Source organism: Cynocephalus volans, chromosome X, assembly GCF_027409185.1.
Source record: "Cynocephalus volans isolate mCynVol1 chromosome X, mCynVol1.pri, whole genome shotgun sequence".
Classification (NCBI taxonomy): domain Eukaryota; kingdom Metazoa; phylum Chordata; class Mammalia; order Dermoptera; family Cynocephalidae; genus Cynocephalus; species Cynocephalus volans.
In genome coordinates this window covers 112,307,361-112,375,906 of record NC_084478.1, presented here as the reverse complement: position 1 = coordinate 112,375,906, position 68,546 = coordinate 112,307,361, and the positions used below count along the sequence as shown (strand labels likewise).

General features: G+C 38.6%; 2 protein-coding genes across 2 annotated transcripts; both read left to right on the top strand.

Moving 5' to 3' along the window:
- Positions 1-8,485: 8,485 nt before the first annotated feature.
- On the top strand, positions 8,486-37,014 carry LOC134368201 (nuclear RNA export factor 2-like). Its single transcript, XM_063084744.1, is given in 25 exon segments — positions 8,486-8,633; positions 8,742-8,903; positions 10,447-10,523; positions 17,008-17,189; positions 17,429-17,532; positions 17,535-17,560; positions 18,156-18,239; positions 18,354-18,458; positions 18,574-18,654; positions 18,787-18,856; positions 19,010-19,098; positions 19,219-19,326; positions 19,504-19,613; positions 20,827-20,863; positions 21,261-21,329; positions 21,411-21,453; positions 21,587-21,722; positions 21,840-21,939; positions 22,027-22,128; positions 22,195-22,237; positions 22,868-22,940; positions 23,467-23,649; positions 26,225-26,285; positions 34,635-34,689; positions 36,719-37,014. Coding segments are annotated over 25 exon segments (2,544 nt in total).
- An 11,281-nt stretch (positions 37,015-48,295) lies between these two features.
- On the top strand, positions 48,296-50,690 carry ARMCX5 (armadillo repeat containing X-linked 5). Its single transcript, XM_063083183.1, has 2 exons — positions 48,296-48,375; positions 48,719-50,690. The coding sequence occupies exon 2, from the start codon at positions 48,984-48,986 to the stop codon at positions 50,688-50,690; it is 1,707 nt and encodes a 568-aa protein (XP_062939253.1). The 5' UTR covers positions 48,296-48,375; positions 48,719-48,983.
- Positions 50,691-68,546: the final 17,856 nt, after the last annotated feature.

The window sequence follows — 68,546 nt, the reverse complement described above, 5'->3', positions numbered from 1 at the left end:
AACTTTTAAAACATTATTTATATAGAACATAAGAAATATGAAAAAAGACATATATAGACATTTATCTTAGAAAAACATAAAGTCATAAAAAAAGAGTTTCTCCTTAAAAAGGGAAGCCAATTTTCTATTTAATTTTAAAAATCTTTTGCTAACTAGATTTTGAAGGCCAAGGAAATTTCTCAAGACAATTGCATTTTTTTTTTTTAATTTTAACATTTACTTGTACATTTTTTGGGATACAGCATATTTTTTCAATACATGCATATACTACACAATGATTCACTTAGGAAAATTGCATTTTTGTTTTGAATTTAACCTTGGTCTCCCAACATTTAAGAAGGGAAAGATAAGAATTCTCCTAGTAGCACTAAACTTTAGGTAATTCTTTGTAACCCACATTTTAACTCTCTTCTGATTTATTTCAAATGCTTTTAAAGCAATGTTTAAATAATTAATGCTGATTTACAAATGGTAACAATTGAAGTATTTGATTTAAAAAATTTCATAAAAAGTGAAAATGCAAAACACACAGGCAGAATGAAGATATTTTAAAACCTTAGAATAGACTCACACAGAAAATATATAAAGAATGCCAACAAATCAACATGACAAGCAACCCAATAGGAAAATAGGCCAATGATGTAAATTGGTACTTTACAGAGGAAGACACGAAATTGGCCAAGAAGCATATGAAGAAAAAAAAAAGTACCCAGAATCGCTTATAGTCAGGTAAATGCATATTAAAACAAAAAGCCTATTTTCAATCTTCTAAATGAGTGTCTGATAATATCAAGTGTGGTGAGAATGTTGGAAAATAGAACCTCTCACAGTGAGAGTTTCTCACTGCTAGTGGAAAGGTTCAACCGCTTTGGGGAGCCATTTAGAAATACCTAATAAGCTCTCCCTAGGCTCAGCAAATATTCTTCTAGGTGTCTACTCAGGAGAAATTATATATGTATATAATTTCACCACCCCCTAGGTAATGGCTTTAACAATGATCAAGCTCTGAGTCAAGCCAAAAAAGACAAGCTTTTCCTAGTGGGCTTTCTAAAGATCCACCTGACAGATCAAATATTTATTTTGTTTACTGTGTACTGTCTGTCTCCAGGCTACTTGCCACCCCATCCCAGAATGTACACCTCACAATGAACAGTGTTTGGCACCAAGTAGGTGCTCAACTCTTAGTGGAAGGAGTGAATAAACAAACAAACAAACAAACAAATAAATAAATGATAACACAAAGCTCTATTATTGAGGTTTAAACATATAGAAGTTTTTAAAAGCACATACAAATATACACCATATTTAGTTAAATAAGTTTTTGAAAAAACAGAAATACTAGTAACAAGTCCTTAACAGGGTTCTGAGTTAACTCTGGCTTTCTATCATTTATGTTTTTTGTCAATTTCATTAAGTCCACTTTATTTTTCTATTTCTACTGAGATTGTCTACTAGATTGTCAAAATAGGAAAAGAAAATTAGAGGGATAGAAAAAAAAATCTCAGGAGGAGTTAAACTGACCTAGCATATATAAAGTAAATTTTAATAACTACGTAAGAAGAGAAATTAATAAGGAAATAAGTCACTATAGTACCATACATGGCATAAATTAAGACCAATACTTAAAAGACTGGAAAGATAATATCACTTCAAAAAGTCTGTAAAGTTCTGTAGCACATGTTATTCTACCAAGTTGTAAGTCAAGGACCCCTATTTTACTCTAGTGAGTGACGGTATCAGTCAGTGTTCTCCAGAGAAACAGAACAAATATATATTTCTTTTCGAAGAATATATATTTTCAAATAATTTTATTTATTTATATTTATTTTAAGAAATTGGCTTATGCATTTGTGGTGCCTGGCAAGTTTGATGTTCATAGGGCAGGCTGGCGGGCTCATACAGGAGCTGATCCAGATTTGCAGCAGAATTTTTTCTTCCTCAGGGAAACCTAAATTTTTGCATAAGCCTGATTTGATGAGGTCCACCCCCACTATTGAGGGTAATCTCCTTTACTTGAAGTCCACTGATTGCACATGTTAACCCCATCTATGAAATACCTACACAGCACCGCCTCAATTGGTGTTTGAATAAATTAGTATTGCAGCCTAATCAAGTTGATACATCACAGTGACTAAATGCCTTCAAGAACCTTCTCTGGAGGACCATATAAATTCCTTCTGAACCTTCTACTCAGGTCTGTCCCAGTAATTTTTAATATACACATTGCCACACACCATCCTGTGTGGTAGACCCATAGTAGATATTCGAGAACATTTATTAAATATCTATTATGTATTCTAGGAACTCCACGAATTTGAGATTATGTGGGTAGTAACTTTATTTAATCTATCAGTACCACTTCTTACTATCTTAAAGCAAATTACCTTATTACGTCTATATTCTGGCTTTTATGTGATTTATATTCTTTGTCTTTCAAGTCTATCCTATTCTGTCTACCCTTTCTTATTATTTATTTATTCACTTTTACTACACTTGCTAAAAATTATGAATTGGGACAAAGATAAGGAATTTGTGTCACCTAAAAGTCAGAATGCAATGGGGATGGTGTGGACTCGTTATGTTGACCAATTGTAATAGAATTTTCTTTTTGGCCTATGTAACTGAAGTTTCACTATGAGAACCAACTATAATTCTTAGAGTATCACAATTGCTGAAGTGAGATTATATGTAACAAATTTTGCAGCCACTCTGTTCCTGCAGAATTACAGTGCTGGCAAACAGATCATCTTTGTTCCTGCAACTGTGGTTAAAATTTAGGTTTAGGTTCATAGTCAGGCCATCTTTGTTACTGGCCCTTCCCTAACCTTGGCCTAGTTAACTGAACCTTCATCTTCCAGTTCCAGGATATTGGCCTCAGTCTTACTTCCCCATATTTTTCCCATTCTGTTGTCCTGCAACAAGATTAAATTTCTTCATGACCAAATTTTGGTCAAGTTTTAACTTCATAGACTATGGCAAAGAACCTTCCCTGATTTCCTACTCTGTCTATCCATTTGCCATGCCCTAAATATAACAACAGCTGCTATTTCCATAACTACAAATGAAAGAGGTAACTTTGAAAAATATATTTCTGTGAGTTTCTTTAAATTTGGCAAATTATTTTATGAAAGAAATGCATGTGCCTATCACATATATTACACAACAGTCCCTGCTTATCCGAGTTTTGCTTTTGGAGGTTTCAGTTACTGTGGTCAACTGAAATTCAAAATTATTACATGGAAAATTCCAGATATAGACAATTCATAAGCTTTAAATTGTGCACCATTCTGAGTTGCAAGGTAAAATCTCATACCCTCTTGCTCCGTCCCTCCCAGGACATGAATTACCCTTCTGTTCAGGGTCTCCACTTGGTAGATGCTGTCCTCCCGTTATTCACTTAGTAGCCATCTTGGTTATCAGATGAACTGTGAGGTATCTCATTGCTTCTGTTCAAGTAACCATTATTTTACTTAATAATGGTCACAAAGCGCAAGAGTAGTGATATGCCAAAGGGAAGGAGTAAAGTGCTTAGTTTAAGTGAAAAGGTGAAAGTTGTTGACGTATGGGGAAAAAAACATAGTGTGTATAGGGTTCAGTCCCATCCATGATTTCAGGCATCAATGGGGGTCTTGGGACGTATGCGCCACAAATGAGGGGGGAATACTGTGTAGTAGAAAGTGAGCATCCCATCTTATTTCTCCTCTGATCTCACGCCTTGGATAAACTATGATTAATATTCTACCGGCAGCGGTTTTCAACCCCAACTGGATCTTAGGATCACCTGAGGAGTTTTTCAAAATACTGATACCCGGCCTGCATTTAGTGGTCTGCTGCTAAATGTTTACCAACTGGCTCTGCAGAAAGGGAGGCTAATTTGTAGCATTTGCTGATTTTGATGGCATAAATACTAACTCTATGGCCAATTTCAACATACCAATGTGAAATAGTGAAGTCAATCAGTTGGCAAAATTCCTGAAACTTTTACAATCAGCTCTCATGAACCGATATTTAGCTTCAGCAAACCATTGCCTCCACTCCCATCATGTACCAGAATAATTGAATCAGAATCTCTGAGGATTGGTCCAAAGTAAATTTGTCTCACACAGAACCCTTTTAAAGTAGTGTTCGACCCCTGGGTTTATCACCTGTCTCTGCCATTTAATAGAGGTACAGGCTTGGGAAACTGACTGTGCCTCAATTTTCTTTATCTGTAACATGGGGATATTAATTGTACCTGCTTCATGGGGTAATTATAAGAATTAAAATAATTTCTGTAAGATACTTAGAACAGTGCATGGCATATTAGCTATTATTACTCTCTTAACTCAGTTTCTTCATCACAACTGGACCAAACTTGACTCTAGCTACAATTTTTTAATGTTAATTTTTGCATACATTGGATTATCCAAAACAACTCAGGAGTTCTGTTTTGGAAAGAATTGAAGACGGGCTTAAATTGAGAATTTAGACTAAGGTCAAATAAGAATTTTAGTTAAAACTGTAACTAAAATTCCTAGGACATTGTATTTCATTCCTTACCCTAAGCCAGGGTAAAGAGGGTTAGTAAACATTTGATCAGGGAGAAACATTTCCTGTTCACCAATATTGTGAACTTAGGTAAAAGATGCTAATGCCATACTCCTCCATAAGTGCTTTACTGCATGGATTAAGCAGAGGTGGGCTTGGATAAATACTGAAGGCATAAATCAAACCCTGAAATGAATTTCTGAAGGACAGATTAAGGTTTCAGATTTGCTGCTTATATCATTAAAGAGCGTGATCTCAAAAAAACTCTATTCACTTTGAATACAGAAATTTTTTAAAAGAGCATTGATGATGTTATATCTATTGTTTTTTCTTCCATATATACAAAATCTGATTCATCTGTGCCATTAAGACAATTTCTTTCCACTTACATTACCATTAAAAAATACTTCTCTTTTCCAAGCTGTAGAGGGATAGAAATTTTGATTCTCATTTGATTTTTAGAATAGGGTTTTTAGGTAATGCATGTATGAGGCAAAAGTCTCCGGCCAGGGGACAATAGCCCATAGGTAGTATGGCAGCAGACTATCTAATTAATTCTAATCACTGCTTTGGTATGGGATTGTATACTTTAATGATTTTAGATCTAACAGGTGGTTGTCATACCAATCCTGTTAAGAGATTTTAAGAATTGCTAAAGGAAAAAATGTGAAAAAATATTTGCTAAGTGCAAACTGTCTGTTGGTGTAAACTTTAGAGATAATTATACTTAGATTTAATCATAAGTATGTAATTTTTGTTAAATCACTTTAAGAGAGGTTATATTTTAGGTAATGATCACAGTTTGACCTAATTAGCTTTTCGCAAATTGTACTTTGGAATGTCACGTTGTTAATTTTACTGATGTTACTAGTTTCCATTGTTTAAGCTATACTTAGCCATAGATAACTTTTGTCACAATGCCCATGTCTTTGTGTGCTTTTGAAATGATTGAATCAACTGATTTTTCTTGTGAAACTTCCTTGTCTTTACAATAAAAAATAGAAGCTAACTTTGACTCGAGGCTGTACGCAGTTTTCTCCTTCTAACAGAGGAGTTGCTGAGGTGCGATCCCTTTGGGCTTCTCATTGCATTCATGTTGCTTTGAGTAATCTTTTTTTCATCTCTGTTACACAGTGAGAAGTGTAACAGCAAGCTGACATTGGAATTTCAGCCAACATTTTTTTTCCTTTTCTTTCACGTCTTCACACCTGATCATCTTTCACTTGGCCCTAGTCCACTTAGTGTTGCTCCTCACTGTAGTAGATATCTTGTCCCCAAGCCTGCTTGAGCCACCGAATTCTAAGAATGACTCCAAATGTAAGGCATTGTTCTACAGGATGAGGGGCCTCTCCTTCTCCACCACCTGCCTGCTGAGTGTGTCCAGGCCATCATCATCAGCTCCAGCACCTCCTTGTTGGTGAGGTTTGAACATAAATTCACAAATTGCAATTTACATGTTTTTGTCTTCTTGTGCTTCCTTCAGTTTGTTCTGCAGTACTTATGTAATATTCTACACTGTGGTTTCTTTTAATGTGAAACAGACCAATCTTCTGATACTGAATAAATCCATATGAATTCCATCATCAGGGACCACATTTTTACTCTGACATTATCCATGGGCGTCTCCTTTGTAGAAATCATGCTGCTTTCGGCATGATTTTTTTTTTTTTTTTTTTTGGCGGCTGGCATCAGGATCCAAACCCTTGAACTTGGTGTTACAACATTACGCTCCAACCTACTGGGCAACTGGCCAGCCCTGAATACAGAAATTTTAGAGCCCAAAGTCACCTTAGAGACCATTCTCTACTCGCTTAAAAGGAAAGGACCTGTTGCTAATTAAGTCTAAGATGTAAGCAAGTTCTGAACAAGACCATGGAATTTTCTTGAATATTCTAAGGTTGTAGGTTTTTCCCTACATCAACTGAGCCTTTTGAATGAATTTTTTAAAATTGCTGAAAATTTCTGGTAACCACACTTTACAAAGTTACTCTGAATATAGGGAGACTTAGAAAACAGGAAAATAAAGGAAAAAGAGAATGTTACGTCTGAATAACATCATTGGACCAACTTGGAAATGCCCTCCCGTAGCAACAGAGCTTATGAAATTATGTGTAGGATTTAACTCCAAAGCAAGTTGTGGTCAGAATTAAGTGATAATGAAAGACTCAGTGTATATAAATAATCCACATTCCCACAGCTCTTTTAGACTAAAAACTGTTTACAGTGCAAGAAGTAGGATAAAATTACTGTGTAGGTTAGTTAACAGGGTAGCAATTATGCCTGCAGCCTTAGATTTTTTTTTACCCTATGGTTCAAAAATCAGGATTTTCATCCTTTAAAAAGTGTTTTTAAATTCCACTATGATGAGTGGAAGAAAGAGAACCAACATTTTAAAAATGTTTTTATTTCACAAAGATACTCTGGGTAGTAGTTTCCAAATGCTCTCCCACGAAGTCTCGTGATAAGTTAGGTAGTTAGGTTTTGTAATTCATTGAAGTCTTAGGATTAGTATCTCATAAAAATGTTTTACACACTTCGTTCTGATGCCAAAATTATTCATCAACATTATTAGACCCATGCTGCTTATAAAAATGAAGGATAAATGCAGTTTTTCTATAGGGCATTACCTGTTTAGGTATCTGTCTTGTAACATGCTTTTGCAATCTCTACTGAGAGTAGAAATCATTACATCTGAGTCATGTTTACATCTATTGCCAAACATTATTCCCGGGCACATAGAGGAGCCCATTAAACGTCTGCTAACAGAACTACTGTCATCAAAGCAAAGCTTTAGATTTGGAAAAACTGCAAATATTCTGACATTATTTGGTGTATATTAAATAGCTCATAATAACATTTTTATTATAATTTGAATAACTGTATAATTTTTTATTGAAGCATAATTGCTTATACATATTTGTGGGGTACAAAGTTGACTATCAATAGTTGTGTACAATATGTGAGATCAGGTCAGGATGGTTAGCTTATTCATCACTGCAATACATAATCATTCTTTGTTTCCATTAACCAATTTCCCATTAATTTCTCATTAACTCCCCTCCCCATCTCCCTTTTCATCTCTAGTAATAACAGTTCTGCTCTCTCCTTCTAAAATTATGCTAAGTGAAATTGGCCAGGTACAGAAAGAAAAATACTGCAGGTCCTCACTTATAAGTGCGAGCTAACTAAATAAACAAACAAGAAAGAAAAAGAAACACCAATCACAATTAAATAATTATAATTTAAATAGTTTATAATGTATAATGAATTTTCAGAAATGTTTTTGCAAATTGAGAGTTTTGTAAATTATGTAAAATTTAAGTAGTGAAATATTTTTCAAACATAATTTATATTATGAAATTGAAATACAATAAACTTTTAAAATTTATAAAGCAAATAGAAATGTAAAAAAAGCAACCACGATTACTTCCCTAACTCAGCAATATTAGCAATTTTCTACATTTTTATTAGTACACACAAACACAAATGTAGTAATGTGTGTTGTCCAACCTATGTAAGAGTGAAGGACATGAGAAAGGAAGTGGCCTACCCAAGGTCCTGTAAAGAGAAATGGGTCTGGTTCTCCCTCCGGTGCTCTCTAACAGACTCACATTTGACATTTATTTCTCTGAGCACCTTTCTTAATCAGCCTTCAGAGAAATCAACAGACACGATTTCCCTTGACAATCCCAATGTTCTTAAAAGAGTTAAAGATTGGGGAAAAAGAGAGTATATCAATGAACCGCAAAAGAAAGGGAAGAGTTTGAAAGGGGAGAGGCCCTAAATAGTAACCATCACTCTGACTCTTGTCCTCCAAAAGCTATTTTCCTTGAGCTTGGCAACAACATTATAGCGAAGTCCCCCACAGTCAAAATCATGAATCTTTCCAAAAATGAGGTGAGAAGAGGCAGCCAGATTAAATTTGGGCAGAGGGTGAGTGGTAGCGCACATCAGGGTGATGGCAAGAGGTAAGCTCCCCAGCAGACACAAGCCAGCTCCTGGAAACACCTGCACTGGCTGGACCACCACCTCCTGTCTCTCTTCTAGGAGCAGCTTGTGCAAGTACTTCAAGGATGACAGGAATATGAAGAAGCTGAAGGACCCCTGTAAGTGTGTGACGGGTAGGGTAAGGGCAGGGAGTGAAAGGGACAATCATAGGGGCCAAAGGCCAGGGTGTGGCAGGCCCTGATCTCCTCTTCTGACTCCTTCTACAGACCTGCGGAGGCGGCTGCTGAAGCACACAAAACGTGACATCGTGGACTCCCTCAGTGTGTTGCCCAAAACTCAGCATGACCTCAGCTTCTTCATGGTGGACATGTGCATCCAGACGGTGAGCACCTGCTTCCTCCCTGGGCAGCACCAGAGAGAAGGAGGTGGTAGGAAGTTAAGGAGGATCCTGAGCTCCTGAGTTCTTCCCTTTCAGGAAACGATTCTCTGCTTTTCTGTCAGTGGGGTGTTCAAGGAAGGTGAGTGACTGTAGAGTCCCCTCTCCAGAGTCCCCGCTGCTCCCTCCCCCTGAGTGGGCTCCCTCTCAGAACTCTTCCAGCTTCTCTGACCCCTTCCCATTCTCCCATATTCTTCCCTTCTCACTATGCCCCCAAAGAATGACCTGCCTTAAGTCATAAATTCAATAAAAGTTTATACTTTCTATAACTGCCAAAAAAAGAAAATATGAAAATATGAAAATCCAGGACAACATATTTGCAAACAGTACTGCAGACTTTGTGTTAATATGCCTATACATAAAGGACTTTTGCTAACTAGGAGAGAGGGTGACAAAGATCAACCATTAATTTACCTAAAAAGCAAAATGATTCTCCAATAAACATTTGCACAGAATCCAAACTACACTGGCTAAAGAAATGAAAATCAGAGATGTCACAATATGTGAAAAATCCAATTTGCAGAAAATTATGTGACTGCAAATTTTAAAAAGAATATATATGTATATGGGCGTGTACACACACACACACACACACACACATGTATGTATGCTACTTGCAAATATTTTAAGGTAGACCTTACACATCTAGAAAATGTGCACCAATCTATTTATAATGGATATCTTTAGGTCATGGTGAGAGGATCATGGCTATTTTTAGATCTTTCTGTAACTTAACCCTTCTTTAAGTAAATCTAATATATTGTGGAGAGAGTTTGTTAAAACTATGCACGATGGGATCATGCCTATTCTATAGACCTCAGTTCCAGCATCTGCATCTCCAGGGAACATCTGAATTATCCCCAGATGAGCTCCTACACCTCCCTAAGCCTTGGCTACTTCAGAGAGAGCAAGGAGCTGGTGGTTCTGAACTTAAGAGTCATTTTGTGTTTCAAAAAGGGACACAATGTAATGCAGCCAACACGGAGCCTGGCACAGAACTTCCTGTGTTTGTAGCAACAAGCACCTAGGTCCAAGGCCTCCTGATTATAGCTAACCACCTCTGCAGAGGTGGCTCAGTTGAAAACAGTTCCTTGGGTGTTAAGCTCGTAACAAACTTAGGGGGCAGTAAGAATAGGAAGTAAGTCTCCTCTAGCCCCCAGGGCTCTCCTCTCTATGCCCTTCGGGAAGGAATTTCCTGTAAGGACTCCATCCTGTTTATGTGGCCCTTACAAGTGGTTTGATGCCTGCTCTTACCTTCCTCAACAGCTCTCTTCAATCTTCTTCAAACCCCCAGCTGCAGACCACACAGATTCTCCTCAAGAGAGCCATGTGAGGACGGTGGTGACAGGTCATTGCCTTCAAGACATACCATGGGTGAATTGGTCAGCATGAGTCCTTGGCCTCAAGTCCACACAGGACAGGAGGGATTTCTAGGCCCCCTCTACCACCCCTTCTCCAACCTATGGGACACACGGCTGACTCCCCTTTAAATGGCGGTTAGTGAGAGCCCAGGCTGACTGTTTCCTACTCTTCAGAGGATGAGGGCAAAGTGGACCCTGAGAAACCCATCACAATTTCACATGGAAAACTCTCGTCCTGTGGCATGGCTGAGGTGAAATTTTTCTCCTAGTTGAGGAGAAAGGCTTCTGTGGTCTTCTCACGTCCAGGGTTTGAGGTATGGCAGGGTCACCTGGAGCAGGGGTTGGTGGAAATTAACATTCTTTGGATTCATACTAGAGGTGAGGGAAGGGCTGGCAAGCCACCAGTACCCTTGAATCTTAACACCAACCATTCAGAGTAGATTGTATTACCCCCATAGATGTTTCTCGAGGCTTGCTTTATGGCCCAGTATATGATCTATTCTGGAATGTTGGGTATGTTGTCATATGCAGTGTTCTGTCAAGTAAATTTTGTTACTCATGTTGTTTAAATCTTCTCCATCTAACTGATTTTATTGTCTGTTTTATATGTCACTCAGTGAGGTGTGTTAAACTTTCCCACTGAGACTGTGAAATTGACCATTTTCACTTACTTCTGTCAGATTTCACCGTGTATATTTTTTCCATTTAAGTTTATCAGTTTTTTTGCTGTGTATATTTTGACTCTATTTTAAAAGGTGCATACAAATTTGTTTCATTAACATCTTCATGCTGAACTGAAACTTTTGTCATTATGAAATATCCTTTTTTCTCTAGTAATGTACTTATTTAAAGTATATTTTTTCTCTTCTCAATACAAGCTTATTAATTTTCCTCCTATTACTAGCAGCTTTTAGTTGGTCAGTGTTTTAATGGTATATCTTTTGTCATTTAAAAAATTTTTTTTCCATATTTTTATATTTTACACGTGTCTCTTAAGGAACATTTCATTGAATTAATGTTTTTTATATAATCTTATGATCTCTGCTTTTTAACTTGAAATCTTCAGTCTATCTACACATAATTTCAGATATAATTTGGCTTAAATATACTATCTTTCTGTTTACTTTACATTTATCTTTCTATTCTAATTTTCTCTTTTCTTTTGTAATACTTAATATGATTATTTTGAAATTATTCAATTTTTGCTCATTTGGCTTGGTAGCAAAAAATTATTTTGTCATTTTTGTAGTCTTCACCCTTCAGATTGCAGCATACATTCTTCCCTTACCAACTATAATGTATATTAGTTCTTTTACATCTCATTGGATAACACAGGTTATCCAACATTTTAACCTCATTAATGCCCCTCCCAATTTATTGTTGTGCATTTTAATTTTATATATGTATTTATATATATTTGAATTATTCAAAGAAATTATCACTATATTATGCAGGCAATACTCATTTAGGTTTTTCTACATATTTGCCAATGCCATTATTCTTCATCCTTTCTTGCATTTACATGTCTCCATCTGGCATCATATTTCTTTGGCTTAATGGTGAATCTTTAGTTTAATATTGTCTGGTGACAAATTTGCATAGCTTTCGTTGCATTAAAATGTCTGTGTATTTAACTTCCATTTTTGAAAGATAAGTTTTTCTAGATATGTAATTCTAGGTTGGCAGTTATTTTACTTCAACACTATGGATATATAATTTCACTTAGCTTAAATTATCATCTCTTCTTAAAAATTATATATCAGTCTTATTTTTGCTCATTTGAAGATGATCTGTTGTTTTTCTCTGCCTGCTTTGGGGAAGGGAGTGTAAACAGCTTTACTATGATGGGCCTGGGTCTGGTTTTTCTCATACCCCACTTTGCTTGACATAATATTGCTTCTTGCATCTGTGACTTAATATCTTTTCTTCCTTTTTGAAACTTCTCCAACATTGTATCTTTAAATACTGTTTCTGCACTATTTTCTCATCTTCCATCTAGGACTCCAATTAAACATATGTTTGATTTATTTACTGTATTCCTTTAATTTTGCCCCATTTCCTTCTGTATCCATTGTTTTGTCTCTTCATAATTTATTGTGGATATTTTCTTCAGACTCTTCTTTCCAAACCCCTCTAAATCTCTAATTCTTTCTTCAGGTGTATCTGTTATGCTGCTAATCACATAATGCTTCTTAATTTCAGTTACTGCATTTTTGAGTTCTAGAAATTCTGTTCATTTTTTTGTATTTTCCAATTCTTGGCTGAAATTTTTAATATTTTATATTCTTAACAATAATGCCATTATCTGGATTATTTGGATTTTGTGTGATTTGTTTTCATTGTCTTTCTTTTTTGTTTTGCTTGCCTAGCTTTCAATCATGTCATCTTAACTCCTTTTTCACATAGTTACTTTTACTTTTTTTTCAGGGAACTATATATAATAAGTTGTAGATTTATTTATTTTAGTCTTAGGATAAAGTTATCTTCCTCCAGGAAAGAATTTATTTTTTTCTGTCAACCTGCTAGATGGCAACAAAAGTCCTAAATCCCTTTGATCCTATTGATGACTGAGATGGTTAATCTGGACTTCAGTCCCTTGGGCTGGTCTATTTCCAATTTATCCTTTCTCACTTAGCACAGCTCTTAGAGTTCCGTATCTAAGACTGAGTGGTTTGCCAGAGTCCCCTCTCTTTGGCAGGCCCAACTTCAAATTTTATACTCTTACCCCCATGACTCTGTGGAAATTTTGTACAAATTAACAGCATTTCAGCATTTTACAGGCCTCCTCAGAAATCATCAACTGCTGCTAGAAAAAAAATCCGAAGGATTGGGATTACCTTCTGGGATTCCTTCTTTCCCTTGATCGTTGCCGTATGACATCTTACTGTATCTTTTACACTTTGGTGCCTTTAAATGATTTTTTTTTATTGTAAATGATTTTCCAGACTTTTCTAGTTGTTCTCAGTTGGAAGTGTGGTCCAGTTAAGCTAGTCTCTCACTGCAGAAGGCAAAACTCTAAATTTACTTTTTCAAATGCCTAGTTTGGTATAGTCCTTATTATCCTCATTGTTGTCTTTTTCACTGTGTCTTCTTTCTAATGTTTAGAAAATAGTGTAACAGAAGCAGGAAAACACATGTAATATGCTTTCCATGAAGCTTTCCAGATGGACACGTATAGCTAGCACGGATTCAGCACCTCATAAGTTTAGCTCAGTTTATTGTATTGCCATTGTTTATCCTCATCTTATCTTCTCATCCCTGACTGGCTCTCGCTTGTAAGACCTTTTGGTCTCTTCTAACCTTCAACCACTCTCTGATATTTCAGCCACCCCCACTAACAATAGATTCTGGATCCCCCTCTCCCCACCATTCTCTAATGAATATTCATTAGAGGCAATGTTTTTCTGAAAGATAAATTTGAAGAAGGGCAACTGTTGTATCACCACATACAAATTTTTTAAATTGTTGGTGAGCTAGTGAGGTTATAGGCTCATGCACTCACTCTTGATTAGCATGCAAATGGGTATATATATATATACTTATAAATGACACATAAAAATCTCTTAAAATTAAAAAATTCATATTTTGACCAAAATAATCCACTTAGATGGAAATTATTACATGGAAAACTATAAACAAGTATATAACATAAAATGTATATATAATTCTATTCTTAGTAGCATTGCTTATAGTAGCAAAAACTTGATTAGAAAGATTTGTTAAAATTTGAAATTTTATTAGCAGACTAAAGTTTGTGACAATTAAAATTTTAACTAAAACAATAATCTAATGTGTAAGTCATATTAAAGTTAGAAATTGTTATTTAGATATTTTAGAAAATACTTTTAAAAGATGTACTTTGGATTAATCATGTTTATTCTTTCCTGAGCTTCCACCACAGTGAAATTCAACCCTCAGTTCTTGCTCTGGTAAACAGGTGACCTTAGTTTTAATTTTTACAATGTCTTTAAAGGAAAAGCATATTAGTTTGGTAAATGATGAAAATCAATATTTTGAACACGCAATAATATCAAAAAATTGTAAAATAAAAACAGCAGGCTATAGATATTTTTACCTTATGATTCGTTTTGAAAAATATATCTATGTACTAGTATATGCATAATATATCCAAAAGCATACAAGCATACAAGCACCAAAAATATTCACTTATCACCCCTTTCTCTCTCTCTCTCTCTGTTAAAGAAAATGGATTATTTACAGGTAATAATTTGGATGCATGTGATTCATTGCATCTCCATGATAATAAAAGACATAGATTGCTGCTGAGGCAATGTTTTTAGCGAGAACCTCTATAACAAGGCACATGATGTCTCGTTGTTTCCCTTTTTGAGATTTTTACCAGCATTGATGACAACTGTATAGACCCTTCATCTGATTAGGAGTTTTTAAATGATGATAGTCAAATTCAATCTTGCCTTCTTCATATATTAGCTAGAATATTCTTATAAAGAAGCCCATAAACAATTTGGCTATTTTTATATACAGCTTATACAGGAAAAGGCAGAATCAATATTTGATTCTTCCCATTTACTTACAAATTTTTATAAAATAAAGTTGGTTTCCTGGCATTCTCCAAATGTCACCCATAACATTCTTTTTTGGTGGTGTTTCTGAGTATCATTATGGACCCATGGCTTTTTAACATATTGATGGACTTCAAACCCCTGTTATAGGATTTTGAGCAGAGGAATGACAAAATTTGACTTATACTTTAAAAAATCTTTCTACCTGCTGTGTTAAAAATTGATGGTAAGGGAGCAAGTATAAAAGCAGAGGGATGAGTTGGAAGGCAGTATAATCCGGGAGATAGGAGCTGGTGATATGGCCAGGGTGGTAGCAATGGAGGAGGTGAGAGTGGGTAGATTCTAGATGTATTCTGAAGGTAGAGCCAAGAGAATTTCCTGATCAGTTAGATGTGCAGAGCACTTGAGGTTACCTCCAAGTTTTGGGGACCGAGAATGTAGAATTTCCAGATCAAGTGTTTCACTGGCATTTAATTTCACTTCCAATGCCACACAGGGAAACTCCCAAAAGTTGTGAGTAGGAGGACTGTCCTGACAGCAGATCACACAGTGAAAGCAATGACCCCCCCCAGAAGAGTTCATTTGAGGTCTGGTCATAATCAGTACATCTTGGAATGATCAAGAGTGAATGGACTTTTATTCGTAAATGTGCTCTGAGATGACATAGATTAATTAGTGTATAAAATGTGTAATGCACAAACCTAGAAAAACTTAAGTGTTAGAGCCTGAGAGGGATCTGGTTTCTAATGCTCTGATTACCTTAATCTCTCCTCCCCGCAAAACACTAGTATTACCATGTGCTGGTATATTGTTTCAGTTGACTGTGATAAAAATAAAATACCCTTAATAAATACACCTGTGGGAGAAAGAATTGATCTTATCTTATTTCTGTAGATGTAAATTAAACTTCCAAATCTTGCCACATGGCAAATTAAATATGTTAGCAGTGAGTGTAGGAGGTGAACAAGGAAATTCCTAAGAGTTAATACAGTCCGAAATATAACCCAAACACTTTATAAGCATACCTGAAGTCATAATATCCAACAAAGTAGAAAATTAGTAGAGACAAAGAAGCTGTTACATAATTGTAAAAGGATCAGTCCAACAAGGAAGACATAATGACCCTAAGCATGTACACACCCAAACAACAGAGCATCAAAGCATATGAAGCAAAAACTGACAGAACGGAAAGGAGAAAGTCAAATCCACAGTTATAGTTGAGGGCTTGCACTCAACGTTCAGCACTTGATAGAATTACTAGACAGAAAATCCACAAGGATATAGAATAGCTGAATAATTTGGTCAATACAATAACTGGATCTACATGACTTATATAGAACACTCTACCCAACAACAGGAGAGTACACTTTTTTTTTTTTTCATATGGCTTGTAACATTCATGAAGATAGACCATCTCCTGGGCCATCAAACAAACCTAAGCAAACTTAAAAGAACTGAAATCACAGAGTAGGTTCTCTGACCATAGAAAAAAGTCTCTAAACAATTAGAGATTGTAGTTGACACCTATTATTTCAATTCAGTTTAGACCCTTGGTATAGAAAAGTGGAAGTTAGAAGCATTGTCGCCTGAGCTGAAAGTCGTTTTGGGCTGAACAAAAAAAAAAGCTTACTATGGCTATTTCAAACAGAGAATTGTTGAGGGCAAAGCTGGAGGCAGGGAGAGAGTTTAGGGGGCCATTGCATCAGTCCATCTTATCATTAAAGTTTGTACTAGGAAAGGAAGTACAGCTTGCTAACTGTTAATGAAATAAATTTGGTGGCTGATTGGTTTTGGAATGTGTGAAAGAGGTTACCTATCAGATTTTGGTGCAGTTGTTAGATTACAGAGGCATGAGAGAGGGCATGATTTGGATGCCTTCCTGGTGTATGGCTGATAAATGGTCTAACTCATAATGCTTGCACTTTTGTTCTTTATAAATCCTCCTCCATTTTATAAATGGTTCCATGCAGTTACCCATTCCTTCAGGATTTCTTCCCTAATTACGTTGTCTGTGAGAAAAGGCTCTCAAATCTGTACAGCCAGAGGAGTTTGCTTTTTGGGGCTTCTGTGATTGCTCTGTTAGGGCATGTTGGCACTTTGCTTGCCCTACCGTGGTGTTTGGCCAAGACGTGGTACATGGTATATGACCACTGATGTCTCCTCAAACTTGCATTTTTGTTCCCAATTTCAGAACACAAAGATGGTGGCAGCTGTACTCAAGAAAAAAAGATATGGGGGTTCTTTCCAAGGGAATTTTGGAAAGGGAAACCTTCATTATGCAGATGGTGGGTATGAGCTTCTGCCTTCCCACTTTCAGGAGGATGATGAAAACGTGGCAATGAGGGATATCCAAGAGGACTCCCAAATATGTCAGTAAGTGACCAGGCAGCCCAGTTTGTGTGTAGCAGCCCCTAGGACTATGAAACTCTTTCACTCTCTGTGGTCTTCTTTTTCTCTCACTGGAAAGCTGAAGCATGCTACAAGTCATATAATGATTGAGCAGTCCTAATTGTAGACCTGGTTATCAGTGAGTTGAGAGTGTATAGAAGATTGTGTAGCATTTCTATGCATTTCTATATATGTGTGGACATCTCCTACCCATTTTCCCACAGCAACCCGTCTACCTTCCAACCTGACAATCGTAGTGTAAAATGGCATAAAGAATACCAAGATAGAATTCCACAAGAAAGAGAAATGGAGGAGATCACACAAGATGATGCTCTGGGGAGTGGTTCAAGATCACAGTGAGTGTTTTGACAAAATGGAGAATGTGAAGGAGAGGTAGATCAAGGGGAGTTGTGTTGACCACACATAGAGATGCTAGGTACTTTCCTGGGGACATGGAGAGTTAACATACAAGGACAAAGTTAGAGAAGGAATAAAAGGGAACAGGCTGACTGCAAGAAGATGACAAAAGGTTGCTACAGGCAAAGGAGGAAACTATTACCAAGAAGATAGAGCAGCTTCCCACCAGAAGCCTCCGTTTGGTTCAAGCTGAGTGTGGGGGTGTTGAATCTCTGGACATGTCAGAGGGGCAGGTAGCATCTTACATATGTAGAATCTTCTGGAATCTTATCAAAGGAGAATAATTTTGAGCATCTGAATTTGATTATTTGGGAGGTAAATTTGGTTAGGAAATCCATACCTGACAAAAAACAAAACAAACAAACAAACAAAAACCAAAAATAAAAAAAAATTGAAATCATGTCAATGGTCTCTACCTTAGGAGACTTTTAAACCTAAGTAGAAGGTCAGAATAAAACACTTAGTTGAATCATTCTCCAGACTTAATTCCATGTTGTCTCTCTTCTCCCTCCTATTCCTTCTTCTTACATATAGATTCCATATGGGAGAAAGTATGACAAGACATGGCTAATGAATTCAATCCAGAGCCACTGCAGTGTCCACTTCAGCCCGGTCGATGTAAGAGAGGACAGTGGTGAAGCCAGATGAGTGGGCACAGGGGAGGGGGAGAGGCCTGGCTCGTCGAGGGCTGTTGGTCTGTGACACTATTGCTCTTGCCTATACTCCCTGTAGTTCCACTATGTCAAAAATCGGGCCCAGTTCTTTGTCCAGGACGCTAGTACTGCCTCCGCACTGAAGGATGTCAGCTACAAGATTTGTGGTGAGAAGAATCGAAAGGTGTGTGCCGAGGGCGTTCCATGTACCTAGTCCTGGGGCAGGAGCACTGGCCAGTGGCTGGTCATCATCTTTGGGATTACAGGTCCCGGTGCTTACCCTGCTCTCCTTCCTGCAGATATGTGTCTTTGTCAGTCCTTCTGCTGTACCCTACTCTGTGCAGAATAAGTTGAAGCCAGAACAAATGGAGCAGCTAAAGGTAACACAGACTCAAAGCACGTTGTGTGCCCACTTCCCAGACCCACCTCTTCTTCCCCCACCCCCCGATATCCCTGTGACCACCACCAGCACCACAGACTCAGAACTGCTCTGTCCGCCTCTGTCTCTGCAGCTGACCATGAACAAACAATATGATGTCTCCCAGCAATCTCTAGACCTCCAGAGGCTGCACTTTGACTCAGGTATGGCTGACAGCAGTAATTCTAGGGCAAGTGGAGGCAAGGGGTCTGCCTGGGAAGGAGACTTAGGGATGGAAACTTGGGGAGGGGTTGGTGCTGGTGCTGGTCCAGGCAGACCCCTCTCAACCTTCTGATTCCCTTCTCTTTTTTCTGAAGACTTGGTGGGCCATGATATCGACATAATCCTGAATCGAAGAAACTGCATGGCTGCCACCCTGCAGATCATTAAAAGGAATTTCCCTGAGGTGAGGCCTTACACCCAGTGCTGGTATTTAGGTAGAGGAGTGGAAGAGATGGGGTGAAGAGGATATTTTTCTCTGAGGTCCTAGATAGTAACTGTCACTCTGACTCTCCTTCCCCAAAAGCTGTTGTTCTTAAACTTGTGCAACAACAAACTGTACCAGCTGGATGGCCTGTCTGACATTACAGAGAAGGCCCCTATAGTCAAGATCCTGAATCTTTCCAAAAATCAGGTGAAAAGAGGGAGCCAGATCAAATTGGAGTAAAGGGTGGTTGGTAGCCCACATCGCGGTGATGACAACAGGCAGGCAAAGGTACCTGCAGGTGAGAGTGGGGGCTGAGGGTCCGGGGTCCTGGATGTCTCTCTTTCCCTTGGACACCTCTTCCAGTTTCCTTCCCATATTTCACAGCTGAAGTCAGTGTAGGAGTTGGACAAGGTGAAAGGGTTGAAGCTGGAAGAGCTGTGGCGGGAAGGGAACCCCTTGTGCAGAACCTTCCCAGACTAATCTTCCTATGTAAGGTCAGTGATAATGCTGTTCATGTTTCCTAGGGACCTTCACTCTCCAGTAGCCTGAGCTGCCCCTGCTGTGCTGTCTGCAGGACGAGGCAGCCCTGGTCCTCTGGAAGACCATAGGCCCTGCTCTGTCCTCTCTTCCTCTGTCCCTCAGCTGTGCTTAGAGGTCTCCTTTCCTTCCTCTGACCTGCTCACCTTTTCTCCTCATCTGGGGTGTGTTTCCCACCTCTCTGCACCCAGCCTCCTCCAGCCTACCCTCCATGAGTGTGCTCCAAAAAGCAGGGCTCCTCCTCCTCACCAGGACCAAGTGTGTACAGCCTTGAGCCACAGGCTGGCACCCTCCTTTCCTCCCTCCACACATCACTTGGTCCTTCAGAGGAGCCCTGTGTAGCTCCGGCTGGATAGGATTCCCAGAACAATGCACCGAATCAGACAGACACAGGTGCACAGTGACCATCAGGAAAGAATGCAGTGATCATGAGAGGGCCCCAAACCTCAAACCCATGCTGAGCTGGGGCCTGACCCTTCACTCCTTCTGAGGAAGGCCTCCTGCTCCCGTGGCTGCTCTGTTTCTCATGCCCTGCTCAGAGTGGGCTCACACAGGTGACAAAGGCTCAACATGCATCCAATGGGCCCAGCCCAACAGTTGCATGTTTTCCACTCCTACCTCAGGCCCCAGGGCCAGGCAGAGGCAGGTGAGGGAAAAGGCTTCAGCAGGAGAGCCATTGTCTTCCTCTTTCCTCCCTGTCCCCACCACCATGGTAGAGCTCCTTTCCTTCCCTTTGCTTTGATTCCTCTTCCTCCTTTGCCTGTCTTCTCCTATGTCTCCTGTCTCGCCCTCCACCACTTTCTCTCGCTTTCTGCATCCATGGCCCTGCCTTCCCCTCCCTGCCCCAGCATCTGGGCCTTCCCTGGGGAATGACCTGGTCTTGGCCAGGCCAGGAAGAATCCTGGACACCCATGAGGTCGCAGAGCCCTTGGCTCCCACTCCGTTACCTGCTCCCTCCGGAGCCTTCCATGGGGACTTGGAGGAAGCCCAGGCTCCAAATGCTGCTCCTTGTGGCACTGAAGGAGGAAGCCAGGGCAGTCTAGGTGGGAGCTACCCAGGAGGAAGGGGAGGGTGTAAAGCGAGTGAGAGACAAGAGGGGGGAGGGGAGGGAGAGGAGCTGTGCAACTCTGATCCGTCAGTCACCTCCCTCTATCTTTTGGTTTTGGACAGTGCCATCCAGGATTGTTTCCCCAAATTGTTATCCCTGGTATGTATCTCCCTTCCCTTCATCACTGTCTCCTCTTATGCACATATGTGACCTCCATAGCTGCCCTCAGGCATTTTTGGTCTTGCCAAGGTGACATGTTTCCATTTTAGAGGACACGGGCTCCTGACAAAATCATCACTATTCTCCCTGGAAAAATTGTCCACACACAGACACACTCACACTCACACTCACTCATTCTCACAAAAGTTGCATATTATAATAGAGGCTTCCAGGACCCACTTGTAAAGATGCCAACTGTTGTGCTACTGGTAGAATTTAGAGGGCCTGTTCATACCTAACCTCTAATTCTGTCCCCTGACCCCAACCTGTTCATCTCCTTGCTCATCCAGCTTCACCTCCCTGGTCTGCTATGCTCACTAGCTCTTCCCTTCCTTAGGATGGCCAGGAGTTACCACCACCAATTATAATTGACATTGAAGTCCCTGATATAATCAAACCTTGTAAGGTGAGGAGGGGCCATCAAGATTTGAGCTGTTGCAAGGGAGGTTTTGTCAAACACATAGTTTCAAGGTGTCTTTCATTCCAGGAAAGTTATAAAGGATCTGAGACCTTGAAGAATCTGGTCTGCAGTTCCTGCTTCAGTAAGTACCCCTGAGACCATGAAGCAGGGGAGGGCTGGGACAAGAGAGGCCACTCCACGCATAGATATGCTCACGTTTTGAGGGAAGTTTTCAAGGCCCCTTTAGGGCCCAAAGCACAGAGATATCCTGTTCTCTTTGTTCTCCAACAGGTATTACTTGATCTATGACTCTGGAAATCGAAAGGGTCTTCTTGATGCTTACCATGATGAGGCCTGCTTCTCTCTGGCCATTCCTTTTGACCCCGAAGACCCAGCACTGTGAGTACCACAGCTCAGACTCTGGTCCTGGGCTGTATGGCTCTCCAGAAGACACAGGCCAGCTCCTCAAAATAACTGTAATGGCTGGACCACCACCTCCTGTTCTTTCTCTCTTAGGAGCAGCTTGGAGGAGTACTTAAAGGATAGCAGAAATATGAAGAAGCTCAAGGACTCTCATAAGTGGGTGAGGGGGGAAGATCAGCATGGGAAAGGGGGTGTGAAGGAGTCAAAAGAGGGTACAGGGGCCAAGGCGTGGCAGCCCCCTATCTTCACTTCTCTTCCCCTAACAGAACTGTGGGTTCAGCTGCTGAAGCACACCAAACGTGACATTGTGGACTCCCTCAGTATGTTGCCCAAAACTCAGCATGACTTTAACTCCTATCATCAGTTCAGGCAGGCCCAGAAAGCTGGAAGTAGATATGAGGTTTTAGAAGTTTTAGGAAAGCCCTAGTTTACTGTTCTTTTCTTTCAGGAAACAATGCTCTACTTTTCTATTAATGGAGTGTTCAAGGAAGGTGAGTGTCTGTACAGTCCTCTCCTCAGATCCCTCATTACTCCCTTTCCCTGGCTGGGCTCTCTCCTAGAACTCTCCCAGCTTCACAGGTCCCTTCCCTTTCTTTCTCTTCCCTTCCCTGTGTTCTCCCACCCCTGTTTTGCCCCCAAACAATACTGACTTGACCTACTTCCATGCCTGTTTACCCGTCACAGCTTAGGCATTAGGGACACAGGCTGTGAAGTTTGATGGTTCTCATCCCAGATCCTTACTTTGTGAACTTTGGCTTGTTACCTAACCCTTCAGTTTCCTCATTTACAGAATGGGGCTGGTAAGCACATCTTCCGGGCAGCTGTGAAAAATGAATCAAAGTGATAATATATAAATGAATCAAAGTGATAATAATAAGTGAACTTATGTTTGTCAAGGGATCTGATATATGTTAGTGGGTCCTATCACTGGGAGCTAATTATTCCTACTGTTGTTCTCTCAGTCCCTCAAACCCATCCTGACTCCCAGTGAAAAACTGTCCCAGTCTTGCTCCCTTCAGGCTGCCACAGCGAATCATGTAAGACCCTAACTGGGGAGCGATCTCTGAGCATAGAAAGTATGTGCAACACTAAGGGGGTATTGTTGTTTGTTATCCTTGAAGTGGAAGGAAATTCTCAGGGTTCTGTTCGTGTCTTCACCTGGACCTTCATCTTGACTTCTGGCAGCAACTCCAGGTAAGTGCTGTATTGTAGGTGGCAGTGGGAACACCCATCCCAGCCTGCAGCCAATGGTGTAGGAATGTGGTAGTAGTCTTAAGGTCTTCTCAATACCATGAAAATCCAGCAAGTAGATCCAAGGAGCAGTCTAGATATGTGGCTAAGAGTGTGGGCTTTGGGGTAAGAATACAGGATTCTCTTCCTGACTCCAGCACCCACTAATTAGCTGTGTGACTTTGGTCAATTTATAGGATATCTCTGTGACTCGCTGTCCTCCTCTCAAAATGAGGATGAATGTCCGCTTCTTTTGTAAAGGGTAAATACATTGGGGTTAAATCTACAAATTTAGTGAAGCTGGTAGACAATCTCTGCAAAAGCAGGCTCTGTGGCAGAGGTAAAGTGTACCACACGTGGAATCTGAGAAGTAGGCAGGGTAGGAATTTAGAAGGAATCTGGTTGCTCAGTGGCAGAGGAAACAGGATCATTGTGGGAAGTGTGGGATTGTCCATTTGTCCAACTTTCTGATGGCCCATCTTTCCTCCAGTCTGTGCATTGTGAACGATGAGCTAATTGTGAGGAATGACAGCACCAAAGAGACGCAGACTGCCTTCTCCATCCCAATGCTCACATCCTTCTCCAGCTCCATGTCCACCCTCTCCAAGGAACAGCAGGAAATGGTGCAGGCTTTCTCCACCCAGTCTGGGATGGACTTTGAGTAGTCTCAGAAGTGAGTGCTGGGAATCTGTGGGAGCAGGCGTGAGATGAGAGGAGTGGGGAGTGAAAAATGAAAATGTGCAGTTAATTTATAAAAATAATGATTTGGATGGTGTGCTTCCAAAAAAAGTGGGCTTATGAAAAATATATATTAATTTTATTATAAGGTAAGTAATTTTAAAACAACATAATGTTCAGATCAGATGAGATAATCTTGTATATATAAAATCCTAAGGAAACCACTAAAAAACTATTAAAATTAATAAACAAGTTCAGCATTGTTTCTGGACAGAAAATCAATACAAAAAAAACGATTGTATTACTATGCACTAGTAATGAAGGAACAATCAGAAAATAAAATTAAGAAAACAATTCCATTACTATAGCATCAAGAAATAACATACTTAGGAACAAATTTAACAAAAATATGCAAAACATATACTCTGAAATCAGCAACAAATTGTAGGAATAAATTTTCAAAGACCTAAATAAATGGAAAGACATCTTGTGCTAATGAATTGGAAAACTTAATATTGATAAGATGGAAATACTACCCAAATTTATATACAGATTCAATGCAAATGAAATCCATATCAAAATCCTTGCTGGCTTCTTTGTAGAAATTTACAACTTAATTCTAAAATTCAAATGAAAATACAATGAACCCAGAATAGGAAAATTATCTTGAAAGAGAAGGAAAAAGTTGAAGGACTCACTACAAAGTTACTACAAAGCTACAGTAAGCAATCAATGCTGGATAGTACAGGTCTAAAAATAGACATAGAGATCAATGGAATAAAATGAGAGTCGCCCCCCACCAAAAAAAAATAACTTTACCTTTATGGTCAATTGATTTTTAACCAAGGTGCCAAAAAATGGCCAATGGGTAAAGAATAGCTTTTTAAACACTTGGTGCAGGGAAAACTGGATATCCACGCACAAAAGAATGAATTTGTACCCTGATCTCAAAACATAAACAAAAATAAACAAAAATGTGCCAAAGGCTTAAAAGTTAAAGCTAAAACAATAAAAATCTTAATAGAAAACAGAGGGGTAAGTTTTTGTGACCTTGAATTAGGCAATGGTTTCTGACATATGACAGCAAAAGCACAAGAAAAAATAGACAAAGTAGACTTCATTAAAATATAAAACTTTTTTTTCACAAAAGACACTATCAATAAAGAGAAAAGACAGCCCACAGAATCAAAGAAAATATTTGCATATTATATATCTGATAAGTGACTTCTACCCAGAATATATAAAGAACTCTTAGAACTCAATAATAAAAAGACAAGTAACCCAACTAAAATGGGTAGAGATCTAAATAGACATTTCTCCAAGAAAAGACACACAAATGTCCACAAAGCACATAGAAAGATGCCCAACATCATTAGTCATCTGGGAAACACAAGTCAAAAATACAGTGAGACATCACTTTATACACACCAACATGGCTATGATTTTTTTTAAATGCAAGTAAGTGTTGGCAAAGATATGGATGAGTTAGAACCCTTATAAATCGCTAGTAAGAATGAAAAATGATGCAACTATTGTGGAAAACAGTTTGGCAGTTTCTTAAAATGTTAAACGTGGAGTTACCACATGATCCAGCAATTCCACCAGGAGAGATGAAAACATATGTTCACACAAAAATTTCTACACGAATGTTCATAGCAGAATTATCCATTATAGCTAAAAAGCACAAACAACCTAAATGTCCATCAGTTTATGAATGGAAAAATCAGTTGTGGTATATCCACATAATGGAATATTATTCAGCAATAAAATCGAATGAAGTTCTGATACATGCTATAACATGGATGAACCTTGAAAATATTATTCTAAGTAAAAGAAGCCAGTCAAAAAAGAGTACATAAGTCCATTCATATAAAATGCCCCAAATAAGCAAAAATATTATACTAAGTGAAAGAAGCCAGTCACCAAGGACTACAAGGGTACTTCATAAAGTTCATGTAAATATAAAAGAAGACAATACAAATCTTTTCATGAACTTTTTGAGGTATCCTCATGCATATTTTAAGAGTCTATTTATACAAAATGCACCAAATAAGCAAATCCATAGAGACAGATAGCAGCTTAATGGTCGCCAGAATCTAGGGAAAGGGGGGAATGGGGAGTGACTACTGACAAGTAAGGAAGGTTTTTTAAAATGACTGTTAGGGTGATGAAAATGTTTTGGAATTAGATAGTTGTGATGGGTGCACATTCCTGTGAACATAATAGAAAACCACTGAATTGTACACCTTAAAATAGTGAGTGCTACAATATGTGCCTTATATCTCAATTTAAAAACAATTGGAAATGTTATTTTCTTGAACTTTAAAAAAAATAGACATGTATCAGGCTCCCTTATTCTTTTGAATATCTCTATTTTTCTGCTTTGAATTCTAGTGGGCACAAGTGTTAGTGAAAGGAGTTTTGGTTTTCTCTAGGTCCTTGGTCATCATCACAACAGTGTTCATGCTTGTACATGTGTCCCAGCAAAAAAGTAGCATGGGTTAAGTAGTGGCATTCCAAGGTTTGTCCTGTTGTAGTAATGGAGATCACCTGTTTTTCTCCCTCCCCAGGTGCCTTCACGACAACGAGTGGAACTACACCTGAGCTTGTCAGGTCTTCACTATACTCCAGGTGAGGTCTGGGAATCAAGTGGGTAAAATATGGATGTCCCTGGGCCTTCAAGAAGGCTAGGAAGATAGAGGCCGGGTGGATGGGGGATGGAACTCAGGACACCTGACTCTTCTGAGGTCCCAACTCCTTCCCTTTACTTCCTCCAGACCAAGGGCAAGATCCAACAGGAAGCTTTCAGACAAATCCCCTAAAAGGAGCCCTTGGAAGTGGTCTTTGTCTTCATCCACACCAGCTTTGCTTCTCTTTGCACCAACCTGAAGCCACACCCATGACTGGGGTTGGGGTTCTGGCTGAGCAAGAAGCCAAACTAGGCCAGGTAACATAAGTACCCACGCGAAGGGCCAATTGTTTGGTGTGTATTTTCCCCACTTGTGATCGCTGTTTGTTTTCTTAATAAAGAGTGACTTTGCACATTGTATGTTGTGTGTCCTGGATTGCTCTTCCCCTGTCCCAACCTCCAAGCAGTGGGGCCAGGACTGAAAGGACCTGTGTGGCCCAACCCCCTCCCCATCCCGTTCATCCCTGGCTTGCCCTGGCAGATACGTCAGGCTTGCCTCCATAGGGAGTTTGTCAATAAATCCTGTGAGAGAGGGCACATGCTGCTTCCAGGGATTGGCTTTTGGAGACAGTGTGACTCCGTCAGATGTTCTACCTGGAGGCCCACAGAAGCAGGCATGCTACCTGGCACAAAAACAGCTTTGCAAGGGATGATTGACTACTGGCAAGTGAGGGCTGTGGAAGGAAGGAGGGAAGGAATGTGAGGACTTTGCTATTTTACTTCTCACTCCTAATCATTTGAACGTTTTTTTATTTTATTTTATTTTTTATTGAATCAAAATTGATTATACATATTTCAACATTGAGATATGTTGATCAAATCAATATTAGTAGCATATATATTGTTACATTTTGTTGCTTTGTGTTGCTTTGCCCCCCACGGATTTGTCACCCCACTTCCCCTGGGTGATGGAGACACAAAGGATTACTCAAAGCTCATCTCTTTTGAGCAGTGAGAAGCCCCGAAGTGGTTAACTTCCCTGGGAATGCTCCCTCCAGCGAGAGGCAACCCTTCCTCAGGAAATTAATGCCAAATTGGGGTTCCCTTCCTGCATTTATTTCCCAGACCAGGAAGTTACAGGAAGAGAACACAGGTGGGGTTATAGTTTAACAATATAAGTTGGTAACTTTCAGTGAAACAAGTCAGATGACATTCCATTAGACAATTAAGTGATCTTACAGTAATTTCTCGGTATCTTTACATAACAATCAGTAACTAGTCTGTCCTTGAGCCAGCAATCTTGCTGTGCCACAAATCTTTATCTTACACCAGAGACTTATAGCCTGAGGAAAATTTCCAGTCCTCCTCAAGGTCTATATTTGAAACTGCAAGGATTTGGAAAACCAGGCCCCGTGAAGTACATATGTTTTATAGTATATTCCACAACAAATTGTAAGTATTCTTTATGCCCCTTGTCCCATTCCTCCTCATCCCCCTTTTTCTTCCCCCCTTTCTAATCACCCTAGATTTCTTCTCTTCTTCTGAAAGAATAATGGTTACTCTGTTGATTTGTTGCCCAAATGATCTGTCCAATGCTGAGAGGCATGATCAGGTCCCCCAATACTATCATAGAGCAGATGTTTCTTCCATCACTATGAAATGGGCTCTGTAGAGACAGATATCCTCCTCCTTTATCTCTGCTGGTGACTCTCCTTGTGTCAACTCACTCTAGTGTCTGGTGGACCATCTGCGTGGTAGTTGTGGCATCTAGTTGCCTTTGTGGCAGCCATGGTTATCGTGGCAGCTATGGTGGGCCACCCACACGGAGGAGATGTTTTTGGCCTGCTTTGTGGTGCTGGCAGTGTGCCTGGTTGTGGAGAGTGTCTGATCCCCAGTTCCATGCCCTGGGTCACCAAATGGGTCCCAAGGCACTGGCATGGTGTGCTTGGTTGTGGGAGGGGGGTCCAGTCCCCTTCTCCATACCCCCAGATCCCTGGGTGGGCCCCAAGGTGCTGGCTCGGGGTGCCTGGTTGTGGGAGGGGGGCTCTAGTCCAAGGCTCCATACCCTGGGTCCCCTGGTGGGCCCTGAGGTGCTGGCACAGTGTGCCTGGTTGTGGGAGGGGAGTCCGGTCATTTGAACGTTTTCAAAGACTATATTGTGATCAGTTTTGTGATCTGCACACAGGTGAATGGGAAATGGGCCTTTCCACAGCTCTCACCATGCTTCCATCTGTCTTCCCACCTATTGTCCCGCCCCCTGTCCTTCCTGAAGGTACACTGTAGGAGGAGTCTTGCCTCAGCACCAGCAGCGTGAGGGAGAGTCAGCCTGTCTGCCCAGCGCATTCCCCAGGGAGCTGACACCTGCTGCTCCATGTCTATGATCTCAAGCAGGTTCAGCTTTCTTCACTTCCAGAGAATAAACAGTAGCACAGAATTCCACATTATGGTCCGTTATGCAGGAACCTTTCTCAATGACTGGCATTTCTGAATTGCAGGCAAGAGTTCAACGGGGCATTTGCATGATTTATTTCCCATACTTCCATAGTGCTTGCACTTTAGACAATAAGCAGGCATAATTTTTGATATTATAGGAATAGCAGTACAAAGATTTCAAGTTACAATCCTATAAATGATGACATGGTGAGGTACCACCAGTTTACAAATTATGCCTCCACTTTCGGGCTTGACATAAGTTATTTCTGTTCACATGGCACTTTTCAACACTTTATGGACATTTACATTAGGAAGCCATATGTTGGAGTGTGGATTTCTTAAAAATATGAGCTCAGGAGATAAGACAAGCTCCCATACCTCTCTAAGCCTCAGGCTTCTCACCTAGGGAACAGAGACCATACTGTGCCCTTCTCAGCCTCATTGTGAGCAATAGAGACTCTCTCACATGTTATGGAACAATCACAGTGTCTGGCTCAACTCAGACTCTGTGAGCTGCCTGGATTCTCTTGTGGGCAGGGACCATGGAACCCAATGCATGGCCCTTCCACTTCCTCTCTCTACATCATCAGGCTTCCATATCCTTGACCTCCTTCCCCAGCCAGCTCAGATGCCACAGTCTTCCTTTCACTCACCTTCCTGCCAGTTCCCACAAATCCCTTTGGTCCCATGCTCCTGGGTAAATGCTAACCCTGAAGTCTTCTTTCTCATACACATATCTTTATACCCAAAGCCACAGTTTCTATATAACAGAACTGAGATATGAAACTAGGCAGTGGGGCCCCAAAACCTGAGTATGGAATGGCTGCACACTCATTTAATCACTATCACTAGTCCTTCATTTAATCTCCAAAGCAGTATATTGCAAGAGTATTAGTGACAATTCTTTTCAAATTGTCATTTGAAAGAAGAGAAAAATTAGGCTCAGAGGACTGAAATAAGTAATGCACCTCAGGCTTTCGGTATGTAGACATTCTCACTGTGCTACTCTCAACTGTAACACAAATTCATACTTGACATAAAAACTATAGTTAGATCTAAAATCAACACAAGTGAAGTCACTCAACTACATTCTGTGATCACAGATGGGTGTGCTCTTGGGACATCTCTTTCCATACCCATATCTTCGGTTCCTGTGTACTGTCTCTCAATTCCTAGACACAATAGAAAACTGCTGCTTTGATATTCAACTAAAGGTTGACTTATCAAGACAGGATAGAACATAGAAAGAAATGAATGTCTTCAGATAGACAGGTATTTAAAAGATCAATTCTGTTCCTATGGTTTTTCACATTTCATTTAATTATTCATGCTGTCTTTCATATTAACCTCCCATTCCTTGATCTTCTAATTTTCCCCCATTTCCAGACCTTCTGGCATCTTCTTTTCCTTCCAAACTTGATTGTTAGCTTCATAATTGCGTGTGCACTCCAGGCAAATTTCTCAACTTACTTGCAGTGTAAGTAGGTGAGGCTGCCTGATGCTTTGGGGGCCCAGATAAACCATCGTGCCCAGGATGCAGGAGTTGGAGTTAAGGAACATTATTTTGGAGGTTTAAGACATAATGTCTGCCCTACTGAGTTTCGGACTTGTTTGGGGCCTGTTTTTCCTTTCTTTTGGCCTATTCCTCCCTTTTGGAATGGGAATGTGTACCCAATGTCTGTTCCACCATTGTGTCTTGGCAGTAGATAAATTTGGTTTTGTTTTTCAGGTTCACAGGTGGAAGGACTTTTGCTTTTGGTCTCAGATGAGACTTTGGACTTTGGACTTTTAAGTTGGTGCTGGAGCAAGCTAAGACTTTTGGGACTATTGGTATAGAATGACTGTATTTTGTATATGAGAGTGACATGAGTTTTGGGGGGCCAGAGGCGGAATGATGGAGTTTAGATGTGTTGTCCCCTCCAAAACTCATGTGGAAATTTGATCTCCAATGTGGCAGTGTTGGAAACTGATTGAGTCATGGAGGCGGATCCCTCATGAATGGATTAATGCTCTCCCTGGGGGAGGGGGGATTATTGAGTGAGTTCTCGCTCTATTAGTTCCTGTGAGAGCTCAATGCTTAAAAAGACCCTGGCACCTTCTCTCTCTCTCTCTTGTTTCCTCTCTCTTGCTTCCTCTCTTTGCTTCTTCTCATCATGTGATCTGCTTGTACCCGCCGGCTCCACTTTCCGCCATGAGTAGAAGCAGCCTGAGGCCCATGCCAGATGCAACTGTCCCAGAATCATAAGCCAAATAAACCTCTTTCCTTTATAAATTACCCAGTCTCAGGTATTTCTGTTTTCTCAACACAAAACGGACTAAAACAGTAGGGTTACTAAATTTTCCTCATATAGTACCTTGGGCAATCAGAAAGTAGTAAATGCACATCAGTACCAGGTTCAATTTTTCCTACAGTGAATTGCTTTGAGTTGAATTTGAAATATTAATGTTCAAAATATATATTTTATCCACTCTGCAAAACAATGAAAAATTACTGGCAAGTGAAGAGTTGGAAAAATATTTACAACATATTTTAGTGACAGAAGATGAATATGCTAGACATGCAAATAAATCTTACTAGCTAAAACAGTGATGTCTATAGCCAGATATTATATATCTCAACAAAATATTACACTAATTCCAACATACGAAATGTAAAAGTACACATAAAAAAGAGATAAATAATTGAAAAAGCAAGTTTCAGAATAATACGTATAATGAGATCCAACTGATAAGAGTACATTTTACATATTAAGAAACATAGGAGTTTTATTGTTTGAAAATCATGGTAATAATAAATACATACCTCTATTGTATTATTTGTGGTTTCCATAACTCTATTATAATATCTCTTAATTTTCTCTATTAGAGAATATTTTCTTGTTAAATAAGGTACCAAAAGCATCAATAACAAAAAAATAGAGAAAATGTATCACAAACAACTTGTATTAATATGTTCTAAACTAAACTGGAACAATTCAGTATCAATATTTTAATAAATAAAACTTATAAATGAAAAAATACATATATAATCATATACAAATATATATAATGTCAGTTTTCAAGAGTGAACATTTTGGCAATACAAAGGGGACTTGTAGTGGTTGAACTTTATCAATGTTGTTATACTGCTAGTGATATGTACAAAAGTTATGCAAGATATTAACATTGAGAGAAACAGGAAAGGATGTAAGGAATCTCTCTGCATGATTGATTACAACTGCAGAATCTACAGTTACCTCAAAAAATGTTTAATTAAAAAAGTGAAGGGGAAGTAAATATGTTTTTAGATTAAAAAAAAAGAATGTGAACATCTTGTGGTGGGAATGGGATGAGAGAAAGACATGATAATTTCTCTTATGAATATCTATTATTGCATAAGGGGCTGTATTTAAAATAAATATATGAATTTTGAAATTTGCAAAAGTAACATCAAAATTTTATAACAGTGGATACATTTGTTTCTAAATCAGAACCCTAAAATGATGTTAATTATATATTTTTTAATTTAAAAAATTGCAAAAAGCATTTTAGATATGTATCTGTGTTTATGAATTATGCATGTATTTCACTGTATATAACCCCATACATACTGAGAATACTATTATAAAAGGTGTCCTGAGTACACAATACTTTATTAGATGACCTCACTTTCTCCTTACACATTCTGTTAATTAGGCATTGTCCTTAATTGCCCCCTCATTGACAATAAACTTATTCCTTTGTATTTATCATGTATTTTTGAATTTTATTATTTTACAAATATATGTATGTACAAATGTATGTATGTAAATATATGTTTATGTGTATCTATCTTTCTATCTATCCACTCTCCTAATAAAAGTTCCCATTTACTGATTACATACTATGACAGTGGTCGGGGCAAAAAGGCCACAGTCATTAGGGAACACAAGACCAGTGGCTAAAAGGGCCTGGACCACAGGCCTAAGCCATGAGTGTCAGAGAGTCTCCTCCCAAAGCCACCAGAACCAGTCACGCTTCAGCAGTCACCCACACAGGGCATTTGCCTTTAGCAGAAGTAAGTGAAGATCCAAAGGATCTTCTAGGAGCTTTGTTCCCTCTAGTGCCACTGCCCCCTGCTCCCTGCCTCCCTACCCCATCCTACAACCATCCATGTACTGGAAACTTCATGATGGAGAATGGCTGGCTGGAGGGCAAGGCCAACCTGTGAAATTTTGAGTATTCTGAATAGAACAGAGTGCTGGACTAGGCACAGCCAGGTGCAGGTGAAGCCAATGAGGACAACCAGACCAGTTATAAAGACCCTACATATTTTTGCACATCTGAGTGCATGTTGAGCAAACTTAGTTTTTTTTCTTCTCATCCTTAACTTAGTACTTAATATATGAGTACATCATCGTCTTTCCAGTATGGGTCTCTACCTAAAATGCGATTCAGATGTCAAAACTGATGATGACACACACAGCAAAAAGGTATGAGAAGGTCTGTTACATAATGAGGCTTCTGGGAAGAGCAGGGTGGGACTCCCAAGCTGATCCAAAAATGGCTTGAGAGAGCAAGAAAAGGGGACTGGCTTGCGATTTGTATGGCTTTTAAGGGTTAGGGCCAGTATGAGGGCTCCTGTGCACAAGAAGATTGGTACTACAGGATTGTGTGGTTTGATTCTCCTACTAGTGCCAAAGGATGGAGAACTCAGACTTTGTTATGAGCTTGCCAGATGTTGGGCAGAAGGAGAAGAGGCAGGATTGAGGCTTGAAAGTTGTCAGTAGTCAAACATCAAAATAAAGGAGCCAAAGTCTTTATTATTCCCTTCCATGTGGACATTTACTTTTGAAAACTCCATTCATGACAAGCTTCCTCTGTAGAAATCCCAGGCATGTGTGATAGTTCACTATATAAGTATAAATAGCCACACCTAACTTATCACAACCCACTCCTCATGCTTAACTCATTGCCACAGTCTAGGGCCCTAGAATCCATGTGGTTTCCTCTGGATCTTCACTGGTCTTTGGTAGAAGTTTAATACTCTAGACATCTCCCTGCATTGGTAACTCTTGAGGTGCAACAAGTCTTCGTTTTGTGTGTGTGTGTGTGTGTGTGTGTGTGTGTGTGTGTGGTGGGAGTGTGGGTGACTTCCTGATACTACCTGCTGTTGACCGGGCCACTTATGTGTGGCCTCAAGTCTTTGACAATTTCAGCCTTTTTGACCTGGTTTCAGGCCTCTTATATCAGTTAGAACTTGCGGCACATTTAACATAGTAGGTTCTCAGTAAATGACAATACTATATATGTAATACAAAATAAGTAAGAAACAGAGTTATTGCTCACCAGAAAGATTAAGAATAATATATAACAAGATTACAGTAAGGAGAAAATAAAATAAACCAGGGAAAGTTTTGGCACATAGCAGGTCTTCAAAACATGTTTGACTTTGAGTCCTCTCTTCTATAAATGAAGTGATCTTAACGTAAATAGCATAACGGTCATAGAGATCATAGGGAAATGTACACACAAAAGTGAAATGTACATACCGTTATATATTATATGAGTTTTGGTGCTCTTTTTCAGTACTAGAATATGTTACCTGATGGAGGTAAGAAGAGGGATGGATATTTGCACCATTTAAAAGTTGTTTTATAAGCATTCCTACGTATTATTTTATCTATCTATTTAACAGAAGAAATGCACAAGTCCATTGAAGTTGAAACACAGTGAGTCACAATCCCTGTATATGCAAAATTTAGACAAAACACCTGTGCCACTGCCTGAAAAAACAGTAAGTTGTAGGTGAATGTCAGGCAAGACTGTTACAAGTGTCTATTGTATAATAAAGCAGAATAGTCAGTTCATAACTTACACTGGGGTTCTGAAGCAGCACTGGCGCAACCTCCCATTAAACTGGCCTTCTTAAGTTGCTATATCTTCCTGTGCAATCAAAGGTGTCCATAAGAGAAAGTGGCATTGGGGCCGACAAAATTGGTGAGAAGACACAAGGTATCAGTTTTTATAGACTGTCCTTAGGTATAAACAGATGCTTGTAATGGAAAGCCTAGTGGGTAATCAGAGTAACTCTGTACCACAGTAGAGTGTATTGAAAAATTTTCATTCCAATGCCCACAGGGCTACCTGTGTAGTCATAAGAACAAGGAAGACAGGAGATGAGACATATCTCAGCAGATTCCTGGTTGGACAATAGATTTGAGGACCAGAAAGCTCCCCCATGCCTTGAATCTACAAAAGAATCACAGGAAGTTTACTCAGTCACATCCCCAGAAAATGAAAGCAAAGTGACCTAAGCATATCAGTGATATCCATCTGTCCCAAGATGGACAATATGATCAGATTGATCAATAGAGACATAAGACCCTGACAGGACTTCTTTTTCTTTTTTAAAATTTTTATTGATCATGAATATTCATGAGATACAAAGCTGATTGTCACCCCTCGTGCCCAAGATGTGAAAGCCAGATCCATACAGGAAGCAGAACATGTAGGGAAAAAGTCACTCCAAAGGGTTTGAGGTAAAGTTAAGGTGTCCTTCCTCACACCTTCTCCTGATATGTTGTTGTAGTGAGCAGGACTGGAGCCATGTTGGGACCTTAAATGACCTAGGCTGTAGGACACCGTTTTTGTGTTTTGTTTTTTTTTTTCTCCTCTCTTACTTTCCATCCCCTGGCTTTCTTATCTTGCTTGCCAAGTAGAAAAACAAGGCTGTTGAAAGCCAACCAGTGCCTTGCAAAACTAACATTTCTTCTTTGAGGCTTGCAAAGTTTTGAGAACAGATGTCTAGAGGCTGATCAGGGGTGCCAGCAAGGAATCAAAATCCTTCAGGACCGTAAGATAACATCAAAGACAAGAACAAAAACCAGATGGAGCCTTGATGAGAATTTATACCTGATGCCTTACATGTCCCCCTTCTGCTCTTCACTCCCCACTTCCTCCTCCTTAAAAAACATTCAGTAAATCTGAGGCTTTGAGATGGCTTAGCTTGCTATGCCTCCGGCTTGAAAAAAGCTGCCTTCCTATTTCACTAACAATTTGACTTTGAGGTCATTTGTTTCGGTTTCAGCAGTGGGCAGCCAGACTTGGGTTCAGTAACAGGTTTGGGACGAGTCAAGACAGGAATTGAGTGCCCTGGGTGGCCTAGCCCCCTGACTTCCAACGGATGGAGCAATTGGCTGTGGTAGTGCACCGGGGCTTACCCGTTCACACTGTGGGGCAAGGCTGGGTCTACCTGTGGGTACTAGCTGCCTGTGGTCAGCCGGCCCTGAGGCTGGGATTTGGGGGACTTTCCCAGCAGCTGACAGAATTTATTTGTTTTGGAGAAGGCTCCCTGACCTTCCAGCGGTGACACTAACCACCAGTTCTTAACCTTTTGGTTGGTGAGGAAGGCAGTGTTAATATGGAGTCAATGGGCTCCAAGGCCAGGTAACTCTCACTGAGCCCTCTTTCTACATCGTTTGTTCAAGGTACCATTTTGGATGTGAGAAATGACTCAAGGACTACCGGCTATCTCCTCAAAGGAGTTTGTTTGCTTGGGAACGTTCCTTTTTGGCCTGAGTAACTAAGATTGTGCCTTTCTGTCATTAAAGACCTGACGACCCAAAATTAAATGGCTTCTTGAATTATTTTGTCAGTGATCTAGTAATGAGTGCTTCATACCCGTTAAAGTATGGAGGCATCCTACAGAAATTAGTCTGAGTTTCTCTCGGCAAGCTTGAGAGATAGAAACTATGGTCCAGAAAGTTATAATCGGCCAGGTCGCTGGATAAAATTTGTCTATCTGTGTGCACAGTGAATTACAGTTAATTTGAGACTGTCTCAAAACTTAAAAGTCCTTTATTGGGGAATTATGAGAAGATGATGGACTAGAGAAACCTAGGATGCATTTTTCCCACAGAAGAAGAGCAGAATAGGCCCACCCCTACGAGCACTACACTCACTGGTGACTGTCAGGACCCAGGAGCATCGCCTGTCTTCTCACTGTGAGTTTTGCCATATCCCACACTGCTGCTGCCTGCAGCGTGGCTCCAGCTGCTGCTGTTGCTAGTAGCCATCCAAACTGGCACTACAGCTCTGATCAGGCCAGCCATGCACAGGATCTTTGCCCACACTGCTGCACCAATCAGCCCAGCTGTGCAAGGGACCTCTACTGCAGCTGCTTGCAGTGCAGGGGCCTTTGCTAGTGGCTGTCTACACTGCCGCACCAGCTGGACCAGCCACACATGGGACCCCTGCCCAAGCAGCCTCAATAGCCAGCTCAGCTATTTGTGGGTCCGCCTGCCGCAGTTGCAGGCAGTGCAGCTACTGCCGCCATAGCCATTACACCAGTGGGACCAGCTGGGTGTGAGACCCCCCTGCTAATGCTGAAGCAGTAACCACTCTGTCTGGGGGTAGGACCACCTACTGCCACTGCATGCACTGCAGTGGCCATTTCCAGGGACCTTCCATGCTACCACCATATCAGCCAGACCAGATGCACCCGGAACCCCATCCAAGGCACCTCACTAGCCAGTCCAGCTGTGCATGGGACCCCTGCCACACTTGCCTGCAATGAAGCAGCCATCACCAGGGGCCATCCATGCTGCCTCGGCAGCCAAACCACCTGTACACAGGACTCTTGCCCGAGCCACCTCACCAGCTGGGCCTGCTACATACAGGACCCCTGCCATAGTCATGTGCAGTGTGGCTGCTGCCACCACAGCCATTGCACCGGCCAGAACAATTGGGTGAGGAACCCCCACCCATGCCACTGCATCAGCCAGACTGACAGCCGGCAAGACACCCTGCCAACACTGAAGCAGTAGCCAGCCTAGCTGGGTATGGGGCCACGGCTGCTATCGCCTGCATCACTGCTTACACCACTACTGCTGCCTGCAGCCACACACACCACTACCGCCACTGCATGAGTCAGACTGGCTGAGGGCAGGACCCACCACTGCCACCACGCATTGATACAGGAAGGGTTACAAATGGAGACACCAGAAAGAGGTAAGCCAGTGCAGACCCACACCCCAGTGACAGAATTCACAGGGGGAATTTCACCCTGTGTACAGTGAATACAACTGCCTTCACCAAGGGAGAGTCGCACATAAAGAACCTGGAGAATACAAAAACCCAGGATAGCCAAATAGTGTACAGAAGAAAATTCCTAGCCACCACCAACCCAGCCCCCAACAAAGGGAAGCAAGAACCCAGGAGAAGCCTTGGCCTGTAGGACAAGGAAAGATCAACCTTGTTCAGGGTCATTCACGCAAGCTGAGGAGATCCATCAGGGTCACAGGACACTAGCCCGGGAACCAACAGGTCCACCTAGGGTCACTCACCTCAGCCAAAGCGTGACAAGGAACCCAGGCACTTCACCCAAGATCTTGAGAGCTAGCCCACGTCCTTAATGTCCCAACTAATCTCAACAAGAAATCACTAAGTGCCCCAGTGACTACACCACAGAGGCACTCACACACAGCTCCAACACTGAATACAGCAGAATTACCCACATGGAGACTATACTACTGAGTTTACCCAGAGCCAATACTAATACAAACTACTCAACAATCAATATAAAACACACCTACAGGAGGAAATCCCTCTCCTCAAAGCCCACTTCAGAGTAATAGAAGCAGCAATTGCTCAACCAGATAATTAGAAATCAATGTAGAGAGACTAGAAATATGAATAATGAGGGAAATATGACACCACCAAAGGAATACAATAATTCTTAAGTACCAGATCCTATGAAGCAGGAAACCCTTGAAATGTCTGAAAAGGAATTTTGAATAACAATCTTAAACAAACTCAGTGAGATACAGAAAGACTCAGTTAGACAACACAATGAAACAAGAAAAACAATTCAGGATTTGAAGGATGAAATTTACACAGAGATAAATTCCATAAAAAAGAATGTAGTAGAACTCTTGGAACTGAAAGACTCATTCAATGAAATAAAAATTACAGTTGAAAGTGTAAGTGGCAAGCTACAGCTAGCAGAAGAAAGAATTTCTGATCTTGAGGACAATCTTTTTGAAATAACCCAAGCAGACATAAAGAAAAAGAAAAAAGAATTATAAAAAATGAAGATAGTCTAAGAGAGCTAGCAGACCACCTTAAGCACACAAACACGAATCATGGGTGTTCCAGAGGGGGATGAGAAAGGAAAAGGCATTGAAAACATATTCAATGAAATAATAGCAGAAAACTTTCCAGGTATTGGTAGAGATATGGATTTCCAGATCCAAGAGGCTTAAAGGTCTCCAAACAGATTCAACCTCAAAAGGTCCTCTCTGAGACACACTGTAGTCAAATTGTCAAAAGTCAAAGCCAAGGAGACAATCCTAAAAACAGCAAGAGAAAAACATCAAGTCATCTATAAGGGAATCCCCATCAGACTAACAGCAGACTTCTCAACAGACACTCTACTGGCCAGAAGAGATTGGGATGACATATTCAAAGTATTAAAAGAAAAAACTGTCAACCAGGAATACTTTACCCAGCAAGGCTATCTATCCTTCCAAAATGAAGGGGAAATAGTGTATTTCCTAGAAAAACAAAAGCTGTAGGAGTTCATCATCACATGACCAGCTCTACAAGAAATCCTTAAGGGAGTCCTGCACCTGGAACCCAAAAAACAATAATCATCACCATGAATACACTAGAAAGAACAAACACTACTGGTAGAGCAAATATGTAAATGTGAAAGAGAAAGAAACTACATCGTACTACCTCAAAAAAACAATGAGTCTGAAGACAAACAATAAAAGGAAAAGAAAAGAACAAAAGATATTTAAATCAAACATAGGAAAGCAATTAAAGACAGAAGACAGTAGCTCTCAGTAAGAATCCCAGATGTAAATGGATTAAATTCCCCACTCAAAATACACAGACTGACTGACTGGGTTACAAAGCTAGACCCAACTATATGCTGCCTTCAAGAGACTCATCTTGTCAGTAATGATGCATGCAGACTAATAATGAAGGGATGGAAAAAGATAAACCATGCAAATGGAAACCAAAAATGAGCAGGAGTAGCTATTCTCATATTGGGTAAAATTGACTGTAAACCACAAACTATAAAAAGAAATGAAGAGGGCCATGATATATGATAAAGGGATCTATTCAGCAAGAAGATATAACAATCATATGAACCCAACGTGGGAGCACCCAGATATATAAAGCAAACACTATTAGACAGCAATAGAAAGGGATAGATCTCAATACGATAATAGTTTGGGACCTGAACACACCTCTCTCAGCATTGGACAGATCATCTAGGCAACATATCGACAGAATTTACATGACACTTAGACCAATTGGACTTGGCAAATATCTACAGAACATTCTATCCAACAACTACAGAATATACATTGTTCTCATTGGCACATGAAACATTCTCCAGGCCACATGTTAGGTCACAAATCAAGTCTCCACAAATTTAAAAAAATTGAAATCATTTTAAGTATCTTTTCAGACAACAGTTGATTAAAATTAGAAATCAATAACAAATGAAACTCCAAAAACTATACAAACACATGGAAATTAAATAATATGCTCTTGAACAACCTATGGGTTCAAGAAAAAAATTTAATAGGAAATCAAAAAATTTCTTGACACTAATGAAAATAAACACACATCATACCAAAACCTGTGGGATATAGCAAAACAGTACTAAGAGAGAAGTTTATTGCAATAAACACTTACATCAAAAAAATAAAGTTTTCACATAAACAATCTAATGCTACACCTCAAAGAACTAGAAAAACAAGAACAATAGAATCCCAAAATTAGTAGACAGAAAGAAATAATTAAGATCAGAGCAGAACTAAATGAACCAGAAACTCAAAAAACAACCCAAAAGATCAGTGAAACAAAAAGTTAGTTTTTTGAGAAGATAAACAAAATAGACAAACCATTAGCAAGGCTAACTAAAAAAAGAACAGAGAACAACCAAATAACAAAAATCAGAAATGAAAGAGGAGACATTACAACTGATACCACAGAAATACAAAGAATCATTAGAGATTATTACAAACAACTATATGACAACAAATTTGAAAACCTGGAGGAAATGGATAAATTTCTCGACACATACAAATTACCAAGACTGAACCAAGAAGACATAGAAAACCTGAACAGACCAATAACAAACAACAAGATTGAGGCAGTAATTAGCAGCCTCCCAACAAACAAAAGTCCAGGACTGATGGATTTACTGCTAAATTCTACCAAACCTTTAAAGAGGAATTAATACCAATTCTCTTCAAACAATTCCAAAAAATTGAAATATAAGCCATTCTCCCAAACTCATTCTGTGAGGCCAGCATCACCCTGTCAACAAAACCAGAAAAAGATACAACAAAAAAAGTAAACTACAGGCAAATGATCTTTGATGAACATAGACACAAAAATCCTCAACATAATATTAGCAATCAGAATACAGCAACACCTCAAAAAAAGTTATGCACTATGATCAAGTGGGACTCATCCCAGAGATGTAAGGATGGTTCGACATATGCAAGTCAATAAATGTGATACACCACATCCACAAAATCAAGGACAAGAAACAGATGATTATCTCTTTAGAAGCAGAAAAGGTATCTGACAAAATTCAACATCCCTTCATGATAAAGACTCAGCAAATTAGGTATAGAAGGAAAATATCCCACCATAATAAAATACATATATTACAAACCCACTGCTAACATCATCCTGGACTGGAGCAGGACATGGATGCCTCCTATCACAACTCATTTAACATAGTATTGGAAGTACTAGCCAGAGCAATCAGGCACAGTGAAGAAATAAGGGGCATCCAGACTGGAAAAGACAAAGTCAAACTGTCCCTGTTTGCAGATGACATGATCTTATATACAGAAAAACCTAAAGACTCTACCAAAAAGCTCTTAGAGATGATAAACGATTTCAGTAAAGTTGCAGGATATAAAATCAACATGCAAAACCCAGTAGCACTTTTATACTCCAATAACAAACTAACAGGAAAAAAAAAATCAAGAAAGAAATCCCATTTAAAATAGTCACCAACAAAATGAAATACCTAAGAATCAATTTAACCAAGGAGATGAAAGATCTCTACGATGGAAGAATTAACATTCTGAAAATCTCCATACTACTCAAAAATGATCTACAGGTTCAATGCAATCCCCATCAAAATACCAATGACATTCTTCACAGAAATAGGAAAAACAATCCTAACATTCATATGGAACACCAAAATACCCTGAATAGCCAAAGCAATCCTGAGAAAAATAATTAAAGCCAAAGGCATACCACTCCCTGACTTCAAACTATATTACAAAGCAATAGTAACCAAAACAGCATGGTACTGGCATACAGACAGACAATGGAACAGAATAGAGAATCCAGAAATCAATACACATACTTACATCTTTGACAAAGGCAACAAGAACCTACAATGGGGAAAAGACTGCCTCTTCAGTAATTGGTGCTGGGAAATCTCTGGAGCTATGCTGCACTCTCTCTGTGAAATCTGTATCTCTTATTTGTTGTATTAAACCTGTTCTCTTTCTACTATGACTCTGTTCTTGAATTCTTTCCTGTGGCAGAGTCAAGAACCTGGAAAGAGGATGGGGTGGGTTGATGCTGACTACTGGGCCGCTGGTCCCTACCTCCAACATCACATACTTTCCTTATATAACTTATATTCTAGATAAAACTGTTTTAGAGTATATATTTTTTCTCTTGGCATCCTTTCATGAGAATTTTCCCTACGTCATTAAAATCTTCCAAAAATTTTTAAGCAAATTGCAAAATACTATAAACAAATAAATTGATAAATTGTTGAAGCAAGAAATGGTAAAGATAGAAGATTTGTGGGAATGAGGGGGTCAAGAGGGTGTGTTTTTAAAATGTGAGAAATAACAGCATGTTTCATGTTGGGGGAAAGAAAAGCGGATACAATGAAATTAGTGTAATAAAATCTTATTTTGTGAAGTTATATATGTGTATATATTTGTGTGTATGCGTACATATAAAAGTCTGATAAAAGTCTGAAAGGATATACACCAAATGTTATGAGTATTTATTAGTGTTAGGATATGTGGTACCCTTTTTCTCATTTTCTTACACTTACTAGTTTTTCTAGGATGAGGAGAATGCAGTCATTCCCAGCAATTTAAATAGGAACAATTTCAACAGAAAAGAAGCTGAATCATTTTGAGAAAAAGGAACATTCCTAAAGTAACATATGAATTTAATTAAGAGTAAGGTCACAGAAGAACTGTCCCACTCCTCTCTGTTTTTTCCAATGGAAGGGCCAAAATGTGGGACCTCTCCAAAACAATAAAGATTCCTAAGAAACAGAAAGTATATTTCCCATAATCCTTATTTTCAATGGCTACCATTTTCACTCTTCGGGTGTTTTATGAGTATCAAGAGAGCTGTTTCATATCATATTTCTATACGGATTCAATACAGTCTCCTGAATGGAAAGTGAAATTATCTTTATGGTAGTAGTAATACTAGTTTTTATTATAAATTTACCTAGTAAATTAGATTGTGAATCACACAGGAGAATGAGTAGTGAAGGAAGTCTCAGATGCCTGTCCTTCAAATCTGAAGGGTAAGCCATCTACCCTTATTAATGCCATTTCAGAATTGGAAACATCCCTGAACCAACAAAAGAACCTCTCTCACTGTCTTCTACTAACACAGCAACCCAGTTTAGAGTCCAGGCGTGTAGGACTGATGAGGTGGAGCATTTCTAAGAATACATAGTATAAATGTCATAAGTACCCTCTGACTCTAAGGCTTATTTTAATTAAATTAAAATTTACATTTGAATACAAACAGGCTCAAAATTCAAAACCAAAAAAAAAAAAAACACACAGACTAAAAGCAAGTCTCCAAGTTTCCTTCCATTCTCATCTTCCAAGAAAGGGAAGCCCTGTTACCAGTTACTCGTTGATACTACCAGGGATACCCAACATATACATATATATATATATATATATATATATATACACACACACACACAGACACGTATATATGTGTGTGTGTGTATATATATACACACACACTTATACGTAATAACATTTTTAAGCAAATGATAGCACACTATAACATTGTTCTGCACCTTGCTTTCTTCACTTAAAAATGTGTTTTGGAGATCATTTGATATCAGTATATATAGAGCTGCTCTTTTTAACAGTTGGATAATACACCATTGCATGGAGATACACCACAATTTATTTAATCAGCCCCCTGCTGATGAATATTTAGATAATTTTCAATCTTTCTCTATTAAAACAAATCTGCAGTAAATATGCTTGTACCCACAGTATTTTGCAATGTGCAGATATTACCTGGTCAATGGCTTATGCACATTTGTATCTTGATAAATATTGCCAAATAACCCTCACAGAGGGTGTACCAATTTACATTCCCACTAACATCATTGTACGAGAGTGCCAGTTTTACAACCCCTTCTTCAATACAATTTGTTATCAAACTTTTTGTTCTCTGCCAATCTGACAGATGAGAAATAATATATCACTATAATTATAATTTGCGTTTATCAGCGAGATTAAATATTTTCTCATATATTTAAGAATCATTGTTGTGTCTTTTTGGTGAACAGTCTGTTCGTATATTTGCCTGTTTTTCCATTGGATTGTTGGTCATTGGTCTTTTCTTTTTGAATTCACAGGGGTTTGTTATATATTAAGGAGCTTAGTAATGCATAGTGGTAAACATGAATAGAAGACAGAAAAAGAAAAACGAATAAACCACTAATATTGAATCCAAATTATATGTATCCCCCAAAATGTTCTTTACAATATGAGACATGATACCCCAAGCTTTTTTCCAAAACATGTTTTTAAAAATCCTTGCTCCCTTCTCCCACTGAAAAACCGTACAGAGAGCATCTCCTGTGTGACAGACTCTGAGTTAAACCCTGGGGATACAGTCGTCATCAAGGACAAAGACACATCTACACATTAGCGTTGATCTGCAATCAACAGAGGGTACCATGGGCTTTTCATGACTCAGTGGCCCCTCACCTCCCTCAACCATTGACTGATTACTTTGTCTACTATGTCCTGAGGATACAGCAGTGAACAGGATCGAAAAAGGGGCCCTTCCTTCATGGAACTTACAGTCTAACTCAAACTCCCCACTGCTTGGGAGAAGCAAACATTTAAGACATTCCAGGGAAAAGAGCATATTTATTCATTAGCAGGATGCAGGACTGAGAGAAAAGCAAAATTTGAGGAAAAGCAGCTGAGATCTGCCTTGAGGAAGTACATGGGTAGTGGTTCCCTTTCCTGAAAGGGAAGCTAAGACTTGCCCTAGCTGGTGCCTTACACTTTCCTGTGGAGCAGCAGAGAGGGAGGACTGCGTGATCCCTTGCAGGTCCCAACAGGGGAAGGCCCTCTTTCTTGGGCAACTGTGGGGACAGTACGATGACAAAGGGAGTTAACATTTGGAACAAGAAAAAAATAGTGTGGCAGAATTACTTGTGACACAGAAATGTGGTTTGTTTCCTAGGGTTAGAGGTCTAGGTCTACCTTCTCGTAGAAGAGGGACAATGGTGTTTTGCCCCCAACCCAGTTTTTGAAAGAGTAGAAGTGCTTTCCTCCCCTACAGGGCTCCAGGAAGCAAGCAATAAAAGAAAAACATGGAGAACCACACTACAGCTCCCAGGGCAGTCTGGTCTGAAGTATCCTTTCCCCTCCGAGACAGCAGTCCTCACACCCTCTCTGCCCTACTGACATTTTGGGCAGGAAACACTGTGCGTCAGGCCTAGAAGGGGCCCATAAAGGAGGGAGGGACTCGGTTCACGGATACAAAGGTATTTGGGTATTAACACTTGTTCAGGAGTACAGGGTTGTTTTCCTCATGCCCAAGCTCAGGCTCCTTTATATTTAGGTGGGGAGACTATCTTGAGAACGGAACATGTACACAAACGGATGCTTTGGTATTAATGTGCTTCTCTTTGTTCATCTCTGCGATCCCTGTATCCTTATCCCACTTTGAGTATTTCGATGCAATAAATATGCCGGTCAATAAGGGCCAAAGACTCAGGAGCGAGGAGCAGGAAAAGACTAAAGTGTTTGACAGCGATCAGCAAGTCAGGCCGGCGCAGCTTTCCAGAGGCCCCGCCACGACCTCGCCCATTTCCTGTAAAAAACTGGAGGTGCGGCTTGGGGCGCTTTCTCTCATAGGGGGAAAACAAAGCTTGTGGAATAGATTAGAATTTATCCTATCTCAGTCTTGAGCCTCTTTCCCGACTTTCCTACCTCGGGCCCCACCCGAGCCTGCCCATTTCCGACTTGGGTTTGGAGAGCTGAACTTGTAAACACTGATCGCTTCAGTATCCGTCCGCCTTGTCGGGTCAGAGCTGATTTTCCGACGCCACCGCCCGAGACCTTCCTGCATTTCAGCTCAGAAAAAATGATAGCCCTGGAGGTGGGGTGGGGGGGCTCCTAAAATTGAGGAACTAATCCCGAGACACTTCGGTATTAGTCCGCTTCTCCCCGTGCAGCACTGTTTTCCTGTACAGGATCCCGCCTCTGAGAACTCCAGTTCCAGAACCGGCCAGAGTGGGAGGGGCGGAGCTCACTGGCACAGGAGAAGTATCACTCCGCTTCCACAAGCCGGATCCTCTTAAACTACCCTCTGGCTCCTCCACCTGATTATTTCAGTAATGGGGACGTGGCAGAACTTACCCTGCGGATGAAAAGGTAGATGTTGGTCACTTCGTGCGGGTTCCTGAGGAACTCTGGGAACGGAAGAGAGAAGGGAATACCAAAAAAGAAAAAAAAAAAAAAAAGACAGTAGTTTGCCTAATACGGCCCTTAATCTGATAAAGCAGATATCTCATCCTAAATCCCAGGTGCCGGTCCAACCCCAAACAAAGTCGCCGCCATTGTCTTGTGTCTTTGTGTTCATCTGACTATCCGTCCCTCCTTCTGTATGGCGCGGCACCTTTTGAGGCAAGGAAGTAAGAAAACTGCCTCTGATCCAAGCAGAGCGGGTCAGTGAGAAGGCGGGCATCGCTTGGGGCTGTGGATGTGAGTATTGGAGATGAACGCGGTTTACGTGATCTGGTCAAGGGAGGCGGGCGGTGAGAGGAGGAGAGGGACGGGATAATTTGAGTGGCACACAACAGTAAAAAAATGATCTGCCTCTTCCTAGCTTGATTTCCAGACACTCGCCCCACCTCCGATCATGTTTGAGACAGGAAAGGGGTGTAGTAGCGGCGTCTGGCGGGAAATGGCGGACTATATAAGAGGAAGAGGGGCTGCCGCTACTGGTGAGGACAGTTTTCTGGGGAGCCATTGAGAGGAAGAAAGTGTAAGAGGAGGTTGTAAATGTTTGATAATCAAGGCCCTGGATTTGAAAAGGGTCTCATGTCCTGGTTATTGGTCTGACCGTTAATAACTATGTCTCTCCTACTGTCTTTTTATTTAGTCTTTGGGTGTGTATCATGTGTTTATATGTGTAGATCTGTTCCTAAATTTGCGGAACTCTACGTTTCAGTAAAGATCTGTAGGGAGCAGCAGACCTCAGGGGAGGGGAAAAGAAAAAGAAAGTTGACCTGGTTTCTGTAGATTGGGCAGTGCTTGAAGGTGGTAGATGGCTAAGACTGGAGTAGGTAGGGGTCTAGGGAACCTCCAGATCTCTCTGCCAGCATTCCAAACATGTCCTCCCCTATCCCCATTATGTTGTAGAAAATGATAGGCTTTGGGGGAGAGGAAAGAAACATAAGAACCTAGATAAAATTTGGAAATAATACTTTTCTTTGTTTTCCCAGCCTCCGTGGTTTGGGAATTTCATCTCTACTAATACGACTAGTACCTTGCAAGGGTGTTTGAGTTGCCTCTGCATGGGAATTATTAGACTTTGGGAATGGAGCAGAGGGGCTTGGAGATTTGGGGGTAGAGGAAGAAACAGAGGCAGAAAATGTTTGGCAAACAGGTACCCGTATCCAGAAACAACCTGTGCCCTAGGTTCTGGTCTCTACCAAGGACCCAGTCTCCTCTGTCTCCATTTATTTGTCTCTACGTTTGTGAATCTCTGTGGGGTAGATCCCTAGGTCTGTGGAACTGTCAGTTTTTGTGAAGGTTTGTAAAATGGTAACCCAACTTGAAGCTAGGAAATAATGAAGAAGAGAAAATCATCCTGTATCTGTTAAGTTTGGTGTGAGGGTACAGGGACAGGGAGTGACAGATACTAAAGAGTCCCATTTCTTCTGTTTTGTCAGGTTACCAATAACCCCTGTCTACTCCCATCCCCTGCAGATTCAGTTGGGAGTCTTGGTAATCTTTGGGGTACAGAATGCTAAGACCTGCCTTTCCCATTCCCCACTTGCTTGTTCTGCTCTCAGACTTCACCCTAGTCCAATTCTGAACTAGGGAAGTACCAGGGCAATCACTGGAGAGGAAAATGTAGGTAATAGGGAGGAGAAGGAACATCCCTGAAGCAAGGCAGTGGGGGAGGGGACCAGGAGGAGAGAAACACTAGACAAACTGTATCTGAAAAGGCAAGAATGCGGGCCAGGAGCCAAGGTCTGTCTACCAGGAGATCAGTTTCCATATCCTCCTGTTTGTTTATTTGTCCATAGGTCTGCCTGTAGGTCTGCTGTAGGGCTTGTCACGATTGGAAGCAAGGAAAGGAGGAGAAAATTACTCCAGATCAGTGCAGGTTGGTATGAGAGTGGGGATTTCTTGGGTAGACCTGTAGGATGGGGTAGTAGAGATCTGCTTTGCTCTAGCAGAGGTCAAGTGCCAGTCGAGGGATTCCTCAGCCTCTCTCACTCCCATCCAGCTTTCCTACCCTCCATGTTCCTGTTTGGTCCCTGGAAAGGAGATTGGTAGCTCTTCTAGGTGCAGAGAGTGGGCAAAATGAAGGGAGAGAAAGTTTGCTAATTATCTTCCTCTCCTACCTAGCACCAAATCTCCATACTCTCCTGTCTCTCTGTGCTAATCAACATGAGGAGAAAAAACTGGAAGAGACTTAAAGCCCCATTTCCTTCCTCCACCCCTAGGTCCAACTTCAGTGACAGATCTGGTGGCCTTGGAGTGGCTGAAGACCACCAGCCTCCACCGGGCTGCACCCAGGCATAGCCATCCTTTCCTACTTTGAGTGAGCTTCCTCTGTATATTATCTGTATCATTGGCAGAGCCTGTAGTTACAAAGGGGGCTGAGTGACCACTGGACTTTGTATGAAAACACCAACCTGGGAAAGACCATCAGTTAAGACTGAGACAGGGGTGGGGATATATAACTAGGCTTTTCCTTTAACTTGGACCATGATTGGCTCTGCAGCTAGGGCAAGGGTTAGAGAAGAAGCCGGGGCTGGCCTAAAATCTGGAATCAGTGGCCCTGCCAATGCTAGAGTGAAGGCTGAGACCCAGGCTGAGGCAGTGGCTGGGGCAGAACTAAAAACAGAATCAGTTACCCAGTCCAGAGCTGGGGATAGAGCAATGGCCAAGACACAGACAGTGACCTACACTGAGGCTGTGGCTGTGACAAGTGAAGTGAGCAAGATGGAAGATATGATTAAGATGAGGGTTATGGCTGATACTAAGACAAAGCTCCTGGCAGAACCTGGTATAGTGCCCCAAAGCAAGTCAAAGGCCATGCCTATTTCTAGGGTCAGTGTCATAAGTAAGTCTGAAGTCAAGGTTGGTGCTGGCAGTGAGGCCAATATCAGGCACCGTGCCAAGGCTAGTGATAAGGTCAGTATTGGGTCCAGACCCAAGACAAGGAAAGAGGCCAGCATCAAGTCTAGGGCTGGGGACAAAGCTGATATTGGGATCAAATCCAGTAATGAGGATGAAGAAAATGTCTGCTCCTGGTTCTGGACTGGAGAAGAGCCTAGTGTGGGGTCCTGGTTCTGGCCTGAGGAAGAGACCCCTCCTCAAATTTATAAGCCCCCACCTAATATCCAGGAAAAGCCCAAGCCCATACACAAACCGAAACTTACAATAAAACAAAAAGCAACAACATGGTCAAGGGCCAGGTATGTTGTCCTAGTCCCAATTGAGGGAGGGGAGCAATCCTTGCTTCCAGAAGGAAACTGGACCCTGGTTGAGACCTTGATTGAAACTCCTCTGGGGATTCGGCCTCTGACCAGGATCCCACCGTATAATGGGCCTTACTTCCAGACCTTAGCTGAGATCAAAAAACAGGTTAAGCAAAGGGAAAAGTATGGGCCTAATCCAAGGGCCTGCCGCTGCAAATCACGTGGTTTTAGTTTAGCGCCTAAAGAGTTTGATAAACTTGTTGCCCTGCTTAAGTTAACTAAGGATCCTTTCATTCATGAAATAGCTACGATGATAATGGGCATCAGTCCTGCTTATCCATTTACCCAAGATATAATTCATGATGTAGGGATTACTGTTATTATTGAAAACTTGGTCAATAATCCCAAAGTTATAGAACACCCTAGAGCTTTAAATATGGTGTATAACAGCTCTGAGTCTTCTGAAGAATCCAAAACAGGAGAGGCATACATACATCAAGTTTGTAAGGACATAATATCTTATCCCTTGAACTCCCCTGTGCAACTGGCTGGACTAAAATTATTAGTGCACTTGAGTGTGAAATTTGAGGACCACCATGTGATTGCCAGTTACATTCCAGATTTCCTCACCTTGTTAAACAAGGGAAGTGTCAAGACCAAGTTTTATGTTTTAAAAGTGTTTCTGTGCTTGTCTAAAAATCAAGACAATACGAGAGAACTGATTAGTGCGGAAGTACTGTCATCATTGGTTGCACCATTTAACAAGAATGAGTCAAAGGCCAATATTCTTAATATCATAGAGATATTTGAGAATATAAACTTCCAATTCAAGAAAAAGGCAAAGCTATTTACCAAGGAAAAGTTCACTAAATCTGAGCTTGTTTCCATATTCCAGGAAGCAAAAGAGTTTGGTCAGAAACTGCAAGACTTAGCAGAGCACAATGATCCTGAAGTGAGAGATAAAGTTATACGATTAATGCTCAAACTCTGAATAGCCATATGTTCTCACAGAGCCTTGAACAATTTTTTGGTGATGCAATATGAAACCAATGCATATTATAATTATAAATTCAATACTTAATATTCTCTGTATTTGATGGAAGGAGGCAATTTTATGGATACCAAGTAATCTTCAGAGCTTGAACATTTGTTGATTTTTTATTGTGCGATATAATATAAATTGAAATATTTTAGTATTTCCGCAGTGAAACTTGTAATGAACCTATTCTTGAGTAAAATATACTTCTGTGCTTTATATTGATATAAGTGTATTCTTTTGAGATTTCATTTACATGTTGTTAATAAAGTTGGATGCTAAAACTGGTGAAAACATTGTCCTAGTTCTTCAGTTGAAATTAGTTAGAGGGATAAAGCACAAACAACATAAAGATGGTGAAGAGCACTGTCTGTGTCTGTGTGTCTGTAGGGGGACACAAACAAAACAAGTTCATAGTGACAGATCTTTTGCTTCCAGCATGTTCAAGGAGTAGAATCACTACGCAAGAAGACAGGACTGTGCTACTAGCTGTTTATAGGTCCTGGCTGATAAGGGCTTCAAGTGAGGAATGAAGCTGCCCTATTTGGGCAGCTCTGGGGAAGAGGGTGAGGACAGACTCAGAAAGAAGGAAGCGCAGATGCTTTCATTCCAGTCTGAGTCCCAGATTTCGTGCTCACCCTTTTATATAACATCTCTTTGGGATGCTTTGAAGCTTTTTAAGCCGCAACAGGATTCCTTGTTCGCATCCCCATTCAGCAAAGCTGTAGACAACTTGTGCAGGAAGTGTGGTTCTGAAGGGACCCAGCCTCACTGTGCACTCAGCAGCTTCCTCCCCATCCGGGAGTACCAGTTCGACTTATTGCTTAATCTGAAGTTCTCTCCCCCTGCAGTCCTAAGCCTCATGGGAGAGCCTTTATGGGGGCCACCTACAGAAACTGCTTCGTAGTCTTGGTGACCACTGGTTCTCATCCTTGCTTTTGTCTTCTGGCCAATGCTTTGGACTTGATGATTTGTACCTCTTTTGGGTGGCTGCTCCTTGTTTGTGCTGATCCTTTTTGGTCAGACATCAGCTCTATGTGTGACAAAGCCACAGGATACCAAAGTCCTTAAGAAAGTGTAGTTAGGGAGAAATTAATTCCTCTTATTTCACTATTCTGTCTATTCGCACAGTTTACAAAGCTGAAGCCATGTTGTTTATACTACTTCAACTTCTGTTTATACTTAACAAAAGCTAGGTTCTTGGCGGGGGTTGTGCTGTAGAATGACAGTGTATAGATTGGGATCTGGGGCCACCTATCTGCCTCTCCTTGCCTCCTTTGCTGTTAGTATTCTATTTAATTTACTGCCCATAACTGGGAAATACAGAGATTAGGATCAGTGTGCAAATGCTGGTCTTTCTGTTGACCGTCTCTCTCCTAACTTTTATGCATTTAGGGGAAGGACTAAACTGAAAAATCTCAACATGGTGTAATGTACCCCTAGTTTTAGCAGCTGTCCCTAGTTTAATTTCTATTAAAGTCAAGTATGAACATATTTTCCATACATCTAGGAGTTAAAATGAAGGACAATCGGCCACACTTGTGCAGTAAGAGGAACAAAAAGTGGGGTAGGATTTTGCAACGTGCAGCTTCAATTTAGATGATTGTTGAAGTTCTTTATAACTTGTTTTTTAATCCACAGAACACCCTAGCCTGTAATACCAGGTGTGAGTACTGCTCTCAGTGTTGGAAAGCTTCACAATACAATCGGATCAGATCCTTTGGAAATACTCTATGTTTCAAATTCACTGTGGAGTACAGACTTAATCAGTTGATGGCTATGGAATTTTCCAACGTCAGCTAAAGAGAAGGGTGAGTGTGGGGTGTGTACGTATTTGTGTCAAAGTAAGAAGTTGATGGTCTCTCCTTGGATAGGAATTGTGGGAGGCAAAGTCATCTCCCAAATTGTTCCTGGGGTGTTGTCTGCTGATGAGCACTTAGGTTGTTTCCATCTTTTGGCTACTATGAATTTTAATGCTGCAGTGAACACTGAAGTACAAGTATCTGTTCAAGTCCCTGGTTTCAATTCTTTTGAGAATATATCTAGTAGTGGAATTGCTGGGTAATATGATAATTCTGTTTAGTTTTTTGAGAAATTGCCAAACTGTTCTCCACAGTGGCTGCACCTTTTTATATTCCCATCATCAACAAACCAGGGTTCCAGTTTATCCACATACTAGCTATCACTTATTATTTTGTATTATTTTTTAAATGTCCATCCTAGTGGGTGTGAAGTGGTATCTCATTGTGGTTTTAATTTTCATTTCCCTGATGACTGATGGTGTTAAGCATCTTTTCATGTGCATATTGACTGTTTGCTTTTCTTTAGAGTAATATATATTCAAGTTCTTTGCCCATTTTTTATTTGGGTTGTTTGTATTTTTGTTGTTGCGTTGTAGGTGTTCTTTCTATATTTTGGATACAGGCCCCTGATTAGCTATATGATTTGCAAATATTTTCTCCTATTCTGTAGGTTGTTTTTTCACTTTTAATGATGTCCTTTGATGCACAAAAGTTTTTAACATCAGTGAAGTCCAATTCATCTTTGTTTTTTTTTTTTTTTTTTTTTGCTTCTGTTGCTGTTGCTTTTGTGTCACATCTAAGAATTCATTGCCAAATCCAAGGTCACAGAGATTTATCCCTATGTTTTCTTCTGAGAGTTTTATAGTTTGATCTTATGTTTTTGAGTTGATTTATTTTGAGTAAATTTTTGTATGTGGTATGAGGAAGAGGTCCAACTTTATTCTTTTGCATATGGAAATCTAGTTGTTCCAGCACTATTTGTTGAAGAGTCTATTCTTTCCCCACTGAATGGACTTGACACCTTTGTCAAAGTCAACTGGCCATGGATGTGTGAGTTTATTTCTGGACGTTCAATTCTGTACCTTTCATCTCTGTTTGTCCCTGTGCCAGTACTGCAGTGTTTTCATTACTGTAGCTTTGTACTAAGTTTTGAAATGAAGAAGTGCTCCAACTTGTTTCTTCTGCTTCAAGATTGTTTTTGTTATTCTGAGTCCCTTTCCACTCCATATGAATTTTAGGATCAGTTTTTCCACTTATACAGGAAAAGTCATTAAGATTTTGATAGGGATTGCATTCAATTTGTAGATTGCTTTGGGGTATTGCCATCTCAACAATATTAATTTTCCAATCCATGAACACAGGATACTTTTCTATTTATTTAGGCCTTTCATTCTTTTAGCAATACTTTGTAGTTTTAGGTGTATAAGTTGTTCACTTCTTTGATTAAATTTATTCATAGGTATTTCATTCTTTTATATACTATTGTAAATGGAATTGTTTTCTTATTTTCCTTTTCAGATTGTTCGTTGCTGGTATATAGAAACGTAACTGATATTCGTGTGCCTATTTTGTAACCTGCAACTTTGTTGAATTTATTAACTCTAGTAGCTTTTTTGTAGATTATTTAGGAATTTCTATATACAGTATCATGTAATCCACAAATAGAAATACTTTTCCTTCTTCCTTTTCTATTTGGATACCTTTTATTTCTTTTTTCTGTCTAATTGCTCTGGCTAGACCTTCCAGTACAATGTTGAACAACAGTGGTGAAAACACATGTGCTTGTCTTGTCCCTGATATTCTGGCGAAAGCATTTAGTCTTAACCAGTTGAATATGGTGTTAGCTGTGGGATTTTTTTTTTTTTTTTTAATAAATGTCTTTTACTGTGTTAAGCAAGTTCCTTTCCATGTCTAATTTTTGAGTGTTTTTTTTTTTTTTTTTTATCATGATAGGGTATCAGATTTTACCAAATGCCTTTTTTTTTTTTTTTTTTTTTTTTGCATCAGTGGAGATAATGATGTGAAGTTTTTTTTTTTTTTTTTTCCTTTTCCTATTAAAGTAGTATGTTACATGGATTGACTTTCTTATGTTGACAACCCTTGCATTTCAGGGATAAATCCCACTTGGTCATGGTGTATAATCCTTTTTAACATGCTGTTGGATTTGGTGTGCATCGAATTTGGTCCTTAGAAATTTTGCATGTATATTAAAGGGATAATTGGTCTGTAATATTCTGTCCTTCTGATATTTTTATCTGGCTTTGGTATCAGTATAATGCTGGCTTCATTGAAATAGTTAGGAAATGTTCCCTCCTTTATCTTAAGGAACAATTTGAGAAGGATTGGTGTTAATTTTTCTTTCCATGTTTGTTAGAATTCTCCAGTGAAGCCATCTAGTCTTGGACTTTTCTTTTTTGGGAAGTTTATGATTACTGATTCAACCTGCCACTTGTGGGTCTGTAGAGATTTTATATTTCCTTTTGAGTTAGTTTAGGTAATTTGTGTGTATTTAAGAATTTGTTGATTTCATCTAGGTTATCTAATTTGTTGTTGTATAGTTGTTCATAGTGTTCTCTTTTAATTTTTAAATTTCTGTATGTTTGGTAATAATGTCCCCACTTTTACTTATTTGTCTTCTGTTTTTGTCAGTCTAGCTAAAGAATTGTCACTTTTTGTTTATCTTTTCAGAGAACCAACTTTTGGTTTTGTCCATTCAGTTGTTTTTCTATTCTCTATTTTGTTTGTCTCTGCTCTAATCTTTATTATATCCTTCCTTCTGCTAGCTATGGGTTTAATTTGCTCTTCTTTTACTAGGTCCTCAAGGTGTAAAGTTAGCTAACTGATTTTAGACCTTTCTTATTTTTGTTTACATTATTTATTTATTTATTTTGATAGCACTAAAATCACCAGGAAAATGGTTATTTATTTCTTGAAACAATTGATTATACATATTTGTGGGGCAAAGAGTTAAATATAAATACCTGTGTACAATATGTGATGATCAAATCAGGATAATTAGTATATTCATCATTATAAAATGTAATCATTCTTTGTGACCTTAACCAATTTCTCATTAATCCCCCTCCTCCCTCCTTCCCACTTCTGATAACCACGGGTCTGTTCTCTCCTTTTGAAAGTTCTGTATACTATTGTGATTGTTCTTTGTTTGTTTGTTTGTTTGTTTATTTATTTCATTTCTTTATTTGCTCCCACTTCTGAGTGAGGACATGTGGTGTTTCTCTTTCCTTGTCTGGCTTATTTCTCTTAACATGATTTTCTCCAAGCTCATCTATGCTGCTGTGAATGGCAGAATTTCATTCTTTTTTATGACTGAGTAGTATTCTATTGTGTATCTATACCACACTTTCCTTATCGAGTCATCCATCGATGGACATTAAGGTTGGTTCCATATCTTGGCTATTGTAAATAGAGGTGCAATAAACATGGGAGTGCAGATATCCCTTCGACATGACGATTTCTATTCCTTTGGGCATATACCCAGGAGTGAGATTGCTGGATCATATGGCAGTTCTATTTGTGGTTGTTTGAGGAACCCCTTACTGTTTTCCATAATGGCTGCAGTAATTTTTAGTCCCACCAACAGTGTAGGACAGCTTCCCTATCTCTGTATCTTACCAGCATTTGTTATTCTCTGTCTTTTTGATAATAGCCTGTCTAACGGGTGATATAATATCTCATTTGCCCAAAGATTCAAGTCATATTTTCCTGTATCAGATTTGTCAGTAACAAAGACTGTATATTTCTCTCTCATCTGTTTTACTCCTTTTACTCATTTTGTTCAGAACTTGGGTGGGGGAAGGGGATTGAAATTCATTGGGTCTCCTAAACCCCAAATCATGTAATATCTTAATACATTCTGGTTTCAAAAGGTTGAATATTACAAAGAAAGTTGAAGACACTTTAACTATAATCCCCAATCCCAGTCTCCTTCCTAGAGGTAACACATATTGTTAGTTTCTAGAGCCTTTCTATGCATTACCTACATGCAAATATATCTAAGTGGTCTGAGAAGTTTTAAAAATATTAAATGGTATCACAATACAAAGGTACTTCAAAAAATTTATGGAAAAATAGAATTAAAAGATAATAATGAATCTTTCCATAAACTTTTTGAAGTACCCTCGTATATGTATTATTCCGCAGCCTTTTTAAAATAGTATGTCTTGGAGATTTTTCCATGTAAGTATATATCTATCTCTTTCTTATTAGTGCTGTATAGTATTCCATACTATTGAAATATTATGTTTGTTTCTCTGGGTGATTCTGAGAAAGAGACTCCTGGGTTATATAGCCTAGCCATTTTTCATTTCAATAGACATTAGAAATCTCCTTACAAAGAGATTATTTTATGTTATACTGTATCAGTATTTAGAGTCTCTCATTCCCCACACCAACAGTTCTGAGTATTATCGTATTTAAATATATCTGCCAGTCTGACAGATGGGAACGGTATCTCTGTTTTCATTTACATTTTTACTAATGTTGAAGAAAATATGTTGGCCCTCTTAATTCACAGAAAAGAATCAGATAAGAAATACACATGTCCCCTTAAAGAATGAAAATTAATTTGTAAGCAGCAAAATGCTCATTAGTAAAATTTAGGGGACTAAGGAAAAGTCTAAAGAGAAAAGTGGGGTTTTTTTTGCCTGAACTTAATATTCAAAATTCCTGATATGCAAAGAGAAGAATTCTCATAATGCTGATAAATTTGAGAGTTTACTATTATGAGTTATAAGGCCTTTTATTCTTTTAATTGTATCAAATGTGTGGAGATAGTGTTCAGATAATTATATAAATCATTGATGATTAGCATGATAATAAATGATGATTTAATGTTCTATGGGATGATGTAATTCAACGGTATGATTACTGAGCTTTTATTAAAGGAAAATTATATTTAAAACCTATAAAAGCTTTAATTATGTTGGTGGTGTTAAGAATAGTTAAGTTAATCATCTTCGTACTACAGGATGATTCTCTGGTAAAATGAAATCTGACTATATTTTTTTCTGAAATATACTTAACACATTTTTGTTAATGTTTGATTCGCAATTAATGGTGTGTTATCATTACTAACCCAATTAAGGAACTGCAGCTGTGGGAACAGGGTCTAGAAGTATGAAATTCTACTTTCTTAGTTGAGACATTTTTTCTCTCACTCTAAAGTGTATTTGAAGGATTTTCAAACATATTTAAACCTGTCTAGTGTTAATGTTTTTTTGTTTGTTTGTTTTGGGTTTTTTGTTTGTTTGTTTTTTGTTTTGCGGGGGGGGGGGGGGGGGTTCACTTATTCACCAGAGCAGAAAGTTAGGCACTCAGAAATCTATGATCCAAATTGAAAAGTGAAAAAAATGTCTGAATGTAAACATGTGATCTGATTGTCCAAGGTTAGAACTCCATTCCATGCGACAGCAAATCCCTTAATCTGATTGCACTGAAGTGACCCTAAGCAGTATGTATGTTAAGTTAAAAATTCTATGTCAATATCTTTTGCTCTCCAGCAGGGATTTGTTTCACTGAGATAACACAGTTGAAGTAAATTCATGCTCTTCCAAGCATCTTAAATGAGAAATGTCAGTCCAGAGCTAGAGTCATCCCTCAGTGAGCCAGTGGCCAAGTACAAAAAAGCTTATGCTCCTAGAGGAGGGCTTCCTATCATACTTCAATTTCCTAAACAGATAATAATTTCTTCTGAGTGAAAACTAATCTGTTATAAAAAACAAAATCTTAAGAGAAAATCATCCCTTGGTGTGTAAACCTCAAGTGGATAAGAAACAAGAGAAAATGGCTACAAGTTTGTGCCTTTTTTCATTTGAGACTCCTGTTAAAGTAGTGTGATTTTTCTGGTATACCAAAAGTATCGGTGGGGACTTTTATGATATACATAAGCCCATAAATATAATTATTTTGGTATACAGACAAATTGTAAAGTCTTGAAATAAAACATTAAAATTTCCAAAGATAGCCTACATGAATAATTCTATTTAGTAAAAACCTTTATAATTTTTTTCCTCTCCTTTCCCCTTCATTCTACAAAAAACAGTTTTATGGATCCATTATGCAGAAAAGTATTTTTCTTTAGGGGACTATTGTAGCCATCCCTAAGAGACAGAATAGACCCTCACCCAAAATTTGGTTCACATGTCGAGACTGATGACATCACACACTTCAAGAGGGTGTGAAAATTTTTATTACTCCTATAATGAGGCTTTCTGGATGGAGCAGAGTGGCTTCCAAGCAGTTCTAAAAATGGCTTGAGGAAGTGGGGCAAGGAGACTTCTTTGGGGTTTTATGATGGCTAGGGGATAGGTCCAGGGTGAAGGTTTCTGCATACGGTTTGAACTTCCGACTGATGTCTACGGAAGGAACTCCCTGGTTTTCTTATCAGCTTGTCCTTATGTGGAGCAGAGTAGAAAAAAGAGGTGTTGAGACTTAAAAGCTCTCAGTAGTCAAACCTCAAAAAATGGAGTCATCCTCTTTATTACAGAAACCATAAAATACCTGCTTCATTTGCCAGTCATAAATAGCAGTACATACAGATAGATTTTCATTGGAATTGAAGCAACAAACCAATTTTGGTTTATCAGTATACTCTGGGTTACATCCCAATAAACCTATTGTTGGTTGAAAATATCGTAAGTCAAAAATGAACTTAATGCATCTAATCTCCCAAACATCATAGCTTAGTCTTGCCTACCTTAAACGTACTCAGAATACTTATGTTAGCCTATAGTTCACCAAAATCCTCTAACACAAAGCCTATTTTATAATGAAGTGTTTAATGTCTCATATAATTTATTGAATACTATACTGAAAGTGAAAAGCAGAATGTATGGGTACTGGAAGTATGGTTTCTACTGAATGCATATCGCTTTTGCATCATCATAAAGTCATTAAGTCAAGCCATGGTAAGTCAGGTATATAGTTCTGTTCCGGCATTCCCAAAAGCTAAATCTACCAGAATGTCCTAGAATTGCAAGGGTTTAATAAACCAATGGCATGGATATCTTGCGAAATCTAAGTGTTTGCTCCATTACATCAATAACACGGTTTAATGATTAATATAATCAATAGCAAATATTTTCCTTCAGTATTTCTCAGAATAAAAATATTAGGCTTACTTGATTTGGTTTTAAAAACAGCAACATACTACAAATGATACCATCAAGAAAGTGAAAAGACAATTCACAGAATAAGAGAGAATATTGGCAAATTATATGTATATATAATTTGTACATATCTATATATAATTATATATATATAATATGGATCTAATATCCAAAATATTTAAATAACTTTTACCAATCAATAGAAAGACAATAACAATTAAAAACTAGGCAAAGGACTTTAATAGACATTTCTCCAAAGAAGATATGCAAATGGCCAAGGAGTACATGAGAAAATGCTTGACATTATTAGTCTTTAGGGAAAGGCAAATCAAAACCACAGTGATACCACATCATACCTACTGGTATATCTATAATTTTTTTTAAAAAATGGAAAATAACAAATGTTGGCAAGGATGTGAAGAAATTAGAACCATTTTATATTGCTGGTGGAAATGTAAAATGGTACAGCCATTTGTCAGTTTCTCTAGTGCACTGTTTTCATTCAGTTCTTTTTTCTTTTTCTGTATGTTTCTTAGATTTTTTTTTCCTTAGTGGTTACCCTACGGATTAGAATTAATGTCTTAACTATTTAACACCCAAATTTGAATTAATGCCAACTTAGTTTCAATGGTATACAAATCTCTGCACCTTTACAATTCAGTCCCCCTCTTTATGTTGCTGTTGTCCCAAATTTAAAATTGATGTACTGTGTGTCCATTAACGTAGATTTATAATTATACTTTTATGTATTAGACTTTTAAAACATACAGGGGGAATAAAAAACAGGAGTAAGAAACCAAAAATGCAATAATACTGGCTTTTGAAAAAATTGACATTATGTTTTAGAATAGTTTTAAGTTTACAGGAAAATTGACCAGAAAGTGCATACAGAGAGCTCCTATATACTACTTCTTGCCCCCCTACTCTCCCACCCCCTACACACAGGTTCCCATATTATTATTATTATGTATATCTGTGATACATTTTTTACAATTGATTAATGAGTACCGATACATTATTATTAACTAAAGTCCCTAATATACTTTAGAGTTTTTCTTTTGTGTTGTACATTTCAATGTTTTTTGTTTTCTTTTAATTGTGGTAAAATACACGACATTAAATTTGCCATTTTAACTATTTTTAACTGTACAATTCAGTGACATTAAGCACATTCACATTGCTGTGTAGCTATCACCACTATAGATCTCCTGAACTTTTTCATCATCCCAAATTTAAACACTACCCATTAAAAAATAACTCCCCATTATCTCTTCCCATCAACTCCTGGCAAGCACCATTCTACTTTTTATCTCTATGTATTTGACTATTTTAGGTACTTAATATAAGTGGGATCATACAATATTTATGCCCTTTTGTGTCTGGTTTGTTTCATATAGCATAGTGTTTTGAAGGGTCATCCTTGTAGCATGTCTTACAATTTCATTTCTTTTTAAGGTTAAATAATATTACTGTGTATATATATATATATATATATATATATATATATATATATACACATACTACATTTTTTTTATCCATTGCTGTATCGATAGACATTTTGGTTGCCACCTTTTGGCTATTGTGAATAGTGCTCTTAAGAACATTGGTTGTGCAAATATCTGTTCAAGTCCTTGTTTTCAATCATTTGGGGTATATATCTGGAAGTGGAACTGTAATATATGGTGATTTTACATCTAATTTTTTTGAGGAATCAGGTTTTCTGCGGCACCTGCACAAGGGTTCTTATTTCACCACATCCTGGTCAACACTTGGTATTTTCTGTGTTTTTGATAATTGCCATCATAACGGGTGTGAAGTGGTATATCACTGTGGTTTTAATTTGCATATCTCTAATGGTTAGTGATGTTGTTTATGTTGTTATGTAGTTTATGCTAGTACCATACAGTTTAGATTACTGCGGTTATGTAGTAAGCTTTGAAATCAGGAATTCCTCCAACTTTGTTCTTCTTTTCCAAGATTGTTTTGTCCATTTGGGGTCTCTTGAGATTTCATATGAATTTTAGGATGGGTATTTCTATTCATGCAAAAAACATCATTGGGATTCTAATAGGTATTATACAGAATCTTGTAGATAGCTGTGGATAGTACTGACATTTTAACAATATGAAGTCTTCCCATTGATGAACACAGGATATCTTTCCATTTATTTATGTCTTAATTTTCTTCTGTAATGTTTTCTAGTTTTCAGCATACAAGTCTTTGGCCTCCTTAGTTAATCATATTCTTAAGTATTTTGTTCTTTTGATGCTATTGTAAATAATTGTTTTTTAAATTTTCCTATCAGATTGTACACTGTTAATAGTATATGGAAGCACAATACATTTTTGTGTGTCGATTTTGTATCCTGCAACTTTGCTGAAATTATTTATTAGCTCTACCAGTTATTTTTTGTGGAATCTTTAGGATTTTCTACATATATAATTATGTCATCTATAAACATAGATACTTTTATTTCTTCCATTCCAATTTAGATGTCTTTTATTTCTTTTTCTTACCTAATTGCTCAGGCTAGAACTTTCAGTACTATGCTGAGTAGAAGTGGAAAAAGTGTACATTCTTATCTTGTTCCTGATCTTAAGGGAAAAGCTTTCAGTCTTTTATCATTGAGTATGATGTTAGCTGTGGACTTTTCATATATGGCCTATATTGTATTGAGAAAGTTTCCTTGTATTTCTAGTATGTTGAGTGTCTTTTTTTCTTTTACTTTTTTTTAATGAAAGGTGTTGAATTTTGCAAAATGCTATTTCTACATGAATTGAGATTTTTTTTTCTTCATTCTGTTAATGGGGTATATTACCTTGTTTCATTTTTGTATGTTGAAGGACTCTTATATTCCAGGAATAAATCCCACCTGTCCATAGAGTATAATCCTTAAATATGCTGCTGAATTTAGTTTGCTAGTATTTTGTTGAAGAATTTTGCATCAGTATTCATAAGGAATATTGGTCTGTAGTTTTCTTGTAGAACCTTTGGTACTAGGCTAATGCAGGTCTGGTGGAATGAGTTAGGACGTGTTCCCTCCTCTTCCTTTTTTTTTTTTTTTTTTTTTTTTTTGAAGAGTTTGAGAAGGATCCCTGTTAATTCTCCCTCAAATGTTTAGTATAATTCACCAGTGATGCCATCTGGTCCCGTGTTTTTTGTTGTTGTTGGGATGTTTTTGATTACTGATTCAATACCTTGCAAGGTATATAGGTCTATTCAGGTTTTCTATTACTGTACTTCATTATTTAGTCTTGGTATGTTGTGTGTTTCTAGGAATGTGTCCATTTTATTTAGGGTATCCAATTTGTTGGTGGCAATTGGTCATAGTACTCTCTTAAAAACCTTTTTATTTCTGTAAAAGTGGTAGTAATGTTTCTACTTTCTTTTCTGATTTTATTAATTGGAGTCTTTCTCTTTTTTTAGTCAACCTAGTAAAGGTTTGTCAATTTATTATCTTCTCAAGAACCAACTTTTTTTTAAGAACTAACTTTTGATTTCATTGATTTTCTCTATTGTTTTTCTACTGTCTATCTCTACTCTAATGCTTATTATCTCCTTCCTTCGTCTGGCTCTGGGTTTAGTTTATCTTTTTCTGATTCCTGAAGGTTAATTTGCAGTCTTCTTTTTAAACTCTCATGTTTGTTATGTCTTTCAATTTTACTGAATTCTGCTCAAATTTTTACTGTTTCTTTGTTCTGCTCAATTTGGATTCAATATGCTCTTTTTCTAGTTTTCAAAGGTGAATGGTAGGTAGTTGATGTTAGATATTTCTTTTTTTTTCTAATATAAGCATTCAATTCTATAAATTTCCTTTTAAGCACTGCTCCATTTATATTCTACTAATTTTGGTTGAGTTGTATTTTTATTTTGATTTATTTCAAAATATTTTTAAATATTTTTGCTGAGAGTTCTTTTTGACCCATTTGTTATTTAGAAGTGTGTTGTTTAATCTCCAATATCTGGGGACTTTCTACCTATATTTCTGTTATTGATTTCTCATTTAATTCCATTGTGGTCTGAGAGCATACGTTGAATGATTTCTGTTCTTTTAAATTTGTTAAGGAATGGCCCAGAATATGGTCCATCTTGGTGTATGTTCCATGTGAGGTTGAGAAGAATGTGTATTCTGCTGTTTTTAGATGAAATATTCTACTTGTATTGATATCAATTAGATCCAGTTGATGGTTGGTGCTGTTTAGTATAACTGTGTACTTACTGATTTTCTGCTTGGTGGATCTGTCAATTACTGATAGCATGGTGTTGAAATTTCTAACTAGCATTGTGGATTTGCCTATTTCTTCTTGCAGTTCTATCAGATTTTTGCCTCTGATATTTTGCACTCTGTTTTTAGGGGTACACTCAGTAAAGGTTGTTATGTCTTTGAGATTTGACCCATTCATTATTATGTTGTGCTCCCTTTATACTTGATAATTTTCCTTGCTCTAAAGTCTGCTCTCTCTGAAAAATAATATAGCTACTCCAACTTTCTTTTGATTAGTGTTAGTGTGTTATGTCTTAATCTTCACTTTTAATTTATCTGTGTCTTTATATATAGATACTTATTGACAACATATAGTTGGGGCTTGACTTTTTTTCATTTACCCTAAAAGTCTCTGTGTTATAATTGGGATTTTCAGATAATTCATATTTAAAGTGATTATTGATATAGTTAGATTAATATCTACTTCATTTGTAACTATCTTATATTTGTTGCCATGTTCTTAGTTTTTTATTTTGTCTTCCAGTCTCTTTCTGCCTTCTCTGGTATTAATTGAATATTTTAAAAAAATTATTCCATTTAACTCACTTCCCTTAGCATATTAATGATACTTTTTTTCCCAGTTTTCTTAGTGGTTGCCCTAGAGTTTGTCATATACAGTAGCAACTATTCTAAGTCCAATTTCAAGTAACAATATAATGCTTCATGGGTAGTTAACATACCTTATGACAAAGTATTCCCAATTACTTTCTCCCATTCTTTATAATATTCTTGTCATTCATTTCAAATATCCATAAACTATAATCACTTAATACACTGTTTCTATTGTTATTTTGAACAAACTGTTATCTATTAGATCAATTAAGAATAAGAAAAATAAAATATCTGTAAAATTTTATTAATCTGTTCTTGAACACTCTTCCTTCCTTTATGTATATTTGGGTTTCTGATCTATATAATTTTCCTCTTTCTGAAAAACTTCTTTTAATATTTCTTTCAAGATAGTTCTACTGGCAACAAATTCTCTCAATTTTTCTTTATCTGAGAAAGTCTTATATCTTCTTCATTTCTGAAGAATTATTTTGCTTGATTCCAGGCTGGTGTGTGTTTGTGTGTTTTTTCCCTTTAACACTTGTGATATGTCACTCCACTCTCTTCTTGATTGCATGGTTTCTGAAGAGAAGTCCAGTGTAATTCTTATCCTTGTTCCTCTATAAGACATTTTTTTTTTCTCCTTTGGCTTCATTGAAGATTTTCTCTTTGTCTTTGATTTTCTGTAGCTTGAGTATGATATGCCTAATTGTAGATTTTTTGCTAAATTCTGCTTGGTGTTCTCTGAGCTTCTTGGATCTGTGGTTTGTACGTGTCATTCATTTTGCAAAATTATCAGCCATTATTAATTCACTTGGTTCTTCTGTTTCTTTCTTCCCCTTCTGGTGTTCCCATTATGTGTATGTTATACTTTTATAATAGTCTCATAATTCTTGGATATTCGCTTCTGTATTTTTAATTATTTTTTCTCTTTGTTTTTTAGTTTGGGGAGTTTTTATTGACATACCTTCAAACTCATTCATTTTTTCTTTGACTATGTCTAATCTACTGACAAAGGCATTCTTCAAAGGAATTTTTCATTTCTGTTACAGTGTTTTTAATTTCTAGTGTTTCCTTTTGAGTCTTTCTTAGGGTTTCCATTTTACTGTTTATGTTACCCATTTGTTCTTGGATGTCATTCATTTTTTTCCATTAGAGCCCTTACCATTCTAGTATGATAGTTCCAGAATTTCTGCCATATCTGAGTCAGGTACTGATGCTTGTTTGTCTCTTCAAACTGTTTTGCCTTTTAGCATACTTTGTAGTTTTTTGTCAAAAGCCAGACATGATGTATTGGGCAACAGAACTGAGATAAATAGGCCTTTAGTGTGAGGTTTTATGTTTATCTGGCTAGAAGTTATGCTGTGTTTAATGTTTGCTGTAGCTGTAAGTGTCAAAGGCTAAAATTTCCTCTACTGTTCTTGCTTTTTCATATGCTGTTGTCTTTGGGTTCCTCAGAGATGACTTCTTATATATGGCCTGATAAGTACAGTTGTTCCAGCTGTAATTCGCTAATATTATACAGGAGCCTGATTGATGGGTAAGCAGTCTAGACAAGGTGATGTATTCTATAGTATAATGATTAGGTCTAGTCTTTTAGTCAGCTTGTGTCCTTGTGCTGTGGCTTTCACAAGTTCTTCTCTGCTTTTTCCTCCCATTAGGTTATACAGGAATCCTAGAGTACTGGAGCTGCGTGTTTCCCTTCTCTATAGTTGGTTAGGTACTTATAAAATCCAGTTCATTTAGATTCTGGTAAAATATTTTCCCTTGAGGGCAGCAGGGATTTGCTAAGGATAACAGAATGCTCTAGGCATATTTCAAATGGCTACTTTTCCCTTTCCTCCCACTAGAAACATGAAGGGACTTTTCTCCAGTCTTTACATTGAGAACTTGTTAGGGCTCCTTGAGGTAAAATTCACAAACATGTAGGAGTCCATCAGAGTTTTTAACTGTAAAGCCAGTGTATATTGAGCCTCCAGCAATTCATCAATTACTGTGTAAGTGTTGCTTCCAGTCTGGGTCTAGTAGCAGGCTTCTGATCCCGAGCTCCTGATCTCAGTAAGCTGTGGTTTTCAGTATCTAATTCACTCTCAGTTTGGGGGCAGTGGCTTGTACTGTCACATCAATTCTCTGATGGATCTAAGAAGAGCTGTTGATTTTCAGTTTGTCCAGTTTTTCTTCCTTATAGTGACGATGAGAATGACGACTGCCAAGCTCTTTCTATATCAAACTGGAAAACAAAAGTCTCTGTTTTATTGTTTTTTGAGTGTTCTTTTATGATACTGAACATTTCTTATTAGAGATTATCTTCGTTATAAGTCCCCTTGTCCCAGTGCCATGTATGTGCCATAATGTTATCCTTAGAATAAACAAATTTGAGAATAGCTTTTCTTCTTATCTTACTTACAAGTGTGAGATATAACAGAAGCACTGCTCAATATAGTTTTAGCTCTCACATTTAGGTCTTTCGTCCATTTGGAGTTAATTTTTATGGAATGAGGTAGGGGTCCAACTTTATTCTTTTGCATGCAGCTTTTTAGTTGTCTCAGCAGCATTTATTAAAGATATTTTTTCCCATTGGATGGTCTTGAATGGTTTTGGAACTTGTCTAAAATCAGTTGTCCATAGATGTGTGGGTTTATTTCTGGACTCTCAAATCTATCCCACTGATCTGTATATATGTCCTTATGTCTGTACCACCCTCTTTTGATTACTGCAGCTTTGTATAGTATGTTTTAAAATTGGGAACTGTGAGTTTTCCAACTTTGTATGTTTTTTTTCAAAATTGTTTTGGCTTTTTGAGGCTTCTTGAGATTCCACATGAATTTTAGTGTCTGCTTTTCCATTTCCACAATAAAGGCCTTTGGAATTTTTATAATAATTGCATTTGTCCTTAAGGGTTTTTAGCAAGAACTCATAGTGTCTGTACAGTTTGATTGTGAGGCTTTTTTATTAGCAGGTTACACTGTGAATGATGTAAATGAAGCTGAGATTCTGGTGGTAAACACAAGGTGGAGACATTTTTAATTTTACCACTTTCATAGACTCTGTATATCAGAGATCTACAGCAACCATATTTATATGTTACTTTGAAATAATTCATTGTCATTAATCCTTGCAGAGAGACATTCTATAAATTAGATGTTTTGGAAATGCTATTACAGTTTGCTATACAAAAGATGCTAACAGTTATAGCATCTCTTAAGAAACTTTGATAATATTATATCCATTTTCCTGTACCTATTTAAAAATTACAAATATTTTTTGCTGGAATAGAGGATCTAAGCAGGATATAGGAAAAGAGGGACTGTTGCTATTCCTCAAAGAACTTAGTAGACATGAAAGAACACATTAAAGTATCAGTAATCAAACACTTATAGGCAGTTTGTTGTTTTCCACCCACTTTGTTTCTGTATACCAGTGTTACCACAAAATAATATTTATCAGTTGAGTTTTCCTCTCTGAGCAGTAAACAAGCTTAAGGTCTCTAAACCTTGAAAATTGGCCATGGTGCTGTTCTCTGAATTCATAGTAATCCTCTTGTCCTCCAGAAAAATCTTATTGGCTGCTGTTTTACAGTCTTATGATATGAAACAGACAGCAGTGGGTTTAGAGTTGAGTAGGTAAGGACTTTGTGATGTGCTCAGTAACAATATACTCAACAATTGCTCAATTAATTCCCTAAAGAAGAGTTCTAATATGTCTCTCTGCTGCTGAAAATCAGAGATCACTTTTCTTTGTTTTCTATTGCTGCTATAACTAATTGCCACAAATTTAGTTGCTTAAAACAGCATGAATTTATTATTTGACCATTCTAGATGTCAAAAGTTCAAAATTTGTCTCACTGGGCTAAAATGTAGGTGTTAGCAGGGCTGGTTCCTTCTGAGGCTATGAGGGGAGAATCTGTTTCCTTTTTCTTTTTCAGGTTCTGGAGTCTGACTGCATTTCTTGGCTCATGGTCCCTTCCTCGCATCACTCCAACCTTTGATTCTATTATCCCATCTCCTTCTTCTGCCTTTGACCTTCTTTTCTCCCTCTTATAAGGACCCTGTTCTTATATTAGTAC

Coding starts and splice junctions, on each gene's coding strand:
- ARMCX5 (XM_063083183.1), top strand. CDS start 48,984: ATGATTGGCTCTGCAGCTAGGGCAAGGGTTAGAGAAGAAGCCGGGGCT.